Source organism: Onychostoma macrolepis, chromosome 04, assembly GCF_012432095.1.
Source record: "Onychostoma macrolepis isolate SWU-2019 chromosome 04, ASM1243209v1, whole genome shotgun sequence".
NCBI classification, from domain to species: domain Eukaryota; kingdom Metazoa; phylum Chordata; class Actinopteri; order Cypriniformes; family Cyprinidae; genus Onychostoma; species Onychostoma macrolepis.
This window is the reverse complement of record NC_081158.1, coordinates 27,227,316-27,287,107: the sequence shown is the minus strand read 5'-3', so window position 1 is coordinate 27,287,107 and position 59,792 is coordinate 27,227,316. Positions and strand designations below refer to the sequence as shown.

At 38.9% G+C, this 59,792-nt stretch overlaps 1 protein-coding gene across 7 annotated transcripts; it reads left to right on the top strand.

The window, feature by feature from the left end:
• The first annotated feature begins 6,140 nt into the window (after positions 1–6,140).
• Positions 6,141–50,907, top strand: lmo3 (LIM domain only 3). Of its 7 annotated transcripts, XM_058774273.1 has the most exons (5): positions 10,788–11,280; positions 14,025–14,248; positions 14,704–14,917; positions 39,614–39,739; positions 49,407–50,907. In XM_058774273.1, the coding sequence occupies exons 2-5, from the start codon at positions 14,221–14,223 to the stop codon at positions 49,510–49,512; spliced, it is 474 nt and encodes a 157-aa protein (XP_058630256.1). In that variant the 5' UTR covers positions 10,788–11,280; positions 14,025–14,220; the 3' UTR covers positions 49,513–50,907. The 7 variants fall into 7 exon arrangements, with proteins under 7 accessions (XP_058630261.1, XP_058630259.1, XP_058630257.1 ...); XM_058774278.1 differs by lacking the exons at positions 10,788–11,280; positions 14,025–14,248 and adding an exon at positions 6,141–6,254; XM_058774276.1 differs by lacking the exons at positions 10,788–11,280; positions 14,025–14,248 and adding an exon at positions 6,288–6,615.
• The last annotated feature ends 8,885 nt before the right edge of the window (positions 50,908–59,792 follow it).

Sequence of the window (59,792 nt, the reverse complement as noted above, 5' to 3'; positions counted from 1 at the left end):
ATGTAGAATGGCTGTCTGAGGTAAACTGTTCTTCATTTAACATAACTAATGTTGGCCTGTAGAAGTTTAACAATATTGTTGCCGAGAAAAAAGTTATAATTCTGCCAATTTAAAATAATTATTAATGGAAACATCATTATATACTTACCTTAAAACAGTTGAAACCAGTGGCTTTGCCCCGTTGTCCTTTCAAAATGACATTTAGGGGAGCGATTTAAACATCTTCAAGGTCGTAACTCAGCAGGTTTAACTCAACACCTGGAAAATTTAAACTACCCAACAGTGTTTAAAATGTGATAAAATGACCCAAGAGACTCAGCACAGCATTTTGGGTTAAACACAATAACCCAGCATTTTTTAGAGTTCTTTCACCTAAAACATACTAACCACAACCTAAAAAAACAAGGTAGAACAAGGAAGATTTTCTTAGAACTGTAAAACTTGAAGAGTCACCTGGCTCACATACCTCTGCTAATTTAATTACTTTTGAATCTGATGGTTACTCGCCTCACGTGGCATTATGGGATAGCGGTTCTAATCTGCATATTGTGTTAAAGGGAAGTAAACATATTCAAACACAGGACTTGACTCTGGACATTGGGGTGGATAATTGGCGCAGTTTTATGATGTCACGCACTTGTGCAGCAGCCGTCGAGCAGATCGTAAAGAGTGACAGTTGTTCTAGCCACTGTGAAATGTGGCGATTAGCCATCTTAATTAGCTGTCGTCTCCAGCTCAGGCCCCCCTCTGCATGATGGAAAGTTGTTCTCCAAGGATCGATCATAGCAAAGCGGAGGCAATTGTCTTTAAATCCTTTTTTCATACCTCCAACTTACATAGCTACTAGAAAAAGGTTGCAAAGTTAGTCAAGGCTGTATCAGAGAGATTCACCATCAGGGTCCAAAATATTAGTCAAATAATGACATCTAAAAGCCACTTCAGCTGATTTTCCTTTCAATCTTACTTGCATAGCCTTACCTTGAGAGCACTCAATAGCATGGAAATAAGTGTATTGCTTTGACTGTGTCTCTTGTTTTAAGCCTATGAGTTTTGGAATCTGCCAAATTCGCAGCCCTTGCTGAAGGTGAAGGTTAATGCTTCTCAATCAAACAACAGAGCTGTAGGTGCTTAGAATGCCACCTATTGACGTGCAGAAAATTAATTTCATGCTAAGTATGTTTTGAAAAGCTCACCAAAGCGCAAATGCTTCCATTCCCATGGCCAACAAGAGTTTTAACACTTACCACACTCTATTCCAGCTCATTTTTGTAATGAGGCCATTGTGAGGCCTGTCTGGGCACGCTTTTAGTTCATCCCGGGGACCTCACCTTGTGTGTTTTTGAGTCAATTAGCATTGGGGAAGAGAATGAGCTAGAGGCTAATGGCACTGAACAGAGAGGTGATGTCCTTCAATGTTTTTCGAATAAAGGGAGAGACTGTACAACGTCAAAGCAGATGGAGGATGGGCCGTCATGTCATTGCCTCTCGTGTGCTGATCAAGGTTTAGCTCCCCCTCCTTGAATTGCAGGCTTAATTATTTTAAGAAATGGCACAGCGCTGATCTCAGATCAATGTAAAAGGGCAACTTTTACGGTAGCAACACCATGTCATTACACTGACTGACGCGTGTGGGTGGGAAAATTGCAGCAAGAGCGCAGGAGAACATCAGTGACATCAATCATCGCTTCATCTTGCCAATTAGTGCTCCCAGATATACACGCAGATGAAAATCAGAGCCTCATCTAACTGGCTGACAGACTCTGAGATCAACCCCCCAGCCTCCAAAACAGCATCAGCAGCGCCAAAACTTTACAACGAGATGTCTGGTTTTGTTCCTGGGCCTCTGGAGTCATTTGTCAGCGAGACAAAGTTGCTTGCATATTTTGACTCCTTTTATTTGCAATCAAGACAAAGCAGACGTGATTAAGAGACTTTTGATGGGTCAAAAAGGGACAAATTGCACCTTAGCCTCCATTTTGCTTTATTTTAAGCTTTGATAAAACAATCAATTTCATTATGAATATAAACCTATTTTCGCCATGTACAGTATACGTGAAGATTTGACAGTAACTGGTGCGTCACATGGAAACAAAAGTTAGCTGTAGTTAGCTTTGGGATGAATTCTCAATCTTTCATAAGATTTAAAAAAAAAAAAGATAAGTCTGTCTACTCTTACTAGATAATGAGATTGAATACTCAAGTTTAATGCATGACAGCTTGGTGCTAGTTGATATGAATATTTAAGCAATTTTTTAAGCGATTGCAATTTTATGTTTAAGGCTGTGACAAAATGGACGAACAGACAAAGTGGAATAAGATTTAGTTGTAGTTTACAGTTTCTTTAATTGATTGGACGATGTAGGAGTTGGAAAAAAATATTTTTTTTGTTCAATTTGCACTAGTGTTTGTGCTCAAAATGAAATACTAGAGTTTTCAAAGATAAACCTTGAACTGAACTGAAAAAAACTGACCCTACACGTATGCACCAATAATTGCAACGCTTCTGAGCAGAATGAACTCAAACGACAATTATACTGCAATTTACAGCATCTCTTTGCCTATAGTGTGTGTATAACAAGTCTTGTTAAAGACTGTTTTGTGTAGTACATAAACTAAAAGTTCCATCACAAGCAAGCCTCCATTTTACTGTCAACTGATGCTCAGCACTGCAATCAGGGATTGTCGGCAAGAGATTAAAAGATATTTTCCTCTTCAGGCGGAGTAAATTGGTTTTGGATTAAGGCTGATTGATTGCCGCAGAGGTATACAGCAGTCTGTTTGAAATGCTTAGTTCCAAACACACAAGTCATTTCAACCGAGCTACTCAAGGAAATCAGGCTGGATAGAATCAATAGATATTATGTAGCAGGTACCAGTATTGCTCAAGGTTATCATTAAAGGCTTGTAGAAATATTATTCAAAGGCTCATCTTCTTGTGGTTTTGAAAACATTTGGCTGTGTGTGGCCTAACACTCAAAAGGCACTGGCTGGTTTATTGACTGTAAAGGCTCCATTGTGATGGAAGATTTAATTGGAAACATTAAACTGACCTCCAAACTCCAACCTGACCTAGAAACTCAAGTATAAATTACAGCAAGATATTCATCATAACAGATATTTAATCACATAAAATGTTTAATTGTAGGCTCTATGTTACTTGGATTCATACAAAATAACTGAAGTTAAGGACATACAACTATTCCTACATGCATCCATTCACATTTGCAAATATCCAGAATCTCTATTTTGGTATTACTACATTTATATATATAATGCTTCAATATATATCCAGTGCAGTGGACTGCTGAGACACTCAACAAAAAGGTAATGATCTAATTAATTTAATGGTTTATTTTGTCTGCAAATTTATGCAACCTTTTAAAAAGCAGCAGTTTATTCTAAACATAATGACTATAAAAATGCAAACATCACAAATCAGAAAGGTTGACATGAGCAATAGAATTTCAACATCCATAAAATCATTCTGAATGTGAAAGGTAGTCGCACATTAAAATGATCTGATCTCACTGCAGACCCAGCTACTTAAAACCGGCCTTCAGGCAGTCAAGGAACGCCCTCCTTCTGCAATGGAGTCACGTTGCACTTGGATATTCTAGCTCTCAGACTGGCCTTAACAAATTAATTGCTGGTTGAATTAAGTAATCTCCATTGATTCCCACTGCGAAAATAGGATAGGCCAGTATATTGTGGTCTGGGTGTTCTTTAACTTCAAAGGTGTCCCCTCAGGCCCATTACTAAAGGTGATTCTTCAGACTTTGCTGAGGAGTCTCTATTATTCGCTTTAGCTGTCTCTTGGCCAAAAACTAAAATTGGTCTACAGGGCAGAGAGAGCAAGGTTGGGAGTATGAAAGTTGTCATTAAAAACTAGGCATCCCTTGACCCTAGTTGAGGGTCACCTACCTGAAGCAATTATTGGGTGTCTCTTTAAGAAGAGGCTCTTGTGGTCATTAGTGCAAAGTCACATGTGTCCCTTTGTGTCCACTGGGAGCAGAGAACTCTAGGAGAGTATGTGGAATTAGATTGAATGTGAATCTGTACTAGAGTCAGGAGCTGCTTACTAGATTGTGGAAGAATAGTGTGGGTAACTTAGTTTGGGATTTTGAAAAGTGTTAGGAAAAGATGATGAGATGTGCTGGATGAATATAAAGATGCATTCATGAATCTCAATGGAGCAGCAACCAGTAAATAAAGATATAAGATGCCACATGGCAAAGAATCTGGACACAAACGCATGCTATATGATGACTGGAGACAATACACAATAAAAAAAAAAAAAAACATGACTGGTTCTATCTGAACAAAATAATTTATCTTAAATATAATTACATATGCTTGTCACAATGTACTTAACCCCAGGTTATTGTCTTTTTAAACCAAGCATTTAACCCCAAGTAAAGCAATGTTTCACACTTGTAAATTTTAAATTTGGTTACTACCGCTTGTTATGAAACCCTGCTTCTGGTATACAATGTGAAACAATACGGTTTTAAGAATGTAATGGCCAACAGTTTAGCAACAAATATTGTATTGCATGTATTCGTCCAATCAATGATACTGACACCCAAATATGCAAATAAAATATTAACCCAGAGTTTACAAACTACTTTTCTATCACTCATCTGTGGCCTGCTCTCTGTTTGGGTGAAACAAAATAAAAAGCAACTAAATATGGCCCTTTCATTAAACACATACTCACACAGTAAAAAAAAAATTTTGTTCATTTGTTCATAAAAAATATTGTTAGTCCAGCAATATTTGAGATCACCCCAGTATCACCGAAAAGGTTCCAAGCCCCTCTAAAGGTGTGGTCACATTTACCTTTGTACGGTGCAGTTCTGTAGGTGAAATGCAGTCATCTCAATTGGAATCCATGCGATTGAGAAATTCACATGTGGGATTTATTTATTTATTTAGTGGAGATCTGACAGGAAGCGAGTCGGAGAGAGAGGGGGATGGGCTTAGGAAAGGCCTGTGAGGTGGGCTTCGAACTCGGGACACCCGAAGCAAAACTGCACTATATGATTGCACGCTGCCCACGAGGCTATCGGCATCAGTGAGGGAATTTTTTCGTTTGATTTTGTTACTGTTCGTTGAACTTTTAACATGCAAATTTGCTGTGTTTACCAATATAAAGTTATCCAGTTTAGAGGCAGTTTAAGGCTAAAATTACAATGAATACGCCATATAATCAATTAACGCAAAGAATCATTCATGAAATAAAATGCACATTGCTTATACATCATATAGGCTCTTGAAACAGTGCAAGTTAAGGAAGGAAATTTACCGACTGGACCTGTTTGAACTTTAATCGAACACCTGTAAGACTTCAAAAGAAAAGAAAAATCACATATTGCCATGTTTGTGCTCTCGCAAAGCTCCGCTGTTCATGTCACGTTTACACCACAAACTGTGCATGATCTAGAAAAATTTACGCCAATGATTGGCACCAAACACACCCACCCCAGCTTCTTCTTCTCCCTGTGTGACGAAACCGTCTCGTCTTTTAAGTGCGTAAGCGTGACATTCACATTTCCCTAAAGTGCTCTGTGTTTTAGCACGGCGGATAATTAAGCGGGTGGAGGGAGTGGCTCTGATTGGCATTATAAACGCAGCGCCATCTCTGCTCACCGTTCACACCACCACCTGCCTCTCCCTCCTGCACTCACGTTCACCATCAGAGGAATTATTAAAGATAAAAAGGCATTGTGCAAAAAAAGAGATCCTCCCCTGACAGATATTATCATTACAACCTTTTATCAAAAAGTGCAAACTTGTTTTTATCCATCCGTCTCCCCCCTCCATATGTGTCTCACGCTCCATCCTTCACTCTTTCCCTGGGTATTTCAGCAGAGAGAGAAAAGGAGAACCAGAGAGAGAGAGCGCAAAAAACGAGAGGGAAAAAAGCTAGACTGAGCTCTGTCAATTGGAGTGAGTGCACTACTAAGTCTGGCTTCACTACAAAGGTTAGCAGATCTGACTGTCAATACTGTCAGAGGAATGGAGTCTTAGGGAGGGGAGGGAGCAAAGGAGGTGGAGACACGAAGGTTAGGTGGTGGGGGAGGCAGGAGGGTTTGCTTTGAGAGAAAGAGATACTTTGATATTTCGGAATGTTAGAAGGGTGAATGTGGAGAACTGGAGGTTGGGGATCTAATTACCGGGCCATAATTGGGGGCTAGGGAATAGGTTGCCGTCCTCTCAACTCGCTGCAGATCAATTATGTTAAGAGAACATCTGTAAGTAGAACTTAATGAGGTCCATTAGAGCAACATGCGCTGCCTTCCCTAACGGTGCTTGTCAGCTTCTTGGATGAGCTGGAGTGTGCTGCTAACTAGGGACCTGGTGAAGGTGCTTAAATAGGCGAGGAGACGTGCGGGCCGGCTCAGGTCTGTTTTGCTTTGCTGCCAGGGAGGGAACGAGACCGCGAGCGAAGAAACAGCCATCGTGGGGAGAAGGAAGGGAAATCTTTTTAGAGCGGGAGCGAGGAGGAGTTGCACCAAGGCGGGCTGCGTGTTTTTAACCCGCTTGCCTGGAACTTGACAAGGGAACCGGCTATATTTGAGCTACCATCTCGTCTTAATCGGCAACTTTTCCTCGGTACAGTATCTTTCAATCAGATCTTTTTTTTCCCCTCCTCAAACATATTCTGATCTGCAGCCTCATTAAGAAGCTTGGAAACGATTGTTCGTGCAGTGTTTTAATTTGACCCTAAACCGGAACTAATTGGTGATGGTCTTTTGTTCTAATTAAGGTTGTTAGGATAAAGGATCTCGGGATAATTGCCAACTGTACTTTGACAGTTTCTCTCCTAAATAAGGAAGGGAAGAGTTAGAGTCGGTTGCGTCTGTTACAATGTGAGTGGCTGTGGTGGGTGCGCGAAAGCATTAGATTCTCTGTACGTTACTAGCAGCGGTTTAAAACTGGGATTAAGTTGAAGCTTCCGTGAAATGAATGGTCGCTGGAGATGCTCAAAGAAGGCTTAAACCAGGGTAAGAGTACCAGGAAATATCTTTTTTTACTCCAATCCTCCACGAAAAAAGATTTCTCCCCTTGTGAAGCCCGGTAATTAAACTCCCGCTTTCATTTCTACCACAAAAACGAACCTGCATTCCTCGGATGAAGTGGGGTGGTCGTCTGTCGGATATCCCTCTCTTTGCTGACGTTACATCGCAAGTCTGTGTGTGAGAGAGAAAGAGGGGGGTGAGCGAGAGAAAGAGAGAGAGTGAGGCGAAATAATAAGCAGCTCTTCATTTTAACGACGTCCGTTCGCCAAGACTGCGCGCGCTTCCCGCCACGCGGGCTGCGTGCTGGACTGATTCGTGCGAGCGTCACGTAACGTGACGGACTGATGCGTTCACCTCGCTCGGCACAGTCTGGCGATGGCACTCTCTAGCTCATCACCCCCAATAATTCAGATATCTTCGGTGAATAATTGACGAGATAATGCGCGAGATGAAGTGGTGGCGGGAGGATAGAGAAAGAAGAAGGGGTTACAGCGTCCCCTACTCTCTCTCTCTCGCGCGCTCCCTTTTACTCAGCTTAAAGCGTCTCCCCCGCAAATTGCATGATTACCAAGATAGCCCGCTTTGAAATAATTCAATCCATGACAAAACCTAATTACTGGCAGGTAATACCCTGTCAGCTTTAATGCATCTCATCACTCATAATGGAAGCGAGGAGCATTTTATGACCCATCTCATTACTGCTGTATTTTAGGCAGAGAGTGATTGGCATGGGGCCACAATCTTACCACTACCCAACTCTGTTACCATCAGTTCTCCGTCTCCACATTCTCGGTTTAGTCACTTCCAAACTGGGCTGACGATAAATGACTACTTTTGGGCCATGACAGAAAATAAACTCTACAGTGAGTGTGTGATTATGTTTCCTTTTCTCTCTCTCTCTCTCTCTCTCTCTGTGTGTGTGTGTGTGTGTGTGTGTGTGTGTGTGTGTGTGTGTGCACGCATTTTTGTGACAAATGAGGACATAAATTTGTATAATGACAAGGGTATGACATAGGTATTACAAGGAGAAGGTGACTTTTCAGGACATTACCCCATGTCCCCACTTTTCAAAATGCTTATAAATAACACAGAATGGAGTGTATTGAAATTTTGAAATAGCACAGTTTCCTGTAAGGGGTAGGTTTAGGTGTAGGGTTCGTGTAGGGCAATAGCACATACAGTTTGTACAGTATAACAACCATTACGCCTGTGGGATGTCCCCACTTTTCACAAAAACAAACGTGTGTGTGTGTGGGGGGGGGAGTGGCACTGAAGGCCTGTGATTCATCCTACCTCGGCAACATGGGCATCAAGCAGTGCTAATTAGAGTGAACAGGTGTAACCAATGGGCGAGGAATAGCTTTAGAAACACAGACTGGAAAAAAAAACTGAAAGCAGTGAAATTTATTACTCTCTCTCTCACACGTGCACAGTTTTGTCTTTATATTCATGGACTTCGATTTTGCAGGTGCACAGCAATCACATACATGCAGCATGAAAGTTTATGATCAATAATGGAAAATTATTATTGTGTGTCCTGGGGTAATACAACTTAATTTAGGCCTAAATGACTGAAGACAAGAGATCACACAAGTGCTAAATACTGTAGGTTTATGCAAAAGTGTTTTTTTTTTTTTTTTTACTTAAAAAGGGTATTTTTAGACGTGTGATTACAGATGACACAGTCGGCAAGACATGCTTTTTACAGCTCTTCTCTTTATTGTTATGTTTCTACTTTTTGTGATTCACAACTCGAAGCACACGGACACTGAGGGCACTTAAATGGTTTCAGGGGTTACCTGGAAAGATTTAGATATAAAACAAAATAGTGCATAATGTGTGTGTAAAGTAGCTACACTACTTGGTGAGTTTATCTTACACCTACACTTGATTTTTTTAAGTGACTAACGATATAGTTAATGCTAAATGATACCCAGTGTAATATGAGTTAAAAAGAAACACATTTATGGTTTGCTGCTTGAGCCTATCAATGATTCTAAATCAATTAAAGCTGCTCTGAGCCAACATAGTCTATGAAGTATTACTAAATGAATCACTTAAATACTGAATGAATTAGGTGTGTTGATTTAATATGAGACCAAAATATTCCAGGATTTAAAAACTGATTTGCACTTGATGTGCTCACAGGTGCTGTACTTAATCAAGTGCATATACTGTAATGCAGTCTGCATTTTCCTATAGTCTAAAAATGAAATGTTCCTTAATGATTTATTGCAGCACCTTATGATCAGCAAACATTTTTTTTGTGTGTGTCATTTTTAAGTACCATTTTTGTTATATAGGATTCTTAAGTTAGTTATATGCTTTTTTGAGAGATTAAAAAGTTTTATTAATTAAATGATATGTTCTCTATATCAGCATTCTGGCTTCTTGCTCTGTTAAAGCCCATTATATAGATGTCTTTAAGATAAAAAAAAAAAGTTATATAAGGCATTAGGGTGTGAAAGCCTTTTTTGTTCTAATTGGAATCTATATTTTTTAGAGTGTATTTGCCTGCATTCAGAAGTACTGGCATAATTACGATTCAAACAGATGCAAGTGCACAAACACCTGTCACCAAAATGACAGACATATGTATGCATATAAATAATTGTGTGCGTTTTATGAATCAGACCGGTTCTGCTATAAAACACTAAGTAGCACCACGAAATTGTTGCCTAGCTGCTAAAACAAAGAGAGAGAGCGCGAGTCTAAACGTGTAGTACAGAGCTCATAGCATGTTTGCGCGCGCGTCTCAGAGAGGTGAGCATTAAGTTTGTGTTAGCGAGCGCGCGCTCCGTTACTCCGGCTGTCGGTAATAACCGAATGACCTTTTCCTCCTCGTGTAATGTCTCACTGGTGAGGGATTGGGTTTGAAGATAATAAAGCTAGGCTTCACTATTCCTCGTTCCTCACTCACTGATGGGCAAGTTGTTGTGAGCTTTCTCAGAATACTCAATACATGACGAGAACACCTGTAGCTTTTGGTGCGAACTACTACTCGTAGATGATCCATGTGGACCTCATTATTTTCAACCTGAAGATCACTCTTATCCGCGGTGCAATGTCAGATTCGTGAACTTTTGCTCCGAGGAATATTGAGTTGGAGTCGGTGCTCTATCCTAAGTTAACCTTCTGCATAACTTGGTCAAGAAGGTGAGTGAGTTGTGCTTTAATTGTCTTTTCCGAACGGATTTGCTCTAATTCTTTTGGTCCTAAATGCACTGCGAAACTAATTGCTTAATCAACCGAGGATGCTTTTAGTAGTCTTTGATGTTTAATACTAAATTCAGTCTTGCATGCCTCACGTAGACGCATATATTGTGCATGTGATTCAGATTATTTCAGATAAACTGATCATGCAAAGTCAGGTTGTCATTTATGCACACTGCAGAGCAATGGACGAAAACGAAATGTTGTTTCTTTAGGAAACTACATTGCAACGCGTAACAAACACCCAAGCTGTGTGCACGGCAGTAAATAACGACTGATATAAATTACAAACACTAGCTAGACAGCTATTAACACAATAAAAGGGCACTTAAACAACATTGCATATAGTGGATGTGCATGTACGATAATATACACACTTTACTTGAATTAAAGTCTGTGCATTCAAAAACAAGGCAATTAAGAGCAGTTTTTAAAGCTTGAAAGAGACTGCAGAAGGTGTTGGTAATATAGCATTCGAGTTTTTATTCTAAAAAATATGGCATGCATCACTTCGTAAATGCTTGACAAAATGTGATTGCGTTTTAGTATGTGCGAGTTCCTGTATGTTGTCTTTTGTATACATCCAACTTGGTGCCTTTTACTGTACGCGCACTGAAATAGGCGAATAGCGAGAGGCACGATAGGATTATAAGATTACGGCGAGCGCGAAGGGGTAAAGCATATGCCTTTGTCATCCGCTGTCATTTGTTCGCCGCCACTTGCCTCGCCACGGCTGCTGGTCGATCTAATTTCATAGTCGAGCACTGTTGTGACAAACGGAGTCTTAACAGCGTGTGGCGCTGAGCGATAGCGGCTCGCTCTTTCTTTCTATCACCCTCCCGTGTTTTGTTGATTGGTGTTTTCGTCGTTTTCACTCTTTTCTGGCGGAGCGAGGTGGATTGTTACTTGTAACAAAAGCGAAGCTCCCTTGCGCGCATACAGCTGCTCACTTTACGCGCATCTTTGGATCGCGCCTCGTCTTGTTGCATGGTGTTTCTGGGAGCCGAAGCGGGTCAACCAATGCAGAAAAGGGAGAAAAGTTTCGGTAAGAGCTGCGTTTTGCATCCTATCAACGCGAGTGTGATGTGTTTAAATGTGTGGCTGGGTACTTGGGATGTTTCTATGCATACAGCGTCAGTTTTGCCTAACCTCATACAGCTGCATTTTACCGAAGCGACGCATTTTCCTCATTTCCCCCATGCGAATTTTCGAGGTTTGCTTAGACAATTGTGAATAACGTTTAATATGATGTGCCAATGCGTATCGCCGTTTCTAAAACGTTAACGGTTTCATTTTGTCGTTTTGCAAGCTGCAAATCTTATTGGCCTTTTCAGTGCACTAGGCTGCCATGGCAACAGTAATTAAACTGATAAGAGGGTGAAATGTCAGCATCTCCGGCTCGCGCAGCTGTGATGTGAAATCAAATTGGTACTTTGCGCCCGGTGTTTGCCAAGTCTCGCCTGAAATTTCCCCATCAGTATCTGCGAACAGTGAAGCGCACAAAGAGCATCGTATGACTATAAGAACGGGACATAATGAAAGATCTGAGTGAGCGAGGACAGACAAAAAAATAAAAATAAATAAATAAATAAGACACATATGTCCCAGGCCTGTAGGGATGAGAATTTAACGATTTTGATTGCGAATTCGATTGCGCGTAATGATTTCGGTTCCGTAACGGTTCCATTAATGATTCTTTTAGTACTCTTGTGGAGGAAATATCTCGGGAGAAACTGCGATTCGTGTTGCATTTACTGCTCTCAGCAATCTATTGGCAAACCATGAGATAATTTCAGATTTCATCAGCACCGATATAACAAACAAGACATCAATTTAATTCAGTGTTTGGATTGATGTAATGACTTGTCGTAGACTTTTCAGAGGCGGCTTAGATGCAGTCTGATAATTGGTTCTATTTATATAAGTGAAAATATTCACCAAAATGTGGTGACCTAATTAATTAAGCATTCATTTATTTCATAAAATATGCCTACTGACTCGTAATGTATCTTAAAGTGCTCATCTCATGCCATTCAGTCAGTTAAGTACAACATAACACAGTGACAGTTCTTGGTTCATTTCGAGTCGAATGTGACAAAAGTCATTTTTGCGGTTCAATCAAGTGTCATATTAATTCAGTAACAGCTCTGACTGGTACAAAAGTGTGTTTGAATCGCTAAAAAGAACCGTCTCAAAAGAGTCATTAGTTCAGGACTCGTGTTACCTTGTTCAGAATCAGGCTGCATGTATTTGATTCACTAAAAAGAACCGATTCATTAGAGTCATTGGCTCGGGATTCGGGCTATAGCACTGTATGTTTTTGATTCATTAAAAGAACCGGCTCATAAGAGTCATTCTTTATGCAATCGAGCTACACTGGTCTTGCTGTATAATTCCGAATGACTAAAAAGAACCAGTTAAGAGTCATGCATTCAGGAATCGGAAAAAGTGGTCGTGCTTCAAAGAACAGAAGTGCAGAAAACACTATCAGAGTTGTTCAATAGAGTGTTCTGCATCAGTAGAAAGTCGTTATCAAAATCACTAGGTTTCTGTATTTGTTAAAATGGCTACCCAGGCCCGATTTCAGCGTGTTAGATTAATCTTTTGTTCACCGTTTGATATAAGAAAATCGATGAGGGCATGAACATCCCACACTCCTATTAGAAAAAAGAAAAAAAAAACTGAATTGGGAATCCAAGCCTGTGAATAGAAGGACTAGTTAGTTTGTGCCACAATCGATTCATTTAGGACTAACCGTGATTGCGGACCAAGGGGAGTCGAAACTAACTTCTTTGGCTTGGTAATGAGAGGCGGTGACTTTGTTGTGTTAACCAGGCGAGCTGGGACGGTGCGGATGAGTGGGACAGAACAAGGACGCATAGCAGAGGAAATCAGCCGTGTGCTGCTCTTACAATCCAATCCAGCCAATTAAAAGCTCAACAGCTTAAACAGAATGGGACAAACAGTGCGGCGGTGCTACCTGTCTGATGTGCTTCCTTGCTGTTTTCCCCTCATCAAGCCCTCTCCTTTGAATAAACTCAAAATAAAGCATCATAAAAACGCCAGCGAGGTCGAAGGAATCATCATTATCCCTCGCCTCGTTTTCATTGAATGTTCCTACATCTTAACGAGCATGGTCCTACAGCAGAAAGAAGTTGTTCACAGTCTAAGCCTATGGTACTGCATCAGATATTTGCTCTAGGCTATAATTATGACCCTAGAGGGATCGGCTACCTGCTGTTCCTTTCCCTGCATTGTAATGCTCAGTTGAATTGAAACAATTTCACACCTGTCCTCAGTCTTACTAATTGGTGCACTGTCTTGTTTATTTTCTGTGAGGGCCAACTGCCACGCTTTTGGCAAATCATTTTTGAAAGTAATTATCGTCAAGGCCACATGTTAAAAAAAAGAAAGCGGCAAACTCTCTCTATCTGTTAGGTAGGGCAGAGTCTTAATGGTCTACAAATGTGTTGACATGCACGACTATTTAAAGGGATAGCGCACCCAAAAATAAATTCCAACATCATTTGCTCACCCTCATGTTGTTCCGATACATCTATGACTTTCTTTCTTCCATAGAACGCAAAAGTCTCAATTAAATTTCATTGCATTTTATCAATACAATGAAACAAGTTTCTAATGACATAAGGGTGAGTAATAATGTCAGAATTTTGCCACAAATTTCCTAAATGTTATAGAAAATGTTTCACAAACTTTTCTTGTCAAGACAGATTCATGCAGTCCAAACAAGGCTTTTTAATCTCATATTCCTCTATGAATGTATTTCAGCGAGATTGCCTGGACAACGCATCGTGGCGATGAGAGCATTATAACTATCCCGAGGGAGGTCCTCAATTCAGACAGAGACACTCAATTTACCACAGCTGAGAAATCTCTCGGTGACCCTCTCACTCAAAGTTCGCAATTTCTCACTGCTTGCGCTCTCACCCCCCTCCAAGAGCAGCATATACATTAGGTGGAATCTATGGCTCTGACAGCTTCTCCTGCACAAGGTGAGAAATGGGGACTGTCTCAGTGGCAGGACAACGGGGCAGAATCAGACGTACTTGTAAAAATGTAGGACAAAAACTTTTTGGGCCGGGACAAAAAAAGAGGGGCTGGAGCGGTGGCGTAAGGGGGAGCGGGGTACAGCTTACTCTCCTCTGTATGGAAGGAGAATACTAATTACAGGCCTTCAGCATGAGCCCACATTGTTCCCTCTCAACCCAACAAAGCCCTTTCACGCCCTGTAAAGGGCTACACAATGCCTGCTCTGGGGGCAAGCTTTGGCCCCTCCCCTAAAGCAGGGGGAAGAGGAGGATGTTAGCTACATTGGCTTCTTGTTATTGTTGACCAAAAAGTGTGTGTTCATCTCTTGACTGAAAAACACAGCACATGACTGACTGTCAAAAGTCACCACGAACCATGTTCTTACCTTCGTGTCGCCCCTTGTCGCCTGTCTTCACAGGTATACAAATGCTCTCCGTCCAGCCGGACACCAAGCCAAAGGGCTGTGCCGGCTGCAACCGGAAAATCAAGGACCGCTACCTGCTGAAGGCCTTGGACAAGTACTGGCACGAAGACTGCCTCAAGTGTGCCTGCTGCGACTGCCGACTCGGCGAGGTGGGCTCCACGCTGTACACCAAAGCCAACCTCATCCTCTGTCGGAGGGACTACCTACGGTAAGAGAAAAAACTTATTATTTGTGTCATAACACACACTCTAGGCACTACAGATTGCAAGTTACAAGATGTCACTGAAAACAGCTGAATCTGTACCACATTCAAAAGAGAACTCTCTAAGAGCCTTGCGTCAAATCCCAAACAAAACAAGTGCCACAAAAAGCCATATTGCTGTTAACACTGGCTTTAATGGCTGCCCTTAACGCCCAGAGTTCTCCCATGCTGCTAGATATCCTTTGCTCTTCATAATAGAAAAGGAGCTCAAAGGGGATCTTTATGAGCCTATAAACTGCAGCCATTTCTGTGAGTTTTCAATGGATTCACTTGTTGGATCCAATCAACACACTGAGGCTTGATAGAGGGGCATTGTTTAGCAAGAGACCACCCTGGTTCTTGTTCAATCAGCTTACCTTTGTCCACTGATGGAAGGGTTTCCTTAGAAACCCAACCTCTCAATTTCTCGCTTTTCTATCTGTGTGCCCAGCATGCATCAGTTTTAAAGCAACAAGTCTGCAAGTATGGATTTTCGGCATACGAACAAATATAGACTCCAATATCTGTCATCTGGTCACCCCTAAAAATATTCTTGTTTTTTCTTAACGAGTAAAAAGGAAAGAGTGCATAAGCTGCTTTCTTGTAGGATTGCATGATATGGAGAAAAACATGATATGCAATCAACCTTTGTTGCAATTTAAAGCCAGAAAATAAAGACACATTCTACATCACTAAAACGTCTCAGAGCAACCAGCATGATATTCTGCAAAAAAGCATCCTCCAGAGTTAATGACTATCAAATTAAAATCAAAAAAATTTAGAGCTTGTTTTTCATGGACTGCCTGAAGAGGTTTGTGGAATTTAACCTTTGATTGGCTAAACGCAAAAAAATTTTTTTTGTACATTTTTAATATCTAATAAAATAATAATAAATGCATATTAATATGTTATATGAGATATAAAAATAATTACTTATATATAACTAAAAAATGTTATCTATTTTTTCACCTTACATTGGCATCACTACTGCTTGTTTACACTACGCATATGACGTCACTAGTGCACAAACTTAACATAAGACAATCATGTGACTAGGATATTCTCTGAATCTCCATAAATTTTAAGGATTAATGCATTGAAATCAATAGTTAGCACTGTTACAATATTTTCAAAAATTATATATAATTATATCATAATATGTATCATGCAACTTTTTGTCAAGTGTCTACCTAGTAGTTACACAGTCCCACGTGTAATAAACCCACGTACACATGTGTGCAACATATGTATATGAAATGATATAAATGCTCAACGGGACGCTCCAGGGAGTCACGGCTTTGTGAGCATGCTAGAAGCTACAGTATGCAGGAGGCGCTTTGAAATGGCACAGTTCATTTAATTTTGGCATGGGCGATGAGAGAGTCTCCATTAGGCGCGGTACACAAGCAGGCTTTGGGGAAACGCGACTGTAAAGCATCGCCAGAGGGCCAGAGGCAGGCTGAGATTACCATCTCACAGTAAGCCTCATTGACTGTGCCCTGCTAAACTGCATCTTCATTCACGACGACGCTCACAAGTTTGTGCCTCAAACAACAGCGGCGACGAGATAGATGGCACCAGATGTGTCATTAGGAGACGTGTAGATTCGTCTTTGTGGTACGGCGACGGTTCGTACCAGATGCGACTGATAAGGTTCTTGTGCATGTAATATCTCTTTTAATAATTTTACAACTGCTAGTGAGGGAAGAGAGAGGCCAACTGTGCCCATGTGATTCTTTCATCTTCAAAGTTCAAGGTGACTGAATTGATTCGATTCTAGCCATCACATGAGCGGTCTTCCCGTGCCTCCAGCTCAACGTCTCCTCGCCAGCAGCAAATTAGGGGCGAGCGTGGCATGGTCCCAGTTCCTCAAATCACATCTGCAACACAACAAAAGAAAAGCAGCCTCCATTGACGAGCCAATCAATCGGCAATCCTTACAAAGCACTCCGATGCACTCCTCTCGATTGGATCGTTTCCTTATTTATTTTCTTAAGTTAGTGCCGGCGAGATAAGAGATAGACTTAATCCCTTCCTCTTTGTTCTGTGTTCTATTTCGCCCGTTCTTATTCCGAGTAAATTATGCTTGGATTTATTATACAAGATTCCCCACCCCCACGTCCGCACAGAATCAATCCAGTCCTGTTTAGCAGTGTGGCATGTTATTAAGGCTGACATAACCAGGGTTAATAGAATTCTTCAGGGGTCTACAACCATGAGCGATGTGATCCCACCAGCTGAGAAATAATAATCCCTATCGCAACACACACAAAAACAAATTAAATAAGGAAAAAAAAAGATTTATGCCTTCCCGGACCTGTCTCCCTTAGTACATATTATCAAATATGATGTGGGTTTTTTTGTAGTCGAAGGGAGAGGCAGAAATCGTTTTGGTCTGGGAAAAGAATATCATTCGATTCATATTCAAAGCATCGAGAAGGTAATTATTGATGGAAAGCACGATGCTCGTATTGCTCTCAAAGTATGGGTAAATGGTATTGGCCTGTCTTATCAACAACAAATGATTCTTTTGATACCGTGCAGACATCTCTATTGATGATAAAAGTAATAACCGGCGTGCCAATGTTTATGCCGATGCAGTTACATTTCATAGCGGGGAGCGATAAAGTTAAAAGCAGCAGACAAAAAAGCGACGGACACATTTAAGTTTAGAAACGGGCAAAAATGAACCCTGTCAGAAAGTAGTTACAGACAGGAAAGCCCAGGATGCAAGCAGGGAGAGGGAAGCTGTTAGGCATCAGTTAATGGAAAACTGTAAATTTCAGGCATCCATTTTAAAGACAGCACAGGGTGACCACTTATTTATTTATCTATCTATTCATTCATTTTTTTTTTAATCCAACTTCAATTTTCCTCTACAGTGGTTTTACTAAGATTGTAAATGCAAGCAAACTCACAGAGCAGTCAACATGACTGGATTTATTACTGTTATGGAAAGCTGGCTATCGGTGAAAGATAACCAACATGTAAAGCATGGTTTGGTTGTAATAACTTGTATTTTTTCCCCCTTTTGGCCCTCATTCAGGAACCACTTTGTGGCACCCGTCTACCTTGTGCTGTGTAAACTTTTGGAAATGAACCATAAAAATGTATCTTTCACTTTCTCGTACAGTATTTGCATCTGGAGTCATGCCGTAGATTGTATGCATTTATGGATGTGCCATATGTTTATCTGTAGGTCAACAAAATGTGAGTAATCTTTGAAGTCAGGAACTTTGTCAAATTGAGCTCAGCGGAATTGGTTTTGTGATTCATTTCGGTCGCACACTTACAGATAAAGTTATAATTACCTAGTTGCTTGATGAAATGATGATTTCAGGATGCACATTTTGAACGAAAGGATGGTGTTAAGATAAAGTAGCTGTATTAAAAACTGCAGGTGGCTTACACACTATAAAAGAAAAAATAGCATACCTCGGATGCAATCGCTGCACTTCGCCACCATGCAAAGTGAAGTTTGCCTACTATCGCCCTTGAAAACATGAGAAGTTTCATACTTGGGTCTGTGCCATGGAGAAGTCCAAAGAGTCACCACCTAAGGAGACAGAGACAAATTATTTGAAAAATCGCAGTATGTGGACTTCAACACAAACTGTGTCCAATCAGCTATTTTAGTTTAATCTATGTTTTGGGTGCTGTGCAGGTGTGCAATGCTCATTTTTTTCCCCCTCAGCTAACCTAAGCTAACACTCTCCTTGTAATTTGGAAAAGGTCAGAAATGCGTAACTTCTTAGTTCAGAAGTTCTGTAGTTCTCCAGTGCTCTAGTTTACGCCCTCAGCTGATAAGAGCAATTATTCTCAAATATAAACGCATTTATTGTAAGCTGGCGTGACACTAAAGTAACAAAGTTGCTGCCGTGTTGTCTGTTAAAGGTTAGGCTGGTCTCTCCGGCGGGACTAGCGCAGTGCAGCCCGGTGTACTTTGTCTTGTGTTTTCCTCAGTCGTTTTGAAGCTAGCTGAAAGATTGAGGCCATCTCTTGTTCTAATGACCAGTGCAGATGTTCACAAACAGTGCAGTGCTCTCTGTCTCTGAAGGGCATTAAGCAGGATTTCGGTTATAGCAAACACGGAACGCTACAACAGAGCATTGCTAACATTTCATTTTGTGTTTCTACAGACAGAATTTGTGTTGGGACGTAACTATTTTGACAGTAGTTTAGGACTTGACAAAATACTGAAGCTTTTTTAGTAACTTTTACGTAAGTAGCTATGTAGCAAGATTAAATGGTACATTGCTAGTTTTTGTAATGCACACAAACTAAAAGCCTGTCTTCTGTCTCATACCAACATTGATATGAATCTAAAAAAATTCTCATTTATTTTAGTGAATCAGTTAGTTTGAACAGTTCACGGTTATATATATATAAATATATATATTTTTTTTTTCTTTAAAGAAATGTCTAGTTGAAGTCCACTATTCGTCACTATGTTTTTGACTCATTTGTATAGAATAGTGTTTTTAAGTGTATTTAGTACACATTTACTTATTCAAGTTTAGATCTGTGTTGTCTTTGTGCCATATAAACAGCACTCTGATCATAAACTCTCAGGTGATTTATTTTTTATATTGAAGTTTAGAATTAGCTACTTTCCGACAGCTACTTTTTCAAAAGGTTAGCTTTAATTTACATTTAGAGGATGTTTGAAAAGCTATGACACATTTCAAGGTAGGATAAATGAATATACCGAAATGGCTTGTCGTCCTTGAGGTAATATTAATGTTTATTTACCTAAAAATTGAGATGGTGAAGTAGTGACAACTGCTTGAAATGAACTAACTACACATTTTAGCAAAGTTCAGCAGTCTTTTTTTTTCAGATAATATTAAATATTGTTTTGAAATCCAATCCGACCGTTTCTCATCTACAGCAAAAAAGAAAAAAAGAAACAAAGGTGAAATATGCTCTTTGAATAAAGATCTGTATTAATATAAAAATTCTTTAATGACACACATAAAACAAAACCGTTGACAGAAGAACAGCTTACCATTCATGTTGAGATATTGAACATCAGTGTGATTAAAACGCTACACAACACTTCAAACGTATGTTGTTTGGTTTTAAAACATTAAGACTCTTTATGAGCATCCCGCGCTACTTTTGTTGCCTGCGCCATCTCTAGCTGACAAATTTCTAGGCCCTGGGGGACGTGTTTGCAAGGTCGGCTTTTGAAAACATTCTGCACCCTACATAAAGCTGTTTTCAGTGGGTGCACCTGTGCTGTAATTGTTTTTCCCTCATCTGTCTGTTAAAAGAATGGCTTTTTCTTAAAGCTAATGAAAGACTTTTGTCATTTTTTGTCATTTGTCATTATGCCTTTGTGACGTGAAACACATATTTTTGTTATATATATTCCTGTTTTAAAGTCTTATTGTGGTTTTTGCATGATTTTTTCCATCTCAGGTTCATCTGTTGATGGCTTTGAAACAGCTATACAGCCCAATTAGTCAAGAAAACAATTCTCCATTATGTGGGAAGGTGATGCATAACAATTCCATGAACCTTTTTAAATCAGCATCAAAATTTTTGATTAAAATTTGAATTAATGTCTGAGGGAAAATGTATAATCTAGGTACTTTGCCTGGTCACAACATCCATAATAATTAAAAATAATTAGCAAAGTGTTGTTTAAAAAGTTTTATACATCAACTTTTAATGTCAAAACCATTGCAGACTTCTGTCGGGACTTACTGGAAAGTTTGGTTTAGCCCGCCATCATTTTCAGACAACAAGGCCTTATGAACTTTGATTTCAAACAAGGAAATATTGATGACTTGAAGGAGGTAAATCCTTGTAGAGAGGTGCTCCAATAGGAGTGGCCCTTAGTGTTGTGGGATCACAGGCACTTGAGGTGTGGATTCAGCGGGTGTGCCGTTTCTCTCAGCCGCGGATAACGCTCGGTCTCAACGGCACTCGTTACAACAGAGCACTCAGCGTGTACAAAAGGTCTTCTTCCCGGTGAAGATTTTAATGGTGTTGCGGCTCTGGACACTTTACCTCCTTATCCCCCTCGTCTCATTAGACAGCCCCTCACCGTCTTCTGTTCCTTTCTGTTGAGCTTCGGTCTTTGATACTGCGATTGAAACCTTGTGATGACCAGTTTTCATGCAGGCCAGGTTATTGTTGTCACTCAAGAGTAAGTTTGTTTGGTCCTAAAAAACCTGTATGGTGTTCTGTCATCCATGGAGAATGACGAGAAATTTAGAAGAATGTACAAGTTGCCTTTTTCTATGCAATTACAAGTAAACAAAACTTGAGATTTGGTTCCGTTACGTCCATCTAAAGCATGAAAGTTCCTGTCAGATTCCTTTTTGGTGAACTATTTCTTTATTAGTTGCTTTAAAAATTGGGATGCTTTCAACCTTAGCCACATCGAAGAGATTAATGCACATTTAAATTTAAAATGTACTTTTCAAACACCTATGTAGGCTACTGGGAGTTCGTGAAAATAACAGAACGTAGTCACAAGCTACCATAAATCTACTACAACTACAATAACGACCCACGAAAGTTAGTAAGAAAGAATTTCAACGTCTTTTTACGCACTTGCCCACTGTTTGTTTTATTTGTTCCCCATGGCGTCCTGTATGATTCATGCCCCTGGAGGATGCACAGCGAGCCTCTAAACAGCAGCGGCCGCTCCATCGCCACAAGGTGAACTATTCCCCGCTGCGCGTTATTATTAATAACTGTCAGCCAGAGGGGGTCACCCACGACAACTCCTTGAAAAGAACCCAGGGCAAGGCAACTAGGCCGCAGCTGGGCGCCTTGTAAAACAATACCCCCTCCCCCCTCCCTGCATCCCCAGAGGATGAGTGCTTAAGGCAGGAATAATGCATTGGAGCGATTGGGGAGTAGGGCACCGCCATGTTTCCAGCCGTGAAATATTAAGATGTCACCACCTGGCACTGTTAAGCATACCTTTTGCCAGAGCACGAAGCTATCTATTAGAACAGGACAGAGCAAAGACAGCGTTTGAATGTCTTCCTTCCCACCTCGACCTACAGTCACACCTCCTCCCCTCATCCCACCTGATTCTGTGGCATAAACTAAAAAAAAAATAAAAAGAAGAATAGTTCACACAAAAATAAAAATAAAAAATCATGATTTTCTTACCTCAGTGTTAAATAGTACTATAATATAATATAATATAATATAAATGTATCAAAAATTTTTAATTTATAATATAAATATTTGTTTATAAATATTTATCATCATATATAAAATATATATCATCTACTTCTGCAGTATGGAAAATTAAAATGTATTAATTTTCTATGCAACATTTAAAAATATATTATATAATACAAAATGTAATTATAATATAATTTATTTTTGTAGATATAAAATAATAACATAAAATATATCATCCACTTCTGCTGCATGGAAAACAAATCATTTAAATGTATTATGTCTATACAACATTTAACAATATATAATATAATGCTTATTACTATAATATAATTTAACGCATTAAAAAATATATATTTTACAAATTATATGAAAAATTCCAATGAATGGGTGAGCTACAGTGCATTAACCTGTAGCTCAAGGGATATGTGAAATTAATTTAGTTCTGCGCAGTTTTTTTGTCTTTGCAGAAATTCACTCTTTTTAAAATAGCAGATGTTGTCATTCTCTGCATAGCTGTGGTCAGAGCAATTCCAAATAAGTGTTCCTCCAATCTCCCTACACCACCTCTAATCCAACAAGTTTCCATTAAAATGAATGTTATAACTGAAACAGGGCGCCGAAGATGTGTGTGGGAGGGTAGTGACAGCAATTTATTTGTGCTCACCTCCTCTCCCGTGCACTCTCACTTTGAATGCATTACAAATCCTGCTTTAATTTTCTCCACTGTACCACATAGACATCCAGCTACATCACTCCAATCTCTCCAAATGAAATTGGTTTTGGAGGGGTCAGAGTTCAGCGCACTGGTCTGTGTTATGATTTCCATCTAATCTGGGAGAGGACTATAAAGACCTAATCCGCCCTACCTTTTCCAGGCACTGCTGCACTCTTGAGCCTGTGTATGGGAACCTTGTAATAAGCTGAGAGAGGAAGGAGGGGAAAGAGGGATGACTGTTTTTCAAGTCCTATTTGTTTTGTGGATTTATGGGAAGCAAAATGTTGGATGGCTTCAACTGTGCCACAAGTAGATAGACTCCATGAGGCCAAGGCTAGATTAAATGTCAACTTTGACCCTGCTTGCTGATCGGAAAGGGCCACCCAGGGGCTTCAGATGGGTTTGATTTTGTTCAGAGCAGGAATAGGAACCCCTGTGAATTTATTGCTGTGGACTGCCACCGTTTCCCTGCGAAACAACGAAAGTGCGAGCCCTTTCACTGAAGTTAAATGTCCACCGCGTGCCTCGTTTTATTGCTTTGTACTGCTAAATGTGGTTTTATTTTAATGTGTTTCGCTTCACTGGAGTTTTTTATTAGAGTTGTTGTATTACTGTATATCTCAACTTGCACCTGCCAAATTAACGTGTTTACTTTGTCCCAAGAGTGAAATTGGCCGGACAGTCGTGCACAAGATGGACGATCACAAAGCATTAGACAAATGGCTTTGAAAAGCTGTGTGTTTGCAGAAAGCCATTATTTCGTATTCACGGTAGCAGGTGACACCGTGTAGGACTGTTACAGCTAAAATGGTCGGCCGTGGAAAAACACCTTGCTAGCTGAGGAACACATGCTCTTAAAACACAACTAAGTGTGATATTATCTGTTATTGTAACGCTGGAGGAACTGTTTTTCCACTGCTTACAGTACCTGCACATTCAGCTCTATTGATTTCTTCTGCTTTTTCTTTGTATATGCCTACAGTTCTGTAAGATTTGAACAGAATAGAAACAGGCCTCAATCAATTATTACAATAGTTACATAGAGGAAAAAGATTCTTACACAAAGTTTCCACCAGATGAACGAGTACATTTACACCTAAATACATTCTTACCCTAATTTTACCCCGTCTATTTAAGTCCCTGAAGCAGTTGAACAAGGTTATATTAGGCTTGAATAAACTATTACCTTATGGGGCTTCATTTTTGATGAGATGACTTTCCTGAAATAGTTGTCGTGATACATCTCGTTGTCGAAAGCACTTCCACAGGCATTTCGACCATATGGGTGCTTCATTTTCCCCCGCACTCCTGTCGTTACATTAATTTTCAGAAACTGTAGCCATCGCTTAATGCCAAAATTAAATCCTGCACCTGCTGACTGGACTCAACGGGACGATCGCTCCTGTACCCTGAACTTAACTTACTCCAGAAGACATTTATGTGGATTTCTTTTTCCTCCACTCCCAACCATTTGATATCCTTGCTCCTTAGAGATTAACCTTTATGCCCTTAATAAACGCTCTATATTGACATCAAAGGAACGGGGAAAATGGTGCAAGGCCGTCTGGGAAGAGGTCCGGGAGCTTCCTGAAAGAGCCCAGGCCTGGGCTCTCCTAAGCGAGAAGCCGTAATCTGGGCTGAGCGTATGGAATTTACCGCTCGTCTTTGTCTTTTTAATTAAACTTGAGCACAGTTTGGAGGCTATTTGACCTTTCTCAGCCCTCTCTTTGTGAGGATTGCCATAGGTCATTTCCATGCATATATTACCTCATTTGAGCTCTTCTCTGCTTCTAGTGTGTCCATGATCCACTCGGATTTACAGATTAAGTGGAGGTGCGACTGGAGAATATCGGCCACGTATTATATCTGCTGTTGAGGGGAAATCTTGAAGATCACGTATATCATTTTAGGGAGGCCTGACTGAGCATTAGCAAGCAAAAGATGTGTGCGTTTAGAAGAGTTTATTAGGTCTGTATGGTGTGTAACTGTCTTTCTAATATTCAATTTTAATTTGTTCAGTTCAGTGTTCTTTTACAAGAAGAAGCATTGCCTAGCACAGCTGTGGCTGGGGATGTGGTGCCACTGCATCCTTGGCTGGCATCTCTTCTCTGCCGGCATGCGAGAGTGTGATAACCAGCCTTGTCGCTTGACACGCCGAGATATGCAAGCTCCTCTGCCGCCCCCAGAGCATTGGCAGACACTGATCGGCTTTTGTTTTTGGGTTGTGTGCTTGGAAGCCATCCGCCATCTTGGCTCAAAACACAGCCATTTGAAAACCTTGCGGCTCATTCTCCAACCTCCTAGTGCAATCCCTCCAAAACCAACTCCTCTTTTACCTGTGATAAAGCAACAGTCCCAGTCCAGCAAACAAGAGAGGAACGGATTCCCTGCCCTGAGAGGGAGGCCGAAAAAATAAACCCTACTTCTCTGAAGCATTGCCTTGCATGGCCTGGTAGCTTTTAAACTATTCATGGGGAATTGTGCAGAGTAACAAAGACAGCCAATGTTGTTGTAGGATCAGACGCACGCTCAAAGTTATTTTGGCTGGTGCTTTGCCGTTAGGTGTAAACCCGATTTGGTCTGCATCGCAATCTCATAAAACCTACACCTCCAGTAAATCCGCAAGCTCTTTTTTTAAAAAAATCCCAACTGTTTGACTGAGAAGCGCATCGAAGATCTCACACTTATTGTTTAAGGCGTTCTCACTCCTCGCCTTCGCACTTTCTGAACATCCAATTATTTAGTACAGCTTTGTGGGTCCCTGGTCCAAGCAAGCTCCCTCTCTCCAGACCTGTCCACTATGCTTACACCTTTAGGCTGAAGGCATCAGTCCTTTTTACAGTGATAAGTTTGCAGAGACCACAATGCCTCTCAGGACCCAACTTGAACATCAACCACTGTCTCTCTGACATGCAAGTTTAACAACCAAACAGAACAAAGCACCACAGCACCAACTTAAACCTCGGACCTTCTCTGAAATGCTAGCTTTAGGGCTCTGTATGTGTTACCCTCTCCCACTCTGGAATACCTTGCCGTCTTCGCCTACGTATGACTGGCAGCTCTACGGACCTCCACAAGGCAGTCAACTTCGCTCGCCGACAGTTACACTGCAGTTCGCGAGGACAGGCTTGGCCTCAGACCCTCAGTTGCACAACCTTAGTAATGAGCCTTTTATGGAGATAAAGAAGGGGGAGGATTGCAGCAGATTCTTTCATGGTAGTCAGGAAGTGGTGGGGGTTTAGTGGAGGAACCTCCAGATGGTGATTGGTCCATGTCAGCCCCACTTACAGGGGCTTGATTTGGATAGGGAGCGCAGTGCAGCGAGCCCCCTGCGCTCAACCCCTGAGCGACTTCTCAATTAGTGTGCTGCCTAGCGGAACTGTGAGACGCCGCTGGATGCTCCTCACCTCAGCCCCTCAGCTCCAGGCACACAGCATCTGCCAAAATATCTCATATGATCACATGGTCAGGCTTATTTTGCTGTGGATGTTACATCAATACACATGCTTCTATCGAGAGCAGCAGACCAAAGCGTAGCCTGACTGAAAAGTGCAGCAGGCACACAATTTTTTTCGGTATTGGTAAATACCTCAAGAGCACTGCTTGCAAGACATTAAATGGTTTCTCTTCTCAAAATTATTTCATTATTCTGACTGTAATCAGAATGTAGCGTTCTTCTTTATATTTAGGTGTTATATCAAGTATTTTTTCTCAATGTTAATGGTGTGGGTGAAACCAGTCAGACCCAGTTGCTCAACTGTGCTTGTGTAAAATGAGATGTAAATGCAGCCGTTTTAACGCCCTGATTTATTCATGAGAGAGCCAAAAGAAAGAGAAGAATGCAAATGAGGCGCTCAGGTTTGCCCTTGAACCGGACACATTCACAAACAAGTCCATCTCACCAAAAGAATTAACAACTTTATTAAATCATCTGATATAGCCCTTGTGTAAGTGTGGTGGATACTTCCTGTGTGGTGAATAACTATTTCAACATTACTGCTCTAGAGAAGCTGTCAACCTCACCTGAATCCCCCTATTACAAAGATCTTTATATCTATTCTCACACATTTAACATTTTCCCTCTTCCTTCCTTTCACTTCCTTTTTTCTGTTCTCTCCTTCCTGCCTTAGCACACCCTTATAATATAATCAATGCATTCCTAAAATCACAACCAACCTCTTCACTACACATATATCTGTCATGGGTGATAAATGCATAAAAATAGAGGGAAAGGGGTGCTGCTGCCACATTGAATTTATTGAATCACAACACTTTTCCATCTACTTTTGATCTCTAAATGCTAGAGGGGCAAAGTGCGCCAAAGTCTGTACAAGTCAGCCCTATGCTTTCTCAGCCTAGCTCCTCTGCATTAGCCACGCGTGTCCTGATCAATCGCAAACACTGGTTTGTTCCTTTATGGCACCTCTGCCTGAGAGAGTGTCGAGCTGTTGTCCTATGATTACTAGCACTCTGTGCACATTTCATGTTAAACGCTATCACTGACTGGCTATTTAAACAACCAGACAGAGAGAGAACAGAACTGCAGAGTCTTGTCTGTTTTCTTTTTTTTTTTTAATTGTTGTATAGCGTTGACGAATTCAGAGTAAGCAAAATCACAAGAACTAACTTTATACTCTACAGTGAGATGATACACTCACACAGACAAAAAAGAAAAAAGATGCTTAGCAATCGTAAAATTGCTAAGCATCTTCCCTCCAATCAAAGTTACTGCGGCATCCCTCCACACTATCCGTTCCAGATATTTGGATTTGATCAGACCCATGGCCTTTGTAAGCTCTCATTTAAAAAAAAAAAAAAAGCTGTCTGCTCTTGGCCTGTTCATTAGAGACCTCTCCATTGTCAGGCTTGGATAGCAAGATCATTTGCACTGATTCGCTTCTCTCTACCACCAATCTGCATAAAAAAGAAGCATCACACCATGGGAAGTGTAGGTGCTGCTGTCCGTAACGCATTACTCTGATACCCATATGTCCCTGGCACAAAGCGACAGAGGGTTTTGATACTGAGAGGAGTGCGTATAATTAATTTGATTTTGAAAAGAGGGAGGTGGGTGGAGAGAGCGGGGTGCCGGTTAATGTATTGATCAAGAGTTCATTTGGCTTTATCTTCATTCTACTAATTACCTTACTCTGAATAATATCAAGGTGGTTTTCATTTTAACTGCCACTGGGAATTCCTGGGAGAAAAAAAAATACATCCAATCTATTTTATCAGTGATTAAAACATTTCAATCATTGGGTCCACAAAAACACCCCTCAAGCTCAATGTGGGGCAGCATTCAGGATTCTGTCTAATTAAAATCCTACATTAAATATTTCTTAATTATCTTTTTCAGTAAAAGAAAGGAAAGGAAAATTAATCAGGTTGGTTTTGAAGACCTTTCCGCAGATGGGATCTGCAAATCTAGTGTTGCAACAATATGGTGCTATTGGTTTTCTCCTTTCCTACAGTCAAAACGCTACATAGTTAAAAATTACATTGTTTTACACATCATTTATTTAAAAACTTGATTATTCAGTCATCTTTGCTTTGTTACTTATATAATTGTAATTTAATTAAATTTCTCTAGCAAGACAGCTGAATTCAATAAGGGATAAAACTAAATGGATGCACATTCAGTATAGTAATAGCATGTCCATCCATCATCAACAACGTAAAATCTTTTCAAACTCAGTAAAGCTTGTACAGTTCAAGACAACTTAAGAAACATTTTACTGAATCATTTGTTGCTTCACTTGTACTGACAGACTTGAAGCTTGCAGCACATGCAGGAAAAATACATGAAAAAGTTTCAAAATAAAAACCTATACAAAAATAAACTGATGCAATTCAATAAAAATCTGTATATTTAACATATATTTCAGACACAGTCAGCATCAAATAACCTGAAATCCTTTTTCTGAAATTCTGCACTTATACATAATACCAGCTTTTTTTTTTTTAGGACTGAATATAATTCTCAAACACAGCAAACCTCTGCATGCAAGTGATAGAAACTCTACCCATTATTTTAATAATAAATATTATAGATTTAGGAATCATTACTGGATAAAAAACAAAGCTGTTCATTGTCAGTTAACAGCAGCAATTCTTTGCCATGGTTTTAGCAAATGCATTTGCTTTGATTCAAAGCAAATTAATAAATCACAAATGTACTGTGCATGCATGTAATTTGCATGACTATGTGTTTATGTAATGTCAAATTAAATCTCATTATATTCTTTGGCTGAAATACAAACAGTGTCTGAGTGTCCAGTTTCTGGCTGCAAACGAGTAATTTTGATCCTTCAATAAGGCCCAAGATGTTTTTCCTTTCATCTCATTCTCCCTTTCTCACAGTTTCTCGTGTCTTGTGACATTTCAAACAGCGGCTCGAAGCAGGAGGCCTCCATATTACGAACAAATTCTCATCTGAGGAACAGATGGTTTAAGTCTTGCGTCCTTAGGAAATAAATTAACAGATAAAGCTACAGAACAAAGAAATCCAGCGTCCCCTCTCGCCTCTATTTTGTGTTAAATGAGATGGCGTGGAGATGTTAAAAGCTCTGAAGGCGTCCTGTAATTGCTATGTTGTGCTTGGAAAAAAGCTTTGCCACCATTAACCTCTCCTCAATACAATTCACTTCACATGTCTGGCAATTACGTGGCCAATAATGCTCCATTCTTGCAAATGTGTGTGTTCTTGACTTCCTGTAATTAAATTGGGCTTTTCACATGTAATCTGAAATCGCGGAGAGGTCAAAATGAGCACTTGTAATCACCATCGATCGAATCTGAAGTAGAGGTGCAAATACTTAATCCTCTATTTTTCTTCCATGCTAAATTGTCCTGATGGAAAGGTCAGGGATTCAGCTAAGGGGTCAGGGGTAGAACGGTATTGTTTTCTCCCTCTTTTCAAACCTTGGCAGAAAATGAGTTCTGCAAAAAAGAAGAACATACAACAAACACTCATTTTTGACAGCTCTTTCAACTTCTTAAGAGCGAAGAGCATCTCTTTTTTTTTTTAAATAGACACCATCTCTCAAGTAGATTATGATTTAGAGTATCGAAAAGTTGTTTTGCTCCCTTTCTAAAATGACATTCGCTCCCAGGTGATGTATACTTCAAAGCATTTCATGTAGCCATAACTATCATTCACCAAAGGCCACATACACTGCAATGCATCTTTCCAGCATTTTCTATGAAGTTAGACCTTTAGAATGATCCATTTAATGTGCCGACACCTACACAATGCCCTAACGCGACAGCTCAACACGTTTATTCAGCGATGCCATAAACAACCGTAGGACGTTCTTTCAGCAACTCTTTTCTCTATTAACAAAGCAGCAGAATAAGGTTGTCAGCCCTGGTTTAAAGTGCTAAATGCACGAGTTCTCAAACAGTTTGGTTATTAACAAAAGTGACTGCCTGAAATTGTCAGGTAAATCAGGTAAGATTGGTTAGCATGTGCATTGAGAGCAGCTTTTGAAAACTATTATTCCAGTTGTCAATAGTTATAAAAGTTGGCATCTTCAATGATTAGTTGGCTATTAGAATTTAATGTTTCATAACTTTATTCATTTTCTGTATATGTGACCCTGGACCACAAAATCAGTCTTAAGTGTCAATTTTTTTGAAATTGAGATTTATAATCATATGAAAGCTGAATAAATAAGCTTTCCATTGATGTATGGTTTGTTAGGATCGGACAATATTTGGTCGAGATACAACTATTTGAAAATCTGGAATCTGAGGGTGCAAAAAAATCTAAATATTGAGAAAATCGCCTTTAAAGTTGTCCAAATGAATTCTTAGCAATGCATATTACCAATCAAAAACGACGTTTTGATATATTTACAGTAGTAAATTTACAAAATATCTTCATGGAATATGATCTTTACTTAATATACTAATGTTTTTTGGCATAAAGAAAAATCTATAATTTTGACCCATACAGTGTATTTTTGGCTATTGCTACAAATATACCCCAGCGACTTAAGACTGGTTTTGTGGTCCAGGGTGGTTCTATTTGCTGAAGGGCACAGGTAGCTAAATATGACATTTATTATAATGGGTTTATGTGAAGATTGTTTTAAGGTCACTTAAATTAGAACTTGTACTGTAATGTTAAATATTAGGGAAAAAAATATTTCATAGAGAATAGTATTAGTGATACTCTCCTTCAGTCATGAAAAAGATGCCATTAAACAAATATTAAAAATATTCTGTCTTTGTTTTTTCTACATTAATTTGAAGATGGCGCGTGAAATTATTGCAATATACGTAAAAGTATATTTAAAAACTTTAATGTTAGGTAGAATTAATCGTGATTAATCACGATTATTATTATTTTTTTTAAAAGTGTGATTAATTAGTTAATTTTTTATCGATTGACAGCGCTAATTTAATTAAACAGCTGAATTTAAAAAAAGTGCATAAACTAAAGGGATGAATAGCATGTCCATCCATCAACAATAAAAAATCTTTTCAAACTCAGTAAAGCTTGTACTGTTCAAAACAACTTAGGAAACCTTTTACTGAAGCATTTGTTGCTTCACCATACTCACAGACTTGACGCTTGCAATGCATGCAGGAAAAATACATGAAGACAGTTTGTAAAATAATTTGAAATTAAAAATCTATACAAAAATAAACCATGCAATTAAATATAAATATGTATGGACATATATTTTAGAAGCAGCCAGCATCAAATGATCTGAAATCCCTTTTCTGAAATTCTGCAATTTAGTTATTTGTTCATATAGACAGTATTTGATTTGCTTCTGATTCATTCATTAAATAATTTGTCAATTTCAAATTTCCAGTTGTCAATTGGTATGGAAGTTGGCATCTTCAACAATATAGTTAGCCATTGTAGTGCTTGAATTGAGTTATTTGTTCATATAGACAGTATTCGATTCGCTTCTGATTGCTATTTTATGTACAAGACAATTCGAAAGTCATACCTGTTTGTTAGTATGGTTGCCAATCCTAAACACTGACTGTGTGAACGCAACCTCTGCATCGGCCGCCATTTTGTTTGCATTCAAGAACGGCGGCATTTCCATTCGGGCTGAGCGGTTTTGAGATCATTCGCCTGGACACATTATGTTTTTGGATGGTCCCCTCCAGTTGAGATTAGCTTAATTAGCTGTGAAGAGCAATGACTCGTGGGACTGCGCATGTTTGGTGCAGATAATTGCAGGGCTAGTGTGGCACACCCCGGTGCCCAGCTTGCAACTGCAGGTGGGTTGGCACCGAGAAGTGCCTATCAAAGTGCACATCTGGGCCCTGCGGGGGTTGAAAACTTTCATTACACCCCTCTTCAAAATACCCCTCCGAATCCCCGCACACCCCTGCCAGATTTTCTTGCTGAAAAGCCCTCCAAAGCTTTTGGACGGTTTTTGTATGGCGAGGGCATAATTATTTTGCGTTTCGCTGTGATTTTCACTTGAAAGAGGCTTTGCACCTTTCATCTCGGCTGTTTATTGAATACACAGATGCGTGAAAATATTTGACCGCCATTGTTTTTCGGGAGTCCATTAAAGTCTGCGTTTTATCTCCCGATACGAGTCTCTACGTTATTATCTCATAATAGCGGTTTCTCGAGTCAATTCCTCAAGTTGTTGTCTTCTTAGAGAGCTGTTTACAGTAATTACCCTGTTGAGGCAGATAGAGGCAGTAACTTTCGATGTCAGAAAACAATTACCTTTTACTTTCACGAAGAATTTCTGTGCTCAATCTCACGCCCCGGTTGTAAAAACCATTTCAGCTGCGCTTTTATCGAGGTGAGAGACAGAGTGAAGGGCCTAATGAGTGAATGATGTTCATGTGATGCTCATGAGTTTTAAACACGCACATGGTCTTTTCTGGGTAATTATCGCGGGTCTCTGCCTCAGCCTAAGCAGGCTGACAGGTCAGCGGAGAGCTGTTCTATCTGCCCTGCAGTGGAAAGCTGAGAGGCCCATAATTCATCATTAGGATATCAGAGTCCAGGTGCAGATTAGAACTGATTGAGCCAGCAGCCAGGCAAAGTCAGGGCACTCAAGGAGGAAAATCTTATCCCACAGACAATTCCCAGGTCACGCCCGCTGTAATTGAAATAATTTTGCCCCAAGAGTTGTTTAATCTTCGAAAATCACATGTGTAGGCGCTAGATTGAAGAAACTACACGTTTGATAGCATCTGCCAACTGATCCCTCCTGCTTTTTGTATAGGGTTGGGCGACTTTTCTTTTTAATCCAAATAGTATCAAAACTGAAAGCTTGTTTAAGTGGAACATTCTGCAATTTCAGAGGATAAAATGGGTAATTGCAACTATTTAACTTTAAAAATCATAATTAAACAGGCCAAAACTTCAGATTATCAGACTCTTTTTTTATTTTGCCTTTATTAACAATAATTATACAGCATAATCAATCATTTGGAAACCCCAAGAAAGCACTTTTTGGACTTTTTTGCCTTTTACTCCATATGTACTAGCTTTTCAGGTCAACCATATGTGACCCTGGACCACAAAACCAGTCATAAGGGTCAATTTTTTGAAATTGAGATTTATACATCATCTGAAAGCTGAATAAATAAACTTTCCATTGATGTATGGTTTGTTAGGATCAGACAATATTTGGCCGAGATGCAACTATTTGAAAATCTGGAATCTGAGGGTGCAAAAAAAATCTAAATATTGAGAAAATCGCCTTTAAAATTGTCCAAATGAAGTTCTTAGCAATGCTTATTACTAATCAAAAATTAAGTTGTGATATATTTACAGTAGGAAATTTACGAAATATCTTCATGGAACATGATCTTTACTTAATGTCCTAATGATTTTTGGCATAAAAGAAAAATCAATAATTTTGACCCATACAATGTATTTTTGGCTATTGCTAAATATACCCCAGCGACTTAAGACTGGTTTTGTGGTCCAGGGTCACATATGCTAGTGTACTTCTAAAAGCCGACTATTTATTTTTAAAACTTTTTCTCTTCATCAAATTAATCTTTCTCGTCAGGATAATAATAAAGCAAAAATTCTGATGACTCATTCTGCACTACAGAGATTTTTGTCCAATCAGATGCTCTCTACAATGAGAATGCCCCTCCCCCAATAACAAATGAAACTGACTAGCAAGTAGCAAATCATGACTGATTGTTTGAAGTCATGCTAGTAAAGTAAAATAAATCCAGATGATGCTTCTTTTTGCTGCTAGGTAAGTGTTTTTCCCCCTAACTTAGAGGCTCATGCTACGCATGCATTTTTATGCTAATAAATAATAAAATCACTAGCAAGTTTTTAACTCAAGATCCCAAACACTTACAGTCGATATTTGTATGCGAGGATCGATCCTCTCTACAACATCAATAACACATGCATCAATATTTAAAGCTATAACCTGACTTTTTTAGGCTCTCCAGCCCTAACTCACTGCACACCAAACACTGACGTTAAAGTTAGCACCGATGCTAACCGCAGACACAGCGCCACACGGTAGCAGCGAGAGAGCCTGCTGCTCGAGACGCAACAAATCATTTGTCTGTTATTAACCCTGAGCCTGTAATTATGCAGATTGCCATAGATTTTCCCTGGGTGCCGAGAAGTGAGATCCAGGGGTTGCTCTCAGCGTGGCAGGCGGACGCGAGAATGGCCGCGCATTACTGAACTTGCCACATTCATCACTGTGACTGATGGCACAGGCGGCCGGTCCCCGGGTCCCGGTGGTTAATGTAGTGGGTAATTAACTGTCATTTGCCTGGTAATAGGCCGATGATCAATGGTTTGTGAGGAAACAAATTCTAATTCGGCAGCTGATGAATGCATGCTGAGGCCAGAGCGATTGAAGTCGCGGGGGTGGCAGCGGCAGAGAGGAGCAAGATGGAGAGAGGGAGCCACTGTCAGAATTTCAAATGCCTCTGGAGGTGGCGGTGTTATCATTCTTTCTCTTTTCCCGGGAAAAAGAGGTACAGAAAGGAGAAAGTAATACTTAATTTGTTGCCCTTGATGTTCAGAAAATACCCAAACAAATAAAGCGAAGAGAATACAGGCCTGACGTTTCAGATAAACGTTATGCTTTGCTCAAAATCACATTATTATTTTTTTTAACCTTTACAGGGCCCAGGACCCCCTACCCACACTCTCAGCTAGAAAGCCGAGAATAAAAATAGCTATATTTTCTCCATTATAAATTTAATTTAAAACATTATCTACCAAGGTTGTACAGAATTCAGGCTATGATTCAATTCAAGAGCATCGGGATGACAGGAAATAGAATTGAATTCCAAGAAATTCCAAGACAAATTAAGTGTTCTTGCACACTTACCCACAGAAGTTAATGTATTAAACTAAATATGAATTTATATAGGTGGCATGTAAAAACCTCATTCAAATGTATGTCTTCGAAGCTTTCCAAAACAGTTTAAAATGTGGTAACAGTTTGTTTTACAGTGTCCCTGTTACATATATTTGTAGTAGTAACAGTAAAATATGCATACTTTCAAGCAACTAACCCTAAACCAATCCCTAACCCTATAGTTAATGTAGTTCACTATTATTACTCAGTACTTAACTTTATAATTAGATTGTAACAAGGACACCTTAAAAAAAAGTGTAACCTTTAATTCTACTTCCTTGCATTCAAACTCGAATTGCAATTCTACATCATGTTTGCTACCTCAATTAATAATCAATTTAAATTCAGGAACTGAATTAAAATATAAAAGACATTCTTAATTCAGTTGTGAATGGTGCAGAACCCTGATTACTACACTGGATCATTACATCGGAAATGAGAAATGAGTTAATAGTTAGAAATTAAATAAATTTAATTACCTTCACCATGGACCACTTGAAAACCCTGAGTGTAAGGGGTCCCACAATTACACAGTTTAGACAATAACAGTGTGTCTTGTTTCTTTGTCTTATCTGAATCACTTGCATATTAGTGTCCCAGAGGGGTCTCGTTTGATAGGGTGTAATTTACAAGGATTTTGTCGAGCTGGATGAGAATATTGAGGTGACTTCGCTCATGCATTTTCCATTGGGGCACTGTCTAATGATTACAGTAAAGCTGGACGCTCGAGCCTCGCTTCTGCGACCACTAGGATAAAGCCTTGTGGAATAATTTAATTGGTGTCTGTTTTCCTCTCATCAAATAAGTGCCATTCAACTGTGAAAAGCCGCTGTGCACCTCCAACACCTTTTGTGTCCAATCAGGTGGTACTGATTGCGCATTCTCTTTTAACTTATGAATCTGAGCCGCCATGAATTTTAATTTCATACTGCCTCTTCAGCCTGCTAAAATATACATGCTATTTTGTCAGCCTTTATGTCTAAGGGAGTTTGATTTCCTCTATAACACTCTACAAATATTACACAGCCACTGACCATTGACTGAAAACCGGCTGAGCAATAACCTCAGTTGAACCGTGATACGTTTTCTTCACCCTACGCAACATAAATGGGAAGACTGGTCTGCATTTGTCTCCGGACTCTCAGGTTTTTCTCTTGCAGACTGCATTTAGAGAACATGCACCTCCGAATTCATTACAAGCCAAGCACGCTTAATTTGCCGCCTCCCTTGAGAGCCATTAGCGTCTGCGGCATCAAACTGGCAGACCGGTGAAAGACAAGTGGCAGGTAGGGCTTCATCCGTCTTACAGCCCCTCCCCTTTTCCTGTTGGGCTGAGAAACAGAGCTCTCTGAGAGTCTTCTGTACGGAGGGACGTTAGATGCTTGTGGCACAGTTCCCTACTTTCAGCATTAGTGGGTCTTTTAATATCTGTGGAGGTTCACCACTAGTGTATACAGTAGGTCTATTATAGATATTTTATATACACACATATATTTCGTTTTATATATTTTGTAAAGTTTGGGATCAATATTTTTTAAAGAAATTAATACTTTTATTCAGAAAGGATGCTTTAATTTGACCAAAAGTAACAGTACATTATTTATATTATATTACATTATAATACAAATAATTTTACAAATAAAAGCTGTTTCTTGAGCATCAAATCGGAATATTGAATGATTCAGAATGATTTCTGAAGGATCATGTGGCACTGAAAACTGGAGTAATGGCCACTGAAAATGCATTAAAAACATCAAATAAAATAAAATAATTTATTAAAATAGAAATGAGTGTTTTAATTTGTAATATTTTACTATATTTTTAATCATAAATAAATGTATTTAATTGAAGAATGACTTAAATTTTCTTTGCTAATCAACAGTATGCCACAAAAGCTGTAAAAAGAGCTGAACTTGTATCAAACATTTTTTAATCTAGTGTTTAATACAAGACGTACAGTGGTTATTCATCAAAGACGAGTTCAGATACGTAAATATTCTGGCTTGCAAAACCATTTCAGTCAATTCTCAAGACTCTCCCTTTTCACACGATCTAACTCAACTCGAAACCCAAAAATAAAGGAGTATATTAATGTGCTGTGTGAATATGAGCTAAGAGTAAATCTGTCAGTTTCGAAACAAGGGAATAGCTAAAATCAGCAGTCAAAATGAAGCTGCAAAACAAATTCCCCAAAGACCACATTGTACATCAAGATACTCCACTTACATCTAGTTTCTGATGGATCACAATCTATTACATAGAAAAAATACAGTCAGTTCTTTAAATAAAAACACATCTATTGATTTCTCAGTGCAGCGCATGTAATACACAGCTAGATTCTCAGGTGAGAGCAGTCGTCTTCACTCAATGCTTTGTGTGTTTGCAAAGCACAGACCTCTGTCCTCAAATGCTCAAAGCAAAAAGGCATGACTGTCCAATTCCAGGAAAGTTATTGGTTACTTTAAATTTGCACGAGACGATACGTTTTGAGCTCACAGCTCGCTAGAGTGGCAAACCCAATACTAGTTTGATTCAACCTGATGACAAAAAGACCTTCAAGCATCATTTTTTCATATGGATATCATCTATCATTCATCAACTGAAATCCAACGCATGCATTAATGCGTCTTTTCTTTTCAGAACATGCATTAATGCACCATAATCATTTTCCTTATACAAGCGAGTTATTGTACAGTGAATCTATCATCCTTTTTATATTTGCATTTAGATCTTTGATATATATAATTGCAAGATGCGAGTGGAAAAAATATGCCTCATCATTTCATCTCTTTCATGCTGAGGCCTTCTGGCTATGCACTTTTTCTGAAAATAGTGGAGACGTGATATCGCGAACGTGTCTATATTTAGACAGCTCAAAGAAAAAGGCATAATTCCTTTAATTAAATCGGCACCGATCCACAGGACGAACTCTCGTTTTCTTTCTCCTCTTACCTGGAAAGCTATTGGAGATATCCTTCATCGTCTCAAGGTGTGTTGACAGTAGCCTTTAATTTTGTAGGTATTCATGAGAGTACAATCTATCTGCTCGGCTCTTTTTTATTTGCCTGTGGGAAACAGTTTCTGAAGGTTAATAAACAACCCTGCATATCCCAGGCCCCGAGATCATTTATCAGATTGCGATCTCTTACAGAGCTGGAGAGTGGCATGCAGTTTTATCATTTTAACAACGACGGCTAAAAGTGCCCGAAGAAGTCCGCCTAATAGGTTATTTTGTTATATGATTTCGTTATCAGATATTTCTTTTCCCCCTTCCCCCCTTTACTCGGTCTAGGTCGTGCTGGAGTAACAGCCATGAATCCCTAATGAATCCTCTCCGTAATGTCCCGCGAGCAGGCTGGAAAATAATAGGCTCATCCCTGGGCAGCAGCTCTGTGGCGCTAACCTCACCCGGCCCGGACATCTCCATGATGGTCACATCGTACTCCACTTGTGTGTTTTTGTCCAATGCACAGTCTTTTTCAACCTTAAATATGGTTCAAGAAAATCAATGCATTATGGGAAATATTGAAGTAGGCTTGGTATCGGTACTGTTTTTTGGTTCTGTTCACAAGCTCTTTGTTCAGTTTGATTCATGTTGTTCAATTGGACATTTCAGCTATATAGTCCATTTTGCATTCATATTTAATACATTTCATATCAATTCAAATAAGTTTCTCAGGTAATGCTATACAGGAAACCTTCTGACAAAAATATTAATTTAAAAAATGAATAGCAAACAGTTGCAGATATTATAATCAGTATTGAGTAAAACACTGTAATAATTTATGTAATATGATAAACTTGTGTAATAAACCCCCATAAATGGGAATATAAAAAAAGATTATTCGTTTAAGGACAGACTCATCATAAGAGTCATTTGTTTGTGATTCACTAAAAAGAACCAGTTCATTAGAGTCATTTGTTTGTGAACTGGACTACACTGGTTGATCAGTATGTTTTTGATTCAGTTGTAGGAACCGGTTCAAAAGAGTCATTTGTTTGTGAATCCAACTACACTGTTTGCTCTGTACGTCTTTGATTCACTAGAAAGAACCGGTTTATGCGAGAAATTGTTTGTGAATCAGATTACACTGGTGGCTTAGTATGTTTTTGACTTACTGAAAAACAATTGAGTTCATAAGAGTGAACTGTACTAAGCAGATTGCTCTTTATATTTTTAATTCACTAGAAAGAAAAGTCATTTGTTTGTGATTTTTTTATTTTCTTAAAAGAACCGGTTCATTAAAGCCAGTTGTGAAATGTACTACAATGCTTGTTCTATATATCTTTGATTCACTATAAATTGAAATCAAATTAACCTTATGAACTATGGTTCATAAGATTAATTTGTTCATGAATCACCCCTACAGTCCCATTTCAATCTTTATGATATGGTTGATCCAGTGGTTCTGACTCTAAAACTTCACATCTTTTTCAATCTATCAGGTTGTTCGGTGTGACGGGGAACTGTGCGGCTTGCAGTAAACTCATCCCAGCATTCGAGATGGTCATGAGAGCCAAGGAGAACGTCTATCACCTGGACTGCTTTGCCTGCCAGCTGTGTAACCAGAGGTTAGTCAAATCATATTCAGTATTTTCAACATTTTTTAAACATATGTATCTCTGTGCAGATGTGCTGAGCCTTTTAAAACTCAAAGGCTGTCTTGAATCCAAAGCATCTTACAGTACATTTACTACAAGGACGGTCCCGCTTAACCCCTCTATCGTGTCTTGCTCAAGGGCAAAATAGTGATAGGGAATCCCAGCAACTCTCCGGTTCATGAATCAAACCTTCTAGGTTTTGAAAAATGACCTTCGGATTAAAGCCCACCACCCTACCACCGAAAGACGGTTTGGGCAGATGTTTTCTTATCCAAATTACATCAGTGTGTTTACTACAAGTACAGTCTCCCTGGAGCAAGAAGTACATTGCTCAAGGGCAAAACAGTGATATAGGGGATAACTCTCCAGCACATGAATTGCCCTTCAGGGGTTTGAACCAGCAACCTTTGAATTGCTGGCACCGTAATATTCAAGTATTGAACCACCATCATTCGCAATTTCTAGTGATTCTTACCAACACCTCTGAACCACAAGCCCACATATATAACAATCACCCCAACCAAAAAAAAAAACTGCCATTTAATAGACATGTTCGTATACAAAGTGGTTTATAGTACATCTCACCCTCAAGCATCATGCCTTACTCAGGGGCACAGTGATTATCAGGAACAAAATATCCCTCAAAATCACGAATTGCCCCTTCTAGGGTTTAAACGAATGACTTTCAACAGTTACAACCATTGCTGATCATGTTGGGCTTGAAAAGTAAATAAGTATTTCTATTGCATTTGACGTTATTAAATTTACTTTAATTCTGAATAGTAGATCATTGTTGTATTTTTAAAATCTTTTTTAACATTCTGTCACCCCTAATCTTAAAAATTTGCTACATCCTTTTGTTGCACACATTTTTCTATGGATGTTAAAACAAGAATCTTCCTAAATCGTCTTTTCATGTTAAAATGAATTGTTTTTTTTCTGTGGTTCACTGTCAAAAACAGCAATTTAACACTTAAATATTCTGTGGCTTGTGGTTTTCTTCATTACTTTGGGCGAATTGTGTTATTTGTCCTCATTCAGTCTAAGAAGAAGAGGCCATTTGTCTTAGAACGTGGCCAAATAAAGAAGAAACCTCATGCATGGCTGTTCATTAGATACCTGCTTCATACAAACACACAGGTGCCAGAGAGCAGTACACATGAGAGGGGCAGATTGCAGGATCCGGTTACGCTCAATTAACACTGGGTTATTGTCTTGCCACTTCACTTGACTGCACGAACCACGCTCACCTAATCTAAGAAGTCAGCTAATCTTCATCAGCAGAGTCACAGACAGGTCTACCTGCCGGCCCGGCATTACAGCCCATTTAGAGGCAGGCAAATCTTTCTTTTTACATTAGGCCAGCCGATCAACTGTTTAATAAAATTGGCGTCAGTCTGCTTTACACGCTCTGACGAGGCCTCTATGCATCTTTCATTTGCCCATCACAATTTCACTGGTGTTCACCACAAGATTTATAGCACAGAGCCGGTGCTAATTGCCCATATCTCAGACTGAAGCTTGAATTTCCTGTCAGTTTATTGACATTTTTGGATGTTTTGCGGAGAGATGGATGAACATAGGTGTCCTTCGCAAGAAGTAGCTCACATTCAGCGGTCCTAAAAAGTATTTGGATTCTTACACCATGCTTAAAAATGTATTGCATTACATTAAAAAAATATAAAATGAGATCCAATTTATTCTGTTCAAAGTTTGGGTTCAGTAAGAATTTTTGGAAGGAATACTTTTTTATTCTACAAGGATGTATTCAATTGATTAAAAGTGACAGGAAAGACATTTATACTGCTACAAAAGATTTTTATTCAAATAAATGCTCAAATAAACCTTTTTATTAATAAAAAAAAATCCATTAAAAATGTATTGTATGGTTTCCACAAAAATATTAAGCAGCACAATGGTTTTAAACATTGATCTTACAAAATGTTTCTTGAGCACCAAATCAATATATTCTAATGATTTCTGAAGGATCATGTGACACTGGAGACTGGAGTAATGAGTGCAGAAAATTCAGCTTTGCATCACAGGAATAAATTACATTTTATTTCAATAAATATAAATAGATTTAAATAGAAAACAGTCATTTTAAATTGGATTGGGGATCAAATAAATTCCTTGGTGAGCATAAGAGACTTCTTTCAAAAGCATTTAAAAATCTTACCCCAAAGCCCACACTTTTGGACTTGAGAAGAACTGATTTCCCACACACCTTGGAACAAGTTGGTTAAAAGCAAAAAAAGATCATTATTTGTTTGATGCCACTTTGATTTCTAATTAATTAATGTAGTTAACCAATTAGTTTTCTAATGCACTGAAATTTATATATGCAGCTTGTACACATCTAGTCTTGCATATAGCCAGACCTTCAGACTGATAACAGAAGGTCTGGGAACCTTGGCTGCTTTGAATGGCCAAAGCCCACCCAAGAGGCCATAGTGACAGGTAAAGCAACCAATCACGTTTGGTTTTGTGCCGCGTCATGTTTAGGGCATGGAAATGTCGCCACAATAGAAGTGTGTAAAACTCTTGTATATATTTTAAAGATTCTATGCCGCGAACTTAAAATTTTTCACATACTTTTGAAAATTCAGCATTTAGTTGATCCTGTTAAGCACTTATCATCACGGTTGTAAACACGACAGACTTTTAAATCCATGAGGGGGTTTAGCATCTTAAAGAACGCGACACACACGTCTCTCGGAAAGCCTGTATAATTTAACCAATTCGATGACGACTTCGAAACTTCGAAGTGTTTCAAATTTTGAGTGTGATATGCATCTGACGTTCAGCCAGTGGTCCGTGGGTTGAGACTAGTACATGTCTAAATACGCATTAGGCCCACTATACATATACACTCTAAAAAAATGCTGGGTTAAATACAACCCAGCGCTGAGTAAAATATGGACGAACCCAGCGGTTGGGTTACTGCCCAGAAGGTTGGGTTAAACATTTAACCCAACTGTTGGTTGAAAACAACCCAGCATGTGTTCTGTCCAATATTTACCCAGCACTGGGCTGTACAAACCACTTAAAGCAGATTTTATCCTGATTAAAATCAACAATTAAGCCTACACAGATCGTAAAGAACTTCCAGCATTGGCTCTACGGTCTAAACACTACCCGAGAGAGCACCGCATCGACAGTCTGATATGCAAATACCCCCCATTTGACCAAGAGAAAATTCATTTGTCAACAAGCTGACGAGACATTATCTCCACAGACACCCGCCACCCAACATGTCTCAGACACTTTGTTGTTCTGTCAGTGCCTTTCAAGAAAGCCTCGCAAATTTTGATGGACTCCTCCAAAAGAGAAAAGGACGGCGGGGCTTTTCAAGACGCGTCCGTCATTGTGACAGCTCGCCGCATTACCCGAGTACAGCCTCAGTCCAATGATGCTCTTTGATAAACATCAACACAAACAGCAAGTCTGTCTCAAGAGCCTTTGATGGAAGGAGATCTTTTAGGGAAACACATTGCGCATTATTGTTTTCACTAGCCAGTTGGGCCTGATTTCATTTTTCCCATTTGTTTTGTTCTATGCACTTAGTGCTTGAATGAAAATCATGAATAAATCAGGGGTAAAATTACTCATTTTCATTGTTCAAGGACTTCCTAAAATCAAAAATAGTTTTATGGCTTATATTCCATGTATCTTAATTTCCAGGCTGTCTGTATGCTAATATATTTCAAAACTTTGAACAAAATTAACTGTAATATTTATAGTCACAAATATTGATGACTCATCCTGCATTAAAAGATCTTTGTCCTATCAAATGCTCGTCTCCTTTCTTTAAATAAGGGTTGTTTTGATACTTCCATTCCCTTTTTTTCATCTATTTCCCTTCAATCTACTTTCATATACATCCTACCCTGCTTTCTTCCTTCTCATTTCCCCTCTTTCAAACAATATTAAAGAGGCCATGGCCTTTAAAAGAGCCATCTAATCCATCTTACAAAACGCTCTCCTCGCCATCAGTGACGTGGGACAGGCATTCTGATGCTTGGGTTGGTAGAGGTCACTCTGTATAATTATGCTTCTCCATGAGGGTCAGTAATGTCCCGACATTACCGTTTGATGCTTAAATTATTACAATCAAGCTTTTAATACAGCTGGGCCACCCCTCCTTTTCCCCACACACATCAGCAAGGCCATCATCTCCTACAGAGTCGTTTCATTAGTCAGGCCACACAAAAGCACCATTAAATACCGCCTGATTAGCTTGATTTCCACAAAGAGAGTGTTGAACTATGTCTGGCTCACACGTATATGAAAACCAGAAACTTCTACATAATATGGTAACGAATCATAAGAGTCAAATCTCTCACTTTTGAAGCATGTGACTGTTTGGCTTTTCCTGCCTTTAAAGACTGACTAGCATTTGACTGTGAATTTGACTCATTAGTTGGAGCAACTAAATCTTTACAGAACACGTCAATGTTTTGAGTCTGAACGAATCTCAGTGGCACTGAACGAGACTGATGAAAGGAAAATTGCAGTATATTAGTAGATTCTTTCCATCTAGGTCATCCTTAGCTGACGCAGGGCCTCCTAGGTCCGTTTGCAGTCTCACGATTGCATTTCCCCTTGGCCCGTTCACCACGGGGGCCCCTCAAAGCACGGGGCCCAGTGTGACCGCACCAGTTGCACTGCCCAAAGGACGGCCCTGTTGCTGTCATTGTTCATAGTTTCTTTAAAGTAGTTTTGATAGGTCTTTATGATTCATTGGAGTCAATGAGTCGGCTCGTTCAAAACACACAAAAAGACACCTACTGCTGTAACAATGTGACCTGTAGAAAGAGCCCTTGAACAAATCAGTGAAAAATCTTTTTGGAGGATGGGCTCTAAGGATTCACTGAGATGAATCAAAATCGTATTCACCTATTATTTAGCAAGCTGTGCTCTTTTTTTATTTATTTTGTTTGTTAAAAATGCAAATTTTTCACAATCTTATGTGATGATTAAAATCAAGTTCTGCACAAAATACATTAGGGAAGTTTCATGTTAACTAATCATGTTATTTTAGTATTATTTATATACTAGAATTTTTTAAATAATTTAAAATTTTAAAAAATATATACATTTTTTAAATAAAAATATTAAAGGTTTTAATTTTTAATTGTCAGTTTTAATACTTTTTTAAACATTTTTTAATATTTAGTTTTTTTATATTTCTACTTTTTGATTAAGTTTCTATCTATCTATCAATATCTAGATAGATAGATAACAGATATGTGTGTATGTGTGTGTTTGTATATCTATCTATCTATCTATATAAATAAGCATTTTAAATGAAATTAATAAACAAGGATTTGTAATAGTTTTATTTAACAATAACTGCTAATCACTGACTGAACACTGAACAGTACGTTCCAGACTTTTATGATATCAGACATGCTCTGTGTCATCCATAAAGTATCCCATCATTCTGCGCAGCCGGACTTAATCTGGCGTGATTATTCATAGGTTGGATATGATCTGCTCACTTGGCTTGAGGTTATATCCTCAGATTAGTTAACAGGGATCGGGGCGACAGCCACGGCGGTGAGCACGAGCGCAGTGTGTTTGTGTGGTTTTGAGACTCTAGCCGGCTGTTAGCCACAGATCAGCCCTGAAGGGACAGCTAATCGATGAGCCTGTCGTCCGCTCAGGCCTCATCAGCCAACCTCAGGAGTCCCAGTTCCCGGTGATGAGCCTGGGCTGCGGCGCTCTGAGGCCCCACGGGAGATCCAGAGAAGGCCGAGGCCTGGGTGGCAGGGCAGGGGGGTCACCGGTACGGGTCACCGTCCTTGTCGGAAAGTCTGAAAAGCCTGAGCCAAATTGGGCTGCACGTGCATCAGTGACTGCGGTAACTAAACTACACCACAGACGACGGTCTCGTCCCTTCAGAGACGTCTGCAAACCTCAATTCTAGTCGTCATTCGTTAGAGGAAACCATGCGGTTGCATTGCAGACACTGCGGCAGATCTACTCTATTCTGTTGGATAATGTCTTGTTCACATCCGATGACGTTCACTTTCTTTTTCTCCATCTATAGACCTCCCTCCGTGATTCATTTCCTCTCTCTTTTCCCTCACTCTTTCAAGTCCTCTCTCCTCCACTCAGCTCCAGCATGTTATTTCACAGAAGAGGAATGTTACTACTCTAGTTAACACAGACCTCAGAGGCAAATAGCTGACGAAGCCATACATCATTAAGTCCACTGCCTTGGAAGCCATCTTTTCTTTAACAAGATGGGTCTCAATAGACATATTCATCATTACTGTCACACCTGAGGAAAAGGAGAGAGGCAGAGAGAGGGAACGACGTAGAAATGAAAGAACAGGAATATAAGCGAAAGACTAGAATAATGTAAAGCCATTGTTAATTAAGAAAAATAGAGCTGTCAATCAATTAAAAAAAATGGAACTGATTTAATTAGAAGGATATTCTGATTAATTCATCAGATAAAATTGCATTTAGTTGCATATATCTATAAATGTTTTGCTTAGAAAATGAAGAGAATTGAAAGACTTAGATTTAATTTCTTTTAATAATGCTATTTTTATTTTCTGAATCTTGACAATATTATTTATTCATGAATTGTTGTAATTTTAAATTGATATATGAAAATCATTATTGTGACAGCCAAACAATTTTAATAGTCATTTAAGAGCCATTTAAACTATTTCTGGCATATTTTTAAATCGCTTAATTAGTTTGGCAAAGGAAAGTTACATATAGTCAGCTATAATTGCACCAAAAAATAAGGAAGACATTATGCAAAAAAATAAGCTTGTACTTCTTAAATTGATCAGATGGTTAGGGAAAAAACAGTGCATTTTACAATAAGGTTAAATTTGTTAATGCATTAGGTATCATGAACATTTTTATAGCATTTATTAAACTACGTTAATGTTAATTTCTAAATATACTATTGTTAATTCATACTCACAAAATTTTTTTTAATAATAATGACCACACCAAAATCCAGTAAATCACAATAAATGCTGTGAAGTCATTGTTAGTTCATGATATTTAATGCATTAACTAATGTTAACAAATTTAACCTTGTTGCAAAGAGTCACCATATTTAAAAAAAAAAAAAAAAAATCTATATTTTAAATAATTACTTACAATGCTCTGCTAGTACTTTGTAAATGTAATCTACATATGGGTCAGGGGCATGATTAATTGTGTTCATTTTTTATCACATTATTTTCTTTATAATTAATCACACTCAATTAATGTGTTAAAACGGCAGCCTTAGAAAAAAGCATAAAAAGCCCCAAATTTATGGTCATACCTGAGCAAACACTATATCAAATGCATTCACTTTTTTTTCTCCTCTACTTGATGGGAAATACTAAAAAGCAATTAAAGCAATCTGAAGTTGAACTCATCTGGGATGAGAGATTGAAAGGGGAGGGCGAGGGGGACGCATCAAGCTAAGGGTAATGTAGGTGCTCGGAAACATGTGGCGATCGGTAATGACTGCACGAGCAGAAAAACGGAGGGCAGCGCAAGGGCATTTATTACCGCTACCTCTGATGGGTTGACTGCAATATCCTCGTCATAATTGGCACACAGATGTCACAAACGCTGTTGACATTTCACCAAGCAGAAACAATTTGGCGCTGCGAAACGGGGCGGCAACGAGGCTAAGAGGGAACAGAAAACACAGGCTGTAAATAAACACAGAGAGATCCTATTAGCCGAGAAAGCGAGAGAACGAACGAGCGAGATGGAGGTGCTCAGAAGAGGAGGTGGAGAGGGCCAGGATGTCAGAGAAGACAGACACTAATGGATTCCTGGCAAGAATGTGTCATTTAAACAGGACGTTTTTATTGGAGTGAATGACACCATTACATTAAGCACACCTCTGCTTTGTGTTAATCACCGTGTCAACAAGCGCGATTAATGGATATTACTTGTTGATACTTGGTCCAAACTAATGGCTGTGCCTTCCCGCTTGACATTGCCGTGTATAACGTATAAAAAAAGTTTTCCGGAGTGCATGTGTGCGAGGGAGGGAGGGAGGGAGGGAGGAAGCCATTTACAAAGTATCCTAGCGCTCGCTCATTGTATTCAACAATGATGGAAAGGGTAATGGCTCTTAGATCTTATTCGACCCCTCATAGAGGATGTTTAAAGGAATATTGTATGTTCAATACAAGTTAGACATACTGTTGATTACCACAAAAACAACATGTCAACCAAATCTCATTAGTTTTAGTAGACTGTTAGGTTAAGGTTAGGGTTAGTAGAATAAGTTGACGTACTTATAGTCAGTAGAAAATCTTTTGGCAGATCATCAAAATATAGTGTTAGCAGATATTAAGCAGACAGTCTAGTAATATTCTAATGAGCGGTAGTTGACATGTAGTTGCAAAGTTACTTATAGTTAGTAGAATGTCTAAAGTGGACTATCAAAATAAAGTATTATCAATTCACTTCCATTGTTAATGCCTCACTGTAACCTTGATTTTTGCATCTTCTTTTTTTTTTGATGATGAGTCTAAATGAGTTTCTTTGGTAATGAACAGTTATGCCACAAAGGTTTCAAACTTAAAGTCATGATATAATGGAAATAGCGTTTCTTCCGTATTATGGTGTACACCAGAATGGATTATTGAAAATGTTTTTAAAAATTAGGGCTGGAACTTGGTTCAGTCCACTGGTTTTTATTGGATGAAGAAAGATCTGAATGCAAGCTTGCAGTTTATTATAAGAAAGGTACAGGGTTTATGCCTTTCAAAATGTACTACCATTTAGGTACTAATATGTACACTTTAGGTGCTAATATGTTCCTTTAAGGTACTTATATGCACCCTTTAGGGGTAAATAATGTACAGAAGTAGTGACAACTTTTGTATCTTTTTTCTAAGAGAGTGCAGATGAAATGACTGGAGACGTCCAACACACATCACCAGAGAAAAGTCTATCAGTTGATATATTGAAAAATTATGAGGTCAAAACTAATTTACAATAAGATCAATAACAACATGCATTTAGAAAATAGATTTTCCATTTCCATTGCTGACTTTAACTCGGAATGAACCCAGACTATTCTTTTAACGTTTGCATTTCCAAAACTAACTTTTAATTGTTAAAATGGTACCAGCAGACACTCAAACGCATCGTCTTTCTCCTTGTCCACAGGCGGCAGGGTTCGGTAGGGAACGCTGGCCAGTAGACACGAGCGCTCGCTGGCGCTCCGACCTTGTCGAACTCTCGCTGCGAGCAAGATAAGCGGCCCTCAGGACGGCTAAACACACGGAGCGCTCGCTCTCGTTCCCTCTCTGCCGCCTTCTTTGTCTCTCTCTTATGCCTGACCAACATAATCTTCTTTCCAAAAGGTCAAGTGAGACAGCGGCCCGTCAGGCAGCGCTAAAGCCTGCGCTCCGTCTGTGGGGTATATTTATGAAACAGCTGCAGGTGGAGAAGATGCTAGGTGCACTCTGGAGATACTCTTTCCAGACCGAGCGACTTGTCCGCAGGATAACGTACACTAATATTTGAGGGGGCGGGATGCGGCTCTGTGGGGAAGCCTGCAAGTTTTGCTAGTAATGAGTCCTTCTGCGTCCTTCTCGAGTTACGTAAACGTCATGTTTCTGTTTCTCGTTTCGCCTCCGTGCAGGTTCTGCGTCGGAGACAAGTTCTTCCTGAAGAACAACATGATCCTGTGCCAGACAGACTACGAGGAAGGACTGATGAAGGAGGGCTACGCGCCGCAGGTCCGCTGACCACCCCACGACCCCGCCGCTCGCAGGAGGGGAAAGAGCTGCGAGAGGACCTGAAGGGGACATGCAATCAGACACAAGAAGCACTAGTGTCCTCTCCAGCCCCTGTCCCCATTACATTGTATATACGAAGAGCCCACATAAGGGACGGTGTACTGTACAGATTAGCCATAGAGGCGTTTTTGGTAAGTGGGAGAACGTTCGAAGATGGACCAAGACTGTGGTTCGGTTTTAATGACGCTGCCTGATGGCCTTATGAAGACCAGACATCTCAATGGCCCGACTTTTGTGAACTTTAACACACACAAACGTACAACCCCAAGTCCACATCGCAATTGCATTTCACTTGCTTTACAGGGTCAAGACCACATAGTTAAAAAAAAAAAAAAATCATGTATTTATTGGCGAATGAGAAGAAAAGGAGCCATGTCAACATAAGATCTCAGGTTGAATGGGTTTCCTCATTGTCATTTCTATTTTTCGTTTACATTGTGTCTTAATTGAATTTCCAGCAACAAGCTATGGAGAAACACAAACAGCCAATCAGAAGATATTTTGATGTTTAATGTACAGTTACGAGAACCAGTGAGATTTCATAGTGGGCGGAGCTACCCAGCACAATGCTACTGATATAGACGAAATGTCCTGGCTGTTAAGGACAACTTTGCGAAATGGAGCCCTGTTAAGACATGATGTTAGCTTTCTAACAGATCTTTGAGCTTCGACATCTTCAACATCAAGTGGTGTGATTTCATTAGTGACGTTTTGAAAAACTTATCTCACCCTGTTTTATACCTAAAAGCGAACTCGAACTCTTTGAACATTTGGGTTTGGCACGTGTGTAAACGATGGGTTTGTTACTTTCTTCACTGTATTTATTTAATAGGCTTTTCGTCATTGCGTGTAACTCAAGGCTGACATGTTTATACCTGAACTGAATCACCGCTCAGTCGCCAAGCATCTCCTCCAGACGTGACGAACGTCACCTCGTATTTTTTTGTGCGGCCCATGTTGATCAGCTGACATAATCCTCTTTAAACACAATCAGGTCGCATAAACTGTAGGCATTACTGGAGCACGTGAATACCTGGTCGGGGGATTTGCCTTTACCGGGTTTTGTTTACTATCGACTCAAGGCAACACGCAAGCGCAAATCACTACTGTAGCCTACTACGTTGATAATCCTTTTACGGGCTATGATTACCTTTGGAAACCGAGGGCATAGCCTAGAGAAAATATGAGGACAAACTTAATTTGTATATGGTGGTTGTACATATTAAAAAAAAAAAAAAATATTCCTTTTTGCTTGCTATTGTATATGGATTTTCTTTTTATGTGTTATTCAGCATGAGATGTTTATTTTTAGGACGTGTACATACTGTACTGTAATCATTTTAAGCACAAATGTAATACAGTTTTATTGTGTTAGCACTGTGGTGACTTTCTTTGTGTCCTCTTTGTATTTCACAAAAAGCATCTGGCACTTTCCACAAACAGGGTACAAAATAGAACATGAAATACTTTAGATTTTTTGGTTTGTTTTTCAACAAATGGTCAGCGGAAAGAGGTGTTCAAAAACAAAACAAAAAAAGGAAAGAAAACATCAGGGTGCCATGTTATTTTTGCCTTATCAAAATATTTTTAAATGAATAAAAAAAAAAAATGCTAGAAAATATAATTTTAAAAAATAATATTGAAAGCAAAATGTAAAATTAAAAATGTAATTAAAAAAAAAAAAACTAAAAAACTAAATTTCTTTTATTCATATAATTTATGTAATAGTTGAACTTGAGCTTCCGCAATGGGTCCAAATAATGTTACTGTTTTTATTTTTAGTATAAAATCAAGATGATCAAGACAGCTGAGGTGGAAGTGGTCAAAATCCCTATTTTAAGGAGATATTGTGCATTTAAAACTAGCTGATTTTCATGCTAGGTTACCTTCAGGTTAGATAATAGTTGATTAAAACATATGCAATATTTCTCTCACGATAACAAACATGGGATTTACGCCACTAAAAAGTCACCAAAATTTATGGAAAATGCCATTTGGAGAATAGATCCCTCTCTCTTTCTCTCTCTCTGTTTGCAAAGAAAGCCGATGGGCTGGTTTGCATATACTGTCATTTCTAAGATGGAGTGTTTACTGAAGCAATTTGGGTTAAGTGCCTCACTCAAGGGCACAAGTGTAGATGCCGAGCAGCCAGTGGTGAACCTTCGGGTCTCCACTCCATTAGCCTATCCACCAGACCATGCTGCACTTCCGGTTCTGTGATTGATCATAAGTGCAATTTGTCATATTGTCATCCATTTTGTTGTCACTGCCCCTCAAAAATTGCTACCCCTTTAGTCTAGGGGAAGGAAAAAAGGGTGAGAGAGAAAGAAATAGATCCACCAGTCCTGCTAAAAACAGCTGCGTGTTTAATGGGGAAGTGTTTTAACATAAAGGTGGTCACCCGGTCAAAATTAACCTTGACCTTGGTGATTAAGACCCTAAAACAAAGCAGAGGGCTCTTACTTTTACCCTGTAGGGGTTTGTTTAGGCAATATAAAGCAAGCGGAGCGCAGTTTTGATACTGAATACTGCGCAGTGATTTAGAACTACAGCACAACTGTAAGTGTGAGATTGCTTTTATGATATATATATATATATATATATATATATATTTAATTATTTAAAATCAACCACAAAATGACGACATGAAACTATCATAGCTACTGTATGTAAATCATCTGCATGAGATAATAATCAGATACATATTAATGGTCATTGCACAAGTATTTAATCAGAATTATGTATTCCAGAGAGAAGTGTAATGAAAACTTGCAATATTGTCTGTGTTTATAAACCTAGAAGTATGTAAGGAAGGCCCACACTTGAGCTATTTAAAAGCTTTTGTAGTTTGCTTTGCAAGCAAAGCCAGAATATTGCTTGAAGATCCTCTTCACTGTACAATTGAAACACTGAGATTAAAGTTCTCCATCTAATTAAGGAGGCTGTTTAAAGTAGCCTGTGAAGTTTGACAACAGCGGCACTCACATCACATTACAGCCTATAATAAGCAGACCAATTAAACTAATTGAATTTCTTTAGCCTGAAACACAGAGGGAAAAATGTCTTTGATTAGACTCAAGCTGTTAAGTCCTTCCATAAAAGCAGAGACGGCTCTGAAACCTCGCTAGATAACAATCCAGTTGAAGGAACTGGGGGGGATCCACTCCGCTAATTTACCGTAATTGTCTCATATGTTGAAGTGTTTGAAGGAAGATTTAATGAAACCATACTGTTAGCGGTAACACTGTGGTCATTGAAATATATATATATTTACACAACACAAGTACTATATAGTACTTACAATCATGCACAATACAATTTAGCAAAGTACCATACTGTTGAGTAATATCACATAGTTGCTACGAAAGAAAAGCACGCTTTGTATGGCTCTACTTGCATGCTACATTCTTTAAAAAAAAAAACACTCAGTTGCAAAATTACTTTAATCAGATTTCAGTTGTTAGATCTAGTTTGGGTCAGGTTTTCAAATTCAAATAAATAAATGTAAAAAATTGTATTTAAATTTTCTAAAAGATTTCAACTGTCATTTGTAGTTTAGGTCAGGTTTTGAAACTCACTAAATAAACAAACAAATAAATAACATTTAACTTTTGAATGTGATTTGGATCAGATGTTGAAATCCAATGAATATAAATGAATGAATGAACAGATTAATGAACGATCAAATTTAATCAGATTTCAATTGTTGGATGTGGTTTGGATCAGATCTTGAAATTGAATGAATGAATGAATGAATGATTGATTTCGATTGTTGGTTATGGTTTTGATCAGGTCTGTAAACTTGATCTTGTGTTCTGCTGTTCAAACAACAAAAAACTAAACTGATTTGAGTCAGATGCACCAAAAAGCTATTTTCTACCTATTTCAACAAAGTCAAAATAGATACAATGGCATCAAATTTGGGTTTTTGTTCCTCTGTCAGAACTCCTCACCTTGCATTGTTGTATTTCCATGTAAAAGCAGCTTTCATCATGTCTTCTTACTCAGATATAAAGAACACTCTGAAAGCATTGAGGGAGACAGCACAAACGGTCTTATTTAACACACTGTTATTGTTTTATCAGGGCTATTCACAGGGGCGTTTGTTTAAGACCAATGCTTGACAAAAGAATAAAAGATAACATGTGTGTAGCGCAGAAACATCTTGTCTTCAAACCTCCAGCAAACAGCAAGCTGACTAAGGCAAAACGAATAATAAAATCCAATCCTTTCATAAAATAGTCATTAGGGGCATTTAGGAAGAGAATTAGCTGCCAGGGCACGTATCGTTAGTAGCTCCCCCTCCACACCGCAGCTGACCGCTGAGTCTGAGCGGCCGCTTTGCTCATACGGCTCTTCTCGTTTGGCAAACGGCTCCAGGGGCGAAAATAATGATCTGCGCAGACATGCCAATGCTATCTGGACCAGATAACACTGTCTTAATGACTCCTTATCCTTCGGCCTCTTCGTAGAGATGGGTGCCACAGCAAATATATTCCCGTCATTGGGTCATTAGCTCTTTATTGCACCGATAATGGACTTAAGAATTTTTGGTCCAATTCGAATGTACGCTGCCCAGTGGAAAACAGCCCTCGGATAGATTAGCCAACGGCTAGTACGGATGCTCAACGAGCTCTTTTCCCATTCCTGATTAGCAGATCATTAGCTGGTATTGACTAAACACAATGACACTTTCTTACTTAAAAACAAAACCTGATAAAGACGTTGTAATGGGGTCTGGATAATGGTAATCACTGTACTCAGTGTATAAAACACATCCCTAATCACACTTAACACTCACAAATCTGTATTTTGCTAGCCTTTTTGTTCAGACAAGCTGCAAAAATTTATCAAATCTGATCTATGTAGATCTTTATATAAGAAAAGAGCGAGCAAAAATGAGGGCACTTGCATGTTTGTCTATACTGCTTAATAAAAAACAGATAGAAATGCTTTGATAGATCAAACATTAATTAATAAAATACAAGTTCACTACAATATATGGTTAGCACTGAATGGAAAGCTACAAACAATATATTTTCTGACTAGAATCGACATACAATCAGTAAAAGAAGGTGTTTTATACATCAAGCTGGATTTTAAAGCAAATCTGAGCAGCTGAAATAGTTAAACTATAATGTACACTGTCATGTCAACATTTAGCTTAAGCTAAATGCTATTTTTAATCTAAACATGCACCATTTAATTTAAACTGCCAACATAAGCTAACTTAAGCTAAGCTAAAATTATATTTTTAACCTAAATATGAAACAATTAATTTAAACTGTCAACATTAAGCTAACTTAAGCTAAACTAAATGCTATTTTTAGTCTAAACATGCACCAATTCATTTAAACTGTCCTAATTTAGCTAAGTTAAGCTAAGCTAAAATGCTATTTTTAGCCTAAACATACACCTGTTATCAAGCACGATTCATTGAGTACATCAAGAAAATCGATATCAGATCATAAACATTTCTGTTAGCTTATAGTAAGACATGATATAAGGGTGATATAAGTGCCTTGCTTTACAGTTAAAAAAAAAAAATCCTTAAAACAAGATAAATTCACTTTTAAACACTAGCAGTGGTTTTCTTGTTGATTTAAATTAAAGTTCCACAAACAGATGGATGGATGAACTTGAGTTTTATGTGAGGTTTTGCTTTTAAGACTGTCAATTTGAAAACAGATTTGAGTTAGATGTGCTAAAACCAAATTATTTTTTATTGTTCATTCTGAAACAAACCATATATCAGACGAGTCGTGTGATTCTGTTATCACTGCTTAAACCATTACCATCAACATTAACACAACAATCTATGCACATGGTACACATCCACAGGCCTGTCAGGGGTCCGTAATGAAGATTCACACACCACAAAAAACCCAAGCTTGCACGCACATACAAACATGCCTCTCCATCCTCGCGTCAATCTCAACTTCGCAGATGCACATAAGTGGCTCATCATACACTGTTAGGCAGGAAGAATGCTAGTTATTTCACCTTAAATGTCACTGGCAATTTATTCCATGCGGCTCATTCAGCTGATCTGTGATCTGTTATTTAAAGAATGCAAGACGTGTTATCGACACAGACGGATCTGCAAAGGCGGCCTGCCATTATCAGTAATGTGCTCTGGATAGCACAGCGCCGACAAACGAACTGAGAGAGATTCGGAGTTCGCAGGCCCTGTGAAGTTCTCTCTTTTGATGTGGCACACTAACCTATACCAGATGGACCAGGATTGGTCCACCAGGAAAGCCCAGCAGTGGCACTGAAATGCACATGCCAGACAAATGGAGATATAAGGGAAAACACCCATTCTAAGAGACATATGCAAGTACAAAACAACAAGGCTATGTTAATGTATTTGGTCTTGGCAGAATAGATCTGCTACGCTGTTGCTGCAGCTAATTTTTGATTAGTAATATACATTGCTAAGAACTTCATTTGGACAACTATATATGAAGCCGTAAGCGTGCAAGACATTTTATGTATTTCATCATCATTACTTCTACTAACACCTCAGTGGCCCCCAGTTTAGTAAACCACAGACCAGGATGTACACCTCAGGTCAGCAAACATACATCACTGTGTTATTGCAGACCTTGGGTTATAAAGACCCAGATTTGTGGAATTTAAATGAAGATTGCATGTGATCCAGTCATGCAGAGCAGCGCTAATGGCTATTTCAGTGTCTTAGTTAACACCTTCTTTCAAGTACATCTACACAGCTGGAGCTGAGAATAGCTCTAGCCGTTTATGACGGGCTATTCCCATTTGACCTAATTTATACTAAATTGGAGAGATGATTGTATTCAGCAGGGGGTGCGAGACACGCGTAGCTCCTGACAACACCCTCACAAACCCTTTCAAAGCAAATATTTGAGATTATTCAAGGCAATTTTCTACCGTCCCTACCTCGAGCTTACATACTCAGGACAGGCGTAACGACTTGAAACATCTTATTTTGCCAGGCTGAAATGGCTGCGGCAACAGGGAGAGCTGAGCTCCAGGTTTTCTCAGCGGGTGATTTAAGAGTAATCAAACATTGCTGCACTGCTACGGGAACCGACTAAAGCCCGTTAAACTGAAGTCCGGTGAGATAAGAACAGCACTACCTCATCTCGAGCAACCTCAGAAACAAGCGCAAACCCTCCTCCGAGACTTATTTGCGGCAGATGGGCTTGTGATTTCTCCAGCACCCGATGAGCGATATGAGAAGAATGTTGATCTGTTAGGCATTAATGCTCGAAGACCCGAGCCGGCGCATACGTGTGGCCTTGAGCGTCAAGCCGAAGCCTTCGCTGGATGAGAGCTTTATTTCAGGTGCATAATTGGACTCCTGGCTTTTATGGCCTCATTTACTGGAGGAGTGCTTGTGCACTACCACATCTGTGAAGGTTATGTTTGCGCCCAAGGATTTCTGCACACTACTGCTGCGATTTTAACAGGTGTAGGGTTGAGCTGCGTAAACCAAATTCTGCTACTAAACGTGGACTCGAATCACAAAGGCAGTCCTAACAAACACAATAAGCCAGAGGTTCTCGACTCTGGGCTCGCTAGAGCTGCAGGTCGTGAACTGTATCTGGCATATACTGTTTTTATTTCTCTGAGCTTGACTTAGAATAATAGACTAGAGCTATATGTAAAATACACAGCTTCTGTTTAATTACATGAAATGGAGGCTAAACCGTGACCTAGATGAAAAGGAAAACTCAATGTAATAAGGCAACAATAGGTGAAGGTTAACAAAGGCTCTAAAATACCTTTTGCTTTCAGAATTCAACTATTTATTTGTATTAAATCCAGACACTGAACCAATAGATATAATACAGCATATAAAAGCAGAAATTAAATGAATGCTTGCAACTGTGAGGGACTGGTCACACAGGGCATGATCTTGGATTCCAAATGCATGGGTTACTAGACGTGATTTTCGAAAAAATGAAAACCACCTTAAAATGCAGTATAATGAAATGTATAATTATTACTAAATAAGATTCTGTGAGAGAAAAATGTCAGCATGATTTTCTGAACATTCTAATAAATTATTCATTTTAATACTATTCTTAAATATTATTATTAATAAATTAACAACACTAACAGTTATTTCATAATTATTTTATTACACTTCTTTTAACCAGCAGAAAAAAATCCTTAAAGTATATTTATAATTATATATAAGACTCTGAGTGAGATAATACAAGATATTTGTGAGAAAAAAAAGTCTGCATGATTTTGTAGACAATAGACAAGAATGCCAAATGTCTATTACTTTAAAATTATATAATAAAAATAATAATAATAAATTATTGTCATTATTATTAATATTATTAATATGTACATATTAAAAATAAGTTAATTATTATTAAGAACAACAACTATATATTATTATCTATATTGTTATTATTTTCTTTTTCTTTTTTTGCTGAAAAAGTTTTCCATTCCACTGCGTTACTTTTTCCATTGTTTTTGTTGTAAACATGTGCTAGACAAACGTGTTTGACCACTGCACTCACATCTCATGTCTTTTGCAGTGTCTCATGTATGACACAGCATTCTAAAAACGCAGTACTCCAGCTCTGGTTTTAGTAAAAGATTTGATTAAAAAAAAAAAAAATGAAAATACACATCTCGAGTCTCATGTTTTTCAAAGAAAAAAATTAATGAACCCTTATATTGTAATTTGCCACCTTCGAAATACTAAAATGCACAACTTTATATTTTTTATGTGGTATTTTTTTATGTGGCAAAACTTTTGAAACATAAAAACGGGTTGTGAACCAAAATAGATTGAGAAGTCTTACAGTAAGCATTCTATACCTTGTATCCACAGTGCTAGCAAAAGAAAGAAAGAAATGAGAAGAAAGAAGAGTATGGGGTGCTAATCAGACCAGTGAGCCACGTTTCTAATGGGCACCCAGGGGACCGGGGCCAGTGGACCCTTCCAATCCACAGCATCCGAATTGACACAGGAATCACCGTAGAGCAGCGGAGCAGTGTAATTACTGCCCACCATCACGCTCGTGACGGCTGTAATACCTGACGAGACTTTAGCTTTACACTGGACATGAGACTGGGGTCTCATCACTGACCCATCACTAACTGATCAGAGATTGTAAGCTAACATCAAGAAAAAAGTAGGCGCAACAAAAACAACAGATTTTGACAATGTTCTACAAGCAGCAATACAGCGAGGGAATTCTGAAGAACTTTTCATTCCCTCAATCACAAAATTTGCAAAATAATGGACGTTGCTGTCGGCTCATCTCCGCTGTTTGTTTATTTGCCGGTTAAATGTGTTTATATTAGTAAATGGCGATAAAAGACGTCTGTTTTCCTCCTCGACTGGTGACCCGTGACCTCTGGATGAAGCTGGAAAAGTACGCCCACACTCCTGCTGTGCTTTCTGGTCTTGGGTCAGATACGTGGGTTGGGCAAAGAGAGCAGTAGTGAGACGGAGAGAGAAAGTGTGTGTGTCGCTCGCTCTGAACCTCCGAGCGAATTCTAAATGTGAGTGATTAGTTCTTGGATGGTTGTCTGAAAGCTTTACTATTGCCAGCCCACTGCAGGCTTGGGAAAATAAAGCACACAGTTATTTCCTGTCTCTCCACGTCACCTTCGAGCACCTCCAAGAAAACTATGCACACGAACAATTCAGAGACCTGGACAGCACAAAATAACAGAAGTTGTCGCAACAGACCTCAACACATGGAGTTTCTGGAGTTGCAGTGATCTGCAACTTTAATTTTACTTGGGATTAGGAATTTGAAGAAAAGTTTTAAAAAAGAATGAACAAATTAAGCAAGAACGCATAACATAATTAGTTCTACAGACATGAATAATAGGTGTACTATTAAGGTGCAGTCACATTTCTCTAGAAATTTCATGACTGAAATCCAGTCATTTCAATAGGAATCCATGTGATTTGGAGTGTCGCTTCAGTACGAAAAGTTTCCCTCACAGATTTTGCTCAAATTAAAGTTGGTCACACAAATTCGCCGCAATGGACCTTTTTTCCCAACAAAATTTGCCTAAATGTCACTAATATGATTACACCTTTACATTGACGGAACACAAGCCATTTTTAAAGACCAGACTATCGTATGCTGAGTTTCCATATTAAATCCTTAATCAAACTCTTATATAAAGTCACAAAATCAACAAAAAAAATCAGAAGGTAGTAAGCCCAGAAAGGAAGTATAAGAACATCGTTAAAATAGTGA

What these genes read in the sequence shown, in the direction of transcription:
- lmo3 (XM_058774272.1), top strand. Translation starts at nt 11,223, where the DNA reads ATGGTGTTTCTGGGAGCCGAAGCGGGTCAACCAATGCAGAAAAGGGAG. An exon ending in TGTCGGAGGGACTACCTACG is followed by an intron (nt 14,918 to 39,613) that starts GTAAGAGAAAAA and finishes TCAATCTATCAG; the next exon opens with GTTGTTCGGTGTGACGGGGA. An exon ending in TGCCAGCTGTGTAACCAGAG is followed by an intron (nt 39,740 to 49,406) that starts GTTAGTCAAATC and finishes GCCTCCGTGCAG; the next exon opens with GTTCTGCGTCGGAGACAAGT.